The sequence below is a fragment of the Mastigoproctus giganteus genome, chromosome 4, assembly GCF_048544385.1.
Source record: "Mastigoproctus giganteus isolate SK-2022 chromosome 4, ASM4854438v1, whole genome shotgun sequence".
NCBI lineage: Eukaryota > Metazoa > Arthropoda > Arachnida > Uropygi > Thelyphonidae > Mastigoproctus > Mastigoproctus giganteus.
In genome coordinates, this window is record NC_143578.1 from 239748752 (window position 1) to 239809278 (window position 60527).

General features: G+C 37.2%; 1 protein-coding gene across 1 annotated transcript; it reads left to right on the forward strand.

Moving 5' to 3' along the window:
• The first annotated feature begins 15495 nt into the window (after positions 1-15495).
• Positions 15496-56927, forward strand: CtsK1 (C1 family peptidase 26-29-p). The gene is made up of 10 exons (XM_090371251.1): positions 15496-15630; positions 29002-29160; positions 29952-30124; positions 32042-32306; positions 36560-36752; positions 43396-43583; positions 46148-46239; positions 46422-46580; positions 49295-49484; positions 55865-56927. Exons 1-10 carry the CDS (start codon positions 15576-15578, stop codon positions 56050-56052), a joined length of 1662 nt encoding a protein of 553 aa, XP_090227377.1. The 5' UTR covers positions 15496-15575; the 3' UTR covers positions 56053-56927.
• The last annotated feature ends 3600 nt before the right edge of the window (positions 56928-60527 follow it).

Sequence of the window (60527 nt, forward strand, 5' to 3'; positions counted from 1 at the left end):
GGGATAGTAATAAATACACCAGCTGCCGTTGCAGATGAACTCAACAGTTATTTTGCATCGATATTTACAAATGAAAAGCCTTTTGTGGCAATGGGAAATTGTGGGAGCGAAGTTAAAAAATATGTAATTAATGATATTGAAATTTCGCAAGATTATTTAATGAAAAAACTTTCAAGCCTACAGACTAGTAAGGCTCCTGGAGTTGATGGAATATACCCTATAATCTTGAGAGAGGCGGCAAGCGAGTGCATTGAACCACTGAGGCTGGTTATGCGAGCATCACTAGACTCTGGGGAGATTCCCTTGGATTGGAAAAGTGCAAATGTATCTCCCATACATAAGGGTGGCTCTAAAAGTGAAGTGGGAAATTATCGACCTGTCAGTCTGACTTCAGTAGTAGGGAAAATCATGGAGGCATTGACCAAGGGTGGAATTCAGGATCATTTGGATCGAATTGAAATTCTCAAGGATACTCAGCATGGTTTTGTAAAGGGAAAATCATGTTTAACAAATCTGGTTCGCTATTTCGAAAGGGTCACTCACGAGCTGGATTTAGGGAATAATTTCGACATTGTTTATTTAGATTTCAGCAAAGCTTTTGACTCAGTCCCACATGAGCGGTTGCTTTATAAGCTGGAACAGGTTGGAATCACTGGGAAAATCCTTAGATGGATAGAAGGATGGCTTCAGGGCAGGAGGCAGAGGGTTGTGATAAATGGCTATTCCTCAGATTGGGTTGATGTAAGAAGTGGGGTTCCCCAAGGATCAGTATTAGGACCACTGTTGTTTTTAATTTTCATAAACGACATTGATGAAGGGATAGAGGGCGTGATGTCTAAATTTGCAGATGATGTTAAAATTGGTAGAGTAGTTAATGATCACTGTCAAGCTGAGCTTCTTCAGAGAGACCTAGATAGACTTCAAGAATGGTCAGAAAATTGGCAGCTGTGCTTTAATCCAACAAAGTGTAAGGTATTACACCTGGGAAACAGTAATCCTAAAATAACTTATTCACTTGGTGGAGTTCAACTAAACCCAGTACTGGAGGAAAGGGACTTGGGTGTTACGATACGGTCAGACATGAAATTCTCTGAGCATTGTAAACAGGTTGCAAGGAAGGCCTATGGTGTCCTATCGATGATCTATCGAACTTTTGCAAGTAGAGATAGGGACGTGATAATCCCATTATATAAGGCTTATGTTAGACCACACTTGGAATACTGTGTTCAAGTATGGAGACCGCACCTAAAGAAAGACATCGAGCTTCTTGAAAGGGTGCAAAGAAGGGTAACTCGCCTGGTGAGATCGGCAAAAGGGCGTCCTTATGAAGAAAGACTTCGAATATGTGGGTTGCAGAGACACCTTAGGGGAGATTTGATTGGTGTTTAAGGCTCTGAGAGGCATCAGTAAAATGAATGAGGACAAAATTTTCAAGATTATAAATGATGCTAGAACTAGGGGACATAAATTCAAGTTACGCGGGGAAATGTTTAGATTGGACTGCAGGAAGTTTTATTTTAGCCAGCGAGTTATAAATTACTGGAATAAGTTGCCTTCATGTGTGGTAGAGGCCGACAGTTTGGGGAAATTCAAAGGTCATCTGGATAGTACTTTCGGGTAAGGGAAGCGCATAGGATGATAGGATTAATTTCCTTTTTATTTAATTTTTAATTTCATTTTATTATTATTATTTATTTATTAATTATTATTATTTATTTATTTATTTAATTTTTGTTTTTATCATTGTTTTGTTCGGATTTTTTTTTTTTTTTTTTGGCTGGTGCAGCATAAGCCATAGGCTTTCTTGCGCCATACGGCCGTTACTAATACTAATACTAATACTAATAGGTATGAAGGAAGGAGATGAATCAAATTGGTCAACTTGATATCGATGTGGATGATCCTGCTCAGGTTGCGGACAATCTGAATAAGTGTTGTGCGTCTACATTCGCACATGACGAATTCTTTAAGGAAAGGGAACACCGAAAGTTTATTAAAATGTACCACGAAGCTAAATAATTTTGTAATAAGTAAGAGTAAATTGGAAAATAAATGCGAAAATTAAATGTAAGAAAGGCAACTGGTTTGGATGGCATCTATCCAATTATACAAAGGAAGGAGTTAAGCAAACCCTTAGTCATAATTATGAGAACATGCTTGGACCCAGGGAAAGTCCTCGTGGATTGGAAATTCGAGAATGTGTCCGCAATTCACAAAGCAGATCAAAGTGTGACATGATTAATTACAGACTTGTTAGCTTAATTTCTGTTCCAAGGAAAATAATGGAGTCACTGGTTAAAGAAGTAATGCAGAACCATCTAGACAGGAGAGTGGTTATACTTCAGTCACAGCATCGGTTAATCAAGGTTCATCTTGTTTAACCAATTTGATTGGATACTATGATGGAGCAACAAGTGGACCAATTTTTTGATATCATATACTTGGATTTCAGAAAAGTCTTTCATACTGTTGCACATAAAAGACTGCTGTGCAAATTGGAACAGTGTGGCATTATGGGCAAGTTACTGATATAGATAAAGGGAAAAAATAGAGTCAATGGACATTTCTCACTGTAATCATCTATTTACGAAGTCGGAGTCGAATATTTCTACGAATGTTTCCCCAATATCCAACTTGAAATTACCGCTGAAATATCAGAAACCAATGGAGTCCTGATCTTGGGCGTTTGGTTTTCCGAGGTTTGGGTCTCAGAAAGACTTAGTAGTAGTGGCATGTGATGCAAGAAAGCAAGTGTATGAGCTTATGCAGCATCAGTCAAAAATAATAATAATAATAATAATCACACCATTCCCTCCAAATGGCTGTCCAGTTGCTCCTTAAATTTATTCAACCTATCAACTTCCACAACGACAGATGGAAGTTTGTTCCAGCATTTAACCACCCGCTGGTTAAAGGCAAATTTCCCCACATCTATTCGACATCTGTCTTTTCTTAATTTGAATTTATGCTCCCTTAGGTTCGTAATCTGAACAAGTGGAAGGATCCCATCAGAATTCAGCGTGCTCAACCCATTCGAGGCTTTATACACCTCAATCAGATCACCGCGCAGGTGCCTAGTCTCCAGCCACTGCAATTTGCAGAACTTAAGCCTCTCTTGGTAAGAGGATCCCTTCATTCCCCCTCACCAATCTTGTTGCCCTTCTCTGTACACGCTCAAGCAAATCGACATCCTTCCTAAAATGAGGCCTCCAGACCTGTACGCAGTACTCAAGGCGTGGCCTGACCATTGCCTTATACAGAGGGATAATCACCTCCTTTTCCCTGCTAGCAAAATTCCTATATATCATTGACAAAATCCCATGACCTGCCCTGGCAGCCTGACTGCATTGCTCAGAAAACTTCATATCTGACTGCACAATTACTCCCAGGTCTAGTTCTTGAATAGAGCTTGAAAGATGAAGCAGTAGTAAAATTGCTTTATCTTTGAGAACGCAATGATCGCACCCACCCTATTTGGTTTCTCTCCTAACAGAATCCAAACTCTAGTCGCGTACCATATGAAGACAAAGTATTGTTTCATTGAGGGAATATTGTTTGCGTGCTTTTAAAATAAATTGTTTAGAAACCATATTGCAATTTTCATATTAATTGACTTACCCTTCTATACACTTAAAACTGTATCATTTTCTGCAAAATCTGTAATTGTGTTTAATTAAATAAAACAAAGTAACTTTTGTTTTATTCTTGGAAAAATTACTTAAAGTTGTAACTACCATCAGGGGTAAATGGAAGAGTTTTTGCTTTAGTAAAGGTGACTTGAGTAGTCTTAGACAGTTTTGAAATTCTATGCAGCGACTTATTTGGCCTATATTTCACACAATTTAGAAATATATACTTCATAAAAAGTTAAGTTGAAAGAACAGATATCAAGTTAAGCTTCGTCTGCATTATGAGAGAATTCAGTCACATTGATTACCTTTATAAGGTCTCAATTTTTTATAAATGCAAACCTGCCGAAATATGTATTCAAAACACTGAAGATCAATATAAAATAATATACATTATTAATTGGTAAAATCTCAATTTTGAAAATATATCTTCTATAATACTGGTAAAATTGATAGTGTTATAAGTAAAGTTGGTAAAATTGAAAGTCTATAATATTTCATACGGCATTTTCACGAAATTACATACCTTCAAGGAAATTTTTCGGATGATAGCAGATATCATGCATAAATTAACATATATCAAACAATGAGAAACATATGGAAGAGTGGAGCAGTATCTAAATTATCTGTCCATTATCTGAACGCCGTTTATCTCAGCATTATCTGAAAACAGCTGGGATACACTTCTGCTGTAACCTTGAAATATCTTCAGACAGGATGCTGTACACTGATAAAGGATGATTCCTTAACTTTATTTTAATCTCTTCCTATGATAGAACACAGCTGATAAATACTTTCAAAGGCAGCATTTTAAAAATATGATATACAGCATGCAACCCACATGAAAGTAGTGATGACAAATCATCATGAGGACCTTGAAGTCAGCATTAGCATTAGTAGTGGCATATGATGCAAGAAAGCAAGCTTATGCAGCATCAGCCAAAAACAACAACAACAACAAAAAAAAACCCTCCCATTTCACCCCTCCATTCGTTTCAAATGCCTGTCCAGCTCAGCCTTAAATTTATTTAGGCTATCAACTTCCGCAACAAAAGATGGAAGTCAATTCCACCAATCAATCACCCGCTGGCCAAAGGCAAATTTCCGCACATCTATTCTACAACTGTCTTTCCTCATTTTGAAACTGTGTTCCCTCAAGTTCTTAATCTGAGCAAGAGGAATAATCACATAGTGTGACATAGTGACATAGTGTTTTTTGACAAGCGGCACCGGTGCTTTCGCACAACTCCGCATTTGAATCTCTTGTGAAGTAAGACAGTACAGTACTGTCAAGGCCAGATATCATATGTTAGTGTATGTTCATGTTTGCTTAGTGCGGGTTATGTTGTTCATCTGGCCGCTTAGCCTAGGGTCTGTGGAACACCACAGACTGCTAGTTACCGTCACTGGCACTGGGAGCCGGACCAGGTATGTGGAAAGAGAACTCTGGCTGGCCGACCCTGGGGTTAGCCTGAGCTTCCCAGGGAGGGCCGAGAAAAAAAAAAAAATAATAATAAAATAAAATAAAAAGAATAATAATAAATAATATAAAAAAATAAAATAAATAAATAAAATAAAATAAATAAAAATAAAAAAATAAATAAAAAAAAAAAATTTTTTTTTTTTTTGAAATAGGAGAAGGGGTGAGAGATTGAGGAGAAGAAAGAAGGTAAGCAGAAGAGAGAGGGTGAGGTAGGGTGGGCTCCCCCCTGGGGGGAGCCCACCCTACCTCAGGAAGAAGAGAAAAGGTTGTGAGGTCAAGTGACCCACAAAGTCAGATTGCCTAATAGCATGATCCTGCATTTGAAAGTCAAATGCCAGCCCCACTCCCAGAGGAGTATTTATATGAGTTCCTGCACAAGTAGGAAAATCAGATATTGTCATACACCTTGAAGAGAAGAGGTGCCAGCAAGTGAGTGGGTCCCACAATGGGCAGGGGGCCCAGGGTCAACAATTTAATCTTCTTCATCCAAGGGTGACTTGTAGGCAATGAGCAGTGTCCCACACTGGGACTTGGATAATCTTCTCTTAGGGGATGAGAGGAGGCACATGGATTCATGAAACTCAAGGATTGCTTGGAGTTCTTGTGGCTATTGTAGAAAAGTCCTTTTTGGGTTCGTGGGTTTGTCAGATAGCTTCCTTTGTGAACGTCGAGAGATTCCTGTTAGGTCATGACAAAGATCAATATTCTGTTTGTGTTTTCTTTGATTCCATTCAGGATATGTTCTGTGAATTGAGTTTTGGGTTCATTATAAGATGGGGGTGCGTTGAACAGTTTGCTGTAGGTGAATTTGACGCATTTCAAATACAGTCTGGGCAAAAGTAGTGAAGGCTTTGTAGTTGGTTTCGTCAATTATGTAGAGGTGTTCCTGCCCACTGGGTATATTTCCAGTTTTGGTAATTAGGAGACTTCTGGGTAAATCATAAAGAGGGCAATTATACATGAGGTGAATCCAGTCTTCATTGTCACCGCATGTGCAGAGAGGAGAATCGGTGAGACCCAGGGCATGCAGCTTGGCCCGAAACGATCCATGACCAGTGAGGAAGAACGAGACGTGAAGGCCTGGTGAGTACCACGGAGGAGGTTTTGGTGCAGTTATCATAACTTGTGGAAGAAATCTTTTAGTTGTTTCACCTTTGGTTGTTTGCTCCCAAGATCTTTGCCAATGCTGGAAGAGCTTAGTGTAAATCTGTTTCATTTCGTTTTTTGGATCATTAGCTAGATCGAGTGTTATATCCAGAATGGTGATGGCAATTCCTCTCTTTATGCGGTATGCAAGGCCGCGACGAATAACCTCCAGGTCCAGAGGAAGAGTGCCTGCTAAGACCTGCAGGGCAGGATTACTGACTGTGCGGCATGCTCTAGTCACAGTGAGTAGGATATTGCGTTGAATTGTATGTAGCTTTGCTTTATTACGTGCAATGATGGCACGAGGGAACCATATGGCTGCACCATAGCACACAGCTGGTAAGAAGATGGTTTTATAAAGTAGCATGAGAGTCCTCCTCTTCAAACCCCAGTCTGCTCTGCTAATTCTTACGATCATGGCAGTATAACGACGTATTTTATTGGAGAGGTAATTAAGATGAGGTAAGAATGTTAATCGGGAGTCAAAGGTTACTCCTAGATATTTTAGTTCTGTTTTGAGTTGCAATGTCTGCCCAGAGATTTTAATTTGGGGTGGTCTTCTTATGTCCAAGGATCCTTTGAGGAGGATTGTCTTCGTTTTTTCCCCAGAGATGACTAACTTGTGGTTGTTTGCCCAATTTTGGAGGATCGTTAAGGCAGGGGAGGCAATTTGCTCAAGCTGAGTTCTAGAATCAGCTTTGATAAGGAGGATGAGGTCATCTGCATAGGCCATGCAGTCCACAGGACCCAAATCCATAAGAAGAAATTCATCTAGTATCAAGTTCCAGAAGTAGGGCCCAAGAACCGAGCCCTGTGGACACCCTCTAACAACTGGTCGGGAGGTTTTCTGAAAATTTGTTTGAACAGTGACTGAGCGGTTGAAGAGGTAGTTCTGGAGACAGCGGTAGAGGTTGAGTGGAATATTGATTTGACGTAATCTCCTGACAATGCTGGGCCACCAGATGGAATCGAAGGCACCAGCAAAGTCAATGGAAATAGCCAGTAGATATTTTTCTGTGGTTGAGTTTGCTGTGTTGAGCAGATTGTTCATAGCATCTTCAGTGGAGCATCCTGGCTTAAAGCCATACTGCTTTGGAGAGTCTAAGTTGGCTGTCTGGTAGTAGGTGGATAATCTGGATTGAAGCAGCCGCTCCATTACCTTTCCCAAGACCGGGAGAAGAGCAATGGGGCGGTAAGATTTGGGTAGAGTAGGATCTTTATCTGGACCTTTTAGGATGAGTCGAAGCACTGCCTGTTTCCAAGAATCAGGGAAAATTCCTTTCGCAAGGCATTTGTTGAATAGTGCTAATAGGTGGTTTGGGAGATGTGTTGCTGCTTTCTTGATGACCTCAACCTCAATATTATCATGACCAGGGCATTTATTCATTTTTGTTCTGTCAAGTGCTTTGTTCATTTCCTCAGAGGTGAAAGGAGGTTCTATTTTATTGTTGGAGAAGGCCTGGTTGTCTTGTTTAATTTGCTTTTGTTCATCATTGAGGGGACTCTCATCTGTCTGAAGTAGGGCATTCAGAATATTATTCATGGATTCAGCCCATGTGTGTGTTGGATTGCCATCAGGAGTCAGGGTTGCATTTAACATCTCTCCCCTGGGCAGCTTGTTCATAACAATGCGATAAACGACCCCCCAAGGATCTGCGTTACCAGTGGTTGTCACAAGGTTCTGCCAAGACACTTTCTTTTTCTGCCGAATGAGGCTTGTGTAGTCGTTACGATATCTTCTATATGCTTCCCGTAGAGCCTGGACCTCAGCAGGAGGCCAGGAGTGCCTCGCTCTCTGGAAGGCTTTTCGGGCAGTGTGGACTTGCCGCCTTAGGTTTTCTAGTTCCCTGCACCACCAAGGGACAGCCTTTAGGTGCTTCTGACGTTTTTTCATAGTTCTCTCACATGCTTGTTGGAGTGTGCTTGTTAGGAGGGAGAGGTGCTCCTGTGGATCAAGATGGTTTAGTTGGGATGTATCCATTTGTAGCTTTGATTTTATATTGTCCTTGAAGGCATTGCAGTCAGCTGTTTTGGTGGAGTATCTGATGATATCGTGGTAGGTGGGAGGAGTACTATCAAGTTGTCTAGATAGATGGAAGGAGATGGCCCTGTGGTCTGAGGTGGTCCAGGCCTCATGAACAATCCATGATGAGAACTTTTGTGCTATGGACCGTGTGGCGAGCGTAACGTCAATGTTGCTTTCCCACAGGGTATTGCTGAAGGTAGAAAGGTGATGTGGTTTGTTAAGGACTTCAAATGGGGAAGATGAAAGGAAATCTTCTAATTGCTGTCCATTCTGGGAAACTATGTGGCCATCCACACGGCTATGCCACAAGCGAGATCTACAATTGGCATCCATCGTTACTAGGATTTTGCTGGAAGGTAAGAGGGTTATGACTGACTGGAGATATTCAATATATGTTGCGATATCAGTTCGTGGTCGGCAGTACAACGAGACTACGTGCAGAGAGCCTTGTTGGCAGATAATGTGTGCACAAACACCAAAGGGGGTGCATAAGGAGTCGATCTTTGTGACTGTAATTGTTGTATTCCTAATAATGATGGCTGCCCATGGAGTATCTGTGGTTGTCTCAATGATCCTATAAGCGCGAGGGTAGCCCTGTACCCGTCCCTTGTGGGTGTAGGGCTCTTGAACGCAAAGGATATCAATTTCTTCTTCATCCATTTTCATTCTAATTTGTTCGACAACATTTCTAGCTCTTTGGGCATTCAGTTAGAGAATTTTGAGGACGTTGGTGGAATGGCGATTATGGTGTACAGCCATAGTCGGTTTTGTTATGGATGGTTCTCAATACCCTTAAATAGATTGGACATTTGACATCCCGGATGGAGTGATTGGGATCCATTTTTGCTGCTTTGCAATTGGCGCAGTTAGGGGCTCGATGTTTGTTTGGACAATTGTTGTAGGTGTGTCCGCGTTCAGCACAGTGGCCACAGGTGAAGTCTTGTCGGGCACAGACATGGGATGTGTGTCCAAATCGGAGACATTTAAAGCACTTGATGGTAGGTATGTGCTCCTTGAACCGGCAAGAGCTCCAGCCAATAAATATTCGTTGTTGTTGGAATAATATTTGCCATATCTTCGGGGAGAGTTCGACTACCCAGTTGCAACAAGTACCCGATCTGGATTTGGTGGGGTACTTGACTTTAAGTTCACTTTGAATTTCATGTCTAGTGATATTATCAGCAAGGTTCCTGTCATATATTTCCTCAAGGAGGTCATCTTTGGAAATTCCTTTTTCGACATCGAAGATTACAATTGATGGGCCTTTTGGTTTGGGTATCTCAGCGCTAAGACCCAGTTCATTTATCTGTGGGATTTGAATAATGTTTTCTGCATCTTTTTTGGAAGCAGTCTCAATGATGATTCCAGAATTACGGATTTTTCTGAGGCTTTTAATTTTTATGGTTTTCATTTGAGGTTTCAAGTTGGTAGTAACAACCTCCTTGACAGCCTCGCTTGAAGTAAAGCAACCCTCTTGGGTCGCACGAAGGATGACTAGGTTTTGTTCTCTATTCTGTCTGGTGTTGGGAGGGGCAAATAGCTTATCTGCCATTGGTTGGATCCTCTGCGCATCTGAATAGGACCGGGGGCGCTGTGGCATTTCACTTGGTTCCCGGTTCTTGGTCTGGTGATAATCATTAACTGTGATATTCGGTTCACTGTCCATAAGGTGGCAGTCAGTGTGATTGGGAGGATGGGCATTAATTTTTGGCCGCTGTACCATAGCAGCATAGGTTGATTCTGGGATAGGTGTAGGGAGAAGTGCTGGTCGTGTCTGGCGGTTTGATTGTGCTGTCAGATCTGGGAGGAAAGAGTTCTGAGTGCTATGGCTGGTCCAAGCTGGACTGCTGAGGGCCTTTGTCAAAGTATAATCACATCAGCATTCAGTTTGCTCAACCCATTCAAGGCCTTATACACCTCAATGAGATCACCTCACCGGTGCGGTGCCTACATCCCATGGCGCCTCCATAGCCAGGTGGGCAGGAGCAGCAGTGCGTGCACGCGCTTCTTGATTAGACCAGGGTTCGAGCCCGTAACCACCAAATACGGAGGATGCGGAAAGGCCAGGGAATGATCCTAAAAACCAAATAACAAAACAACCTACACTCCAGGCGCTGCAATTTGCAGAACATAAGCCTTTCTTGGTAAGAGCACCCCTTTGTTCCCCTCACCAATCTTGTTGCCCTTCTTTGTATTCGTTCTAGCAACTCTACATCCTTCCTAAAATGAGGCATCCAGACTTGTACACAGTACTCTAGGTATGGCGTGACCAATGTCTTGTACAACAGGATAATCACCTCCTGACCCTGCTAGCAAAATTCCTATATATCATTGACAAGACTCCATGACCTTCCCTGGCAGTCAGTTTGCACTGCTCAGAAAATTTCATATTTGACTGCACAATTACCCCCAAGTCTTTTTCACTTTCCACTTCCCTGAGTGTGGTACCACACAGTTGGTGTTTCTCTTGGGTTATTGCTACCCATATGCAGTACTTTGCATTTGTCAATGTTAAATTTCAGTTGCCACTTCTCAGCCCACATGCCCAACTTGTCTAGAACCAGTTAGAGTAGCATACTGTCTTTGCTGTAGTTAACAACCCTGCCAATCTTTCTATCATGTGAAAACGTGGACATTAATCCTGATATACCTTCATCAATATTGATGAACACGCAAAACAACAATGGGCCCAGCAGTGAACCCTGGGGAACTCCAGTAACAACATTTGTCCATGAAGAGCAGTATCCATTGATTGCCACTCTCTGTCGTCTCCCACTCAACCGTCCCTTTATCCATTGTAGCAAATTACCTTTAATGCCATATCTCTCCAATTTGTATAGCAATCTTCCATGAGCATCAGTATCAAAAGCTTTCCTGAAATCCAAGTAGTGTATATGATATCAAATTTATTTTTGACATTCTTTTTTTTTTTTTTTTTTTTATGAAAACCCTAAACAAGAAAGGTATCAAAACCTATAGCACTTAGTACCGTGCATGGGTTGAAAGAGAAGTATGGGGAAAGGGGGATGCCGGAAACTTTGCTCTAGAGACTAAACATGGGTTTCACCACTTCAAGCCTCCAATAAGCAAAGTGGTGGTATTTCACCGGTTGATGAAAGTCATCTATCACCTGTTCCTTTATGACCACATCATAGTATCCAATCAAATTGGTCACACAAGACCTACCTTTTACAAACCCATGTGTCTTAACGATTTCTGCAGTCTAGTCTAGATGATCCTGTAATGCCTCTCTAACCACTGACTCCATTATTTTCCCCTGACCACAAGTTAAACTAACAGGTCTGTAGTTACTTGGGTCACCTTTTGAACCCCATTTGTGATTTTGTGATACATTTGTATGCCTCCAGTCCATGTGGACCTCCCCTAAGTCCAAGGAAGCTCTCATAATTATGGCTACGGGTTTGCTTACTTCCTTTGCTGCCTCCTTTAATGTAACTGGATAGATCCTGCCCATCCCAAGTGCCTTCCTTATATTTAACCAACAATTTCTCCTCCACTTTGCTCTCAGTTATTACAAAATCACTTAGCTCCCTGTTAGAATTTTATTAAACTCCTTTCATTCCCCTCCTTGAATAACTCCTAATGTGTGAATGTAGAGGCAAAAAACTCATTCACGTTATCAGCTACTAGTCCAATCATCTATATTAAGTGGAACAATCTATCTGAGCAGGATCATTAACAGTCGAACCATCGATATCAAGTGGACCAATCTGATTCAACCCCTTTCTTCTAGAGTTTACATAACTAAAGAACTCTTTGCTGTTTTTCTTTACATCCTTTGCCAAAGATTTCTCGTGATCTGCCATCGCCTGGCTAACCTCATTTGTGACTTGATTACAGACAAGCTTATATCTACCATAGGCGTCTGTGTCACCTGATAATTTATATGCATCCCATACATGTTTCTTGAAATGAAAAGCCTGGAAAGGTTGAGCAGATGGGCTGAGAGGTGGCAAATGAAGTTTAACATTGACAAATGTAAAGTACTACACATGGGAAACAGCAACTCCAGAGCAACGTATCAACTGTGTAGTACTACACTGACAGTGGTAGAGAATGAAAGGGACTTGGGGGTGGTTGTGCAGGCAGATATGAAGTTCTCTGAGCAGTGCAGACGGGCTGCAAGAGTAGCTCATGGAGTATTGTCAATGATATACAGGAATTTTTCCAGCAGGGATAAGGAGGTGATTATTCCATTGTATAAGGCAATGGTCAGGCCACACCTAGAGTACTGTATACAGGTCTGGAGGCCTCATTTCAAGAAGGATGTAGAGCTGCTGGAACGAGTACAGAGAAGGGCAACAAGATTAGTGAATGGAACAAAGGGGTGCTCTTACGAAGAAAGGCTTGAGTTTTGCAAATTACACTGTCTGGAGACTAGGCACCAGCGAGGTGATCTGATAGAGGTGTATAAAGCCTTGAATGGTTTAAGCATGCTCAATGCTGATGGGATTCTTTCTCTAGCTCAGAAAAATCACCTGAGAGGGCATAAATTCAAATTGAGGAAAGACAGATGTAGGATAGACGTGCGGAAATTTGCCTTTAGCCAGCGGGTGGTTGGTTGGTGGAACAGAGTTCCATCATCCCTTGTGGTGGAGGTTGATAGCCTAAATAAGTTTAAGGCTCAGCTGGACAGGTATTTTGAACGAACAGAGGGGTGAAGTGGAAGTGGGTTTTTTTTTTTTTTTTTTGGCTGATGCTGCATAAGCTTGCTTTCTTGCATCAAATGCCTCTACTAATGCTAATGCTAATGCTAATGCCTAGTAGCCTCCAAGATTAAGTCGAATTGATCGACAAGGCTCTCATAATATATTCCCTCCTAACCTGTCTGGCCAGAATTGCAAACACTTTCACATTCAAACCTAACTCGCGACGTTTTTTCAACATTGACCTGTACTTGTTGAGTAAATCTGCAGATCTCTTACTCTTAATGTCATTATTCCAACGTGTACAACAATATCAACTTTTGTGCCCTTTAAAGGTGTGCATGTGCATTTTATTAAACTTCTGGCATTCCCCTCCCTGAATAACTCCTCATATGTGAATGTAGATGCAAAATCCTCATTGAGTTTATCAGCTGCTTGGGCAGGATCTTCAGTAGTCAAATCGTCTATGTCAAATCATCTAATAATCTGACTGATCCCCTTCCTTATAGAGTTTACATAAGTAAATAACTCTTTGCTGTTTTTCCTTGCATCCTTTGCCAAAGATTTCTCGTGATCTGCCTTCGCCTGCCTAACCTCCTTTGCGACTTGATTACAGACAAGCTTATATCTGCCATAGGCTTCTGTGTCACCTGATAATTTATATGCATCCCATACATGTTTCTTCTCTGCCACGCGCGTTATTAATTCCTCTGACATCCATTTAGGCCTAAAGCTTGAAAAGCATTTCTTAGTTGGAATGAAAAGCCTAGTAGCTTCCAAGATTAAGTCCCTGAAGGCTTCTCATTTAGAATTCAATATTGGTAACATCCTCAGTTGATCCCACTGCACAGAATTTTAAAACTGTCTGAGACCTCTGTAGTCACCTTTACGAAAGCAAAAGCCCTTCCTACAAAAAACCCTACCATAGAATATTGTTCCTTTATCATGGCACTCTCAAAACTTCTCTCAAGCTTCCAGACTCAATTTAAAAGAGTGCAGTGAGGTCAACTGATGACAATTCTCTTACAAAAAACCTGCACTCTCTGTCTCATCGATCTTGAGTTTTTTCTGCATGCCTTTTCTGTAGATACCTCCATAGGTACTGTTCCCTATGACACTCTCTTCAAAACCAACCGGAACATGTGCTGCAAACGATCAGCTTCCATTCATCATCCTACTGCAAGCTCACAGAATCAACCTTTTCTGTCCTAGGGTAGCATCATCATCATTCCATTTTATCAGGTGAACAAGACCTGAGTTCGAATCACGTCGATGACGTGAGGAATTTTTTTATCTGCGTTTTTTACAATGTGGCTGAGTTAGTTATTCTTAAACGAGGGTGGATTGATATTTTCTTCTGTCAACTTATGTTTTTCTTCCAGCAACTGAAAATCGATCCCAGTGCACACATGGAAATTTACAGACAATGTACAGAAAATATGTACGGCTAGAAGAAAACCTGGAAGACAAAGGCGGAGATGGATAGAAGAAATTCATGAGTTTTTGAGTAGTAAATGGATGGCCAGTGCTCAAAACAGAAGGAACTGGAAAGTTGCTGGAGAGGCCTTCATCCTGCAGTGGATTGAAAATGGCTGACGATGATGATGATGTACGGCGTAATATTGTCTTAGTCACTAATGCTCTTAAAACCGCATTAGCGACTAAGACCATAACAAACAAACAACTTTTTTCTTCCCTCATTTATGTCTTCTACTTTTGTTTTTATTCTGAGCTGGTAGCACAGTGGTATCGTCACCATTCTCCCCACACCAGGTGGAAAGTGCCCGGGTTCGATTCCTGTCGATGAACTTTTATGGTCTTTTTTTCATTCCGTGGCTGAGTTAGTCGCCCTCAAGGGTAGATAGCAAGGTTTTTTTCCTCAACCACATTTACCTGCTTTGCAGAGGAGCCAGAAGATAACTGTCGACATTAGACTTGAGCTTCTGTACATTATAATTTTAGTCGATTTGCCTTATGGTACAACACACTTGGGTATTTGAAGTGACTTTCTAGGTGACCCTAATATAACAGATTAGTTTTTTCTTCTCAGTTTTCTGGAACAACCTTCCTTCACATGTATTTTCTGAAAATTATAATCTACAGAAGCTGAAATCTAATGTCGATAGTTATCTTCAGGCTTCTCAACTTACAACGTACTCGCTGTACTAAGAACTTAGGTTTTAATATCCTTCATGTTTGTAGTTGTCATAAAAAAAAAAAAAAAAAAACTTACAAAAGGCAGGTACACTTTTACATCCATTAATGGTGAAATAATGCTTATCTGTTTATGATCCATTCATTTTAGATATTTCTCATTAATTCTGTTATCGTTTAAGGTACAGATGTAGACAATAACCATATGTAAGTATTTCGTCAGTAGCAATTTTTCTTATGAGAATCATTTTGGTTTGAAAATGCAATGTTGTTATGGCGTTACTTTCGAGGGAAACAGTCCATCTGAATTTGTGTTTTATCAGTCTCATGATTCACAGATAATTCTAAGTACAGAGGGCACTGTGGTCTGCTAGCTATAAATAATAGGGATTAAGAATGGGCGCGTGACTTGTGTTATATGATTTAGTGGGTTAGGTTGGAAGGAAAAAAAAAATTAAAAAGCTCACATTATGGGGAAAAAAAATTTATTACTTTTATCATGTTTTTTCCTTTTTGTGTATTTCCGTAAGTATTTATTTTCGAAATCTTTAGTTTGTAAAACTGCTGAGTTAAGCTTTCTGCTCTGATGATTTTTCCACTTTATAAATCTTTAAAGGGATAAACATCTCCCTTGTTTTTAATATGGTGTATTTGTGTTCCAGTTTCCTATTATCTATGTTTGGATTTGTTATTATCTTCATTACTCTTGCTATTGTTATTGTTATCGGTGGCATATCACGCGATTTTTGCCACGAGGCAACGATTATTGTTTATTTTGATGTAATCCATTTTTTTGAAGCCCCCCTCTCGGAGCTCAGGGCCTTGTTGCATCATCTGCACCGATATTATTATGTAGAGTAAAATCTAAAGAATCGCTGAATGTTATTTAAATGTAATCATTATTTGTATAAATAAATTGTGCTGTATACTATAATGAAGTCAATTGAAGTTGATTAAATGACATCGTTTTCATTGCATCTCATTATGAATGCCTGTACAACGAGCTGCCTTTTCGTTACACTTCACATAAGTAATGCATCCCGAACAGAGAAAACTGAGAATAAGTAACAACAGTTACTTATCCACCACCACCTGGGTGGATACCACCACCACCCAGGCTGCTGTTTCTGGGTGGTGGTATATTTGGCCCTTTGTCGGTGGGTAGGTTCAGCGCCGGACCAAGGTATTTCGGCGTCCCGTGCAGAGAGAATTTTTTGCGCCCATTTATTAAGGATATATATTTAAATATAGATTTGGGGGGGGGGGTTAGTAGTGGTAGTGGCACGTGATGCAAGAAAGCAAGTGTATGAGCTTATGCAGCATAACCAAAAAAAAAAAAAAAAAAATCACACCGTTCCCTCCAAATGCCTGTCCAGTTCCTCCTTAAATTTATTTAACCTATCAACTTCCACAACGACAGATGGAAATTTGTTCCAGCAATTAACCACCTGCTGGCTAAAGGCAAATTTCCGCACATCCATTCTACATCTGTCCTTTCTTAATTTGAACTTATGTCCCCGTAGGTTCGTAATCTGAACAAGTGGAAGGATCCCATCAGAATTCAGCGTGCTCAACCCATTCAAGGCCTTATAGACCTCAATCAGATCACCGCGCAGGTGCTTAGTCTCCAGCCACTGCAATTTGCAGAACTTAAGCCTCTCTTGGTAAGAGGATCCCTTCATTCCCCTCACCAATCGTGTTGCTCTTCTCTGTACACGCTCAAGCAAATCTATATCCTTCCTAAAATGAGGCCTCCAGACCTGTACGCAGTACTCAAGGCGTGGCCTGACCATTGCCTTATACAGAGGGACAATCACCTCCTTTTCCCTGCTAGCAAAATTCCTATATATCATTGACAAAACCCCATGACCTGCCCTAGCAGCCTGTCTGCATTGCTCAGAAAACTTCATATCTGACTGCACAATTACTCCCAGATCTTTTTCATTTTCTACCACCTTAAGTGTAGTACCACACAGTTGGTACGTTTCTCTGGGGTTACTTCTACCCATATGCAGTACTTTCCATTTGTCAAGGTTAAACTTCAGTTGCCACTTCTTAGCCCATCTGCCCAAATTATCTAGATCCTGTTGCAGTAGCACACTGCCATTACTGTCATTAACAACCCTGGCAACCTTTGTGTCATCTGCAAACTTCGACATTAAGCCTGATATACCTTCATCAATATCATTTATAAATACACAAAACAACAGTGGACCCAACACCGAACCCTGTGGGACTCCACTAATAACATTAGTCCAAGAAGAGCAGCACCCATTGATTACCACCCTCTGTCTTCTCCCACTTAACCATCCTTTTATCCATTGTAGCAACTTACCCTTAATACCATTCTGCTCCAATTTGTACAGTAGTCTTCCATGCGCAACAGTGTCAAAAGCTTTTTTTGCCTCATTGTTCTGCTGTTCTTGGCACCTTGGGCAAGGGCTCTACTACTAGCCCATACCTTAATCCGACATTGGGTAGGTTTTCAAGTTGAACTGAGAAATGGCAGTCGAAATTCAATGTTTGCAAATGTAATATATTTCATTTGACAGTTCAACTTAAGCATAATAAAAATGTGGGTATTGCAGGGTTTGAAAAAACAGAAAAGAAAATAAGCATAATCACAGATAGGTCTATGGTCATTATCATGGACCAAGGTATTTCGGCGCTCCGGGCAGAGAGATTTTTTTTGTGCCCATTTATTAAGGATATATATATATATACACACACACACACATACAAGTTTTTTTTTTTTTTTTTGCTTCATTGTTGTGCTGTTTTTGACACCCTGCTAGCCCATACCTTAATCTGGCACTGGGTGGGTTTTCAAGTTGGGCTGAGAAATGGCAGTTGAAATTCAACACTTGCAAAGCAAGGTACTGCATTTGACAGTTCAACTTCAGCATAAGCAAAAATATGTCTATTGCAGGGTTTGAAAAAAAGTAATAAATAAATAAAGCATAATCACAGAAAGGTAGCAAACATAGTAAAGAATGTGGTATTGCATCCTTTTTCTGCATATCCAAAATTTTTCTTCAGGTGAAAGTGGCTGTGGACAGTATCATTCATAATTTTCCAATATTTTTTTTTTTTTTGTTGTAAACTACTACATTTTATGTGTAGATGGCCTTTAAAAACAGCTCCTTGTATTGAATTTTTTGTCAACCTATTTTGTTCAAATGTGACTTACAAGTATTAATAATAAGGGAAGTTGGCCAGGATCTATAAAATGTTTTTGCCATAGTTCATTACAATGATATTCATTGTAATGAGATTTTACTGTATATGTATTTGTTGTTATTATTTGCATTTGTGAAACAAGATCCTTTAATTTGTTATGTTTATTGTTGCATTACTATAAATAAATTTGAGAATGAAAGATTAATTTGCAGACTTTTTATTTTATTTATTTTGTTATTACTGACAAACACATTGATGTGGAAGTGCTTGACGTTGGCATACTATTAATAATATACATAATATAACAAATATTGTATAAGTGATGTATGCACTGAGTAGACAGAAATCATGGGATACCAACCTAGTAATGGGTAGGCCCACCTGGATAAGGGCAGTTTTGCCTGGATAAGGGCAGTCACATGCCGAAGCATTGAGTCCACTAGTTCAAGAAAGCATTCCACAGATATTTCCATCCTTGCTTGCCACCACTGTCCATAATTCCATTGCATTCCTGGGTGGAGGATCCAAAGCTCGAATGACCATTCCACAGCATCCCAAAGATGCCACACAGGGTAACACGTTCAGTGAATGGGGGGGGCCATTCTATGGTGGTAAAATCTGCGGAATGTTCTTTGAACCATGTTCTCTAGTCCTGCTAGAAGAGTTCATTTCCCTGTGGGTGCATAATGACCATGAAGGAATGCAGATGGTCTGCAAGTCTGGGCACGTAACCTTTACCATTCAGAGATGCGTCTAGACGTACCAGAGGTCCCAATGTATCCCACAATTGAACAAGCCCCAGACCATACTGACTGTCCACCTGCCTGAACAGTTCCCTGTTGACATGACGGATGCATAGCTTTGTGTAGTTTCCGCCAGATATGCACCCTCCTGTCCACTCGAAATAACTGGAAATGGGACTCATCAGACCGAGAGACCCATCTCCAATCATCCGAGGTCCAGTGCCGATGTTCTTTTGCCCAGTTGAGACGTAGAGTCCTGTGTTGTGGCGTTAGCAATGGGACTCTGGTGGGTCGGCAGCTCCCATAACCTCTTGTAGCCAATGATCGCCTGATGGTCTTGGTGGAGACGTTTCTGGCACCTCCCTCGTTGAAGTTGGCCAGCGGTGATTTGTGCCACTGTCATTCTCCAGTTGGCTGAAACAGTGTGAGACAGTCGTTGATGGCCACGTTCATCCATCACCTTTCTTCCCCCATAGTGCTGTCCACAATGGGATGTTATTCCAGAAATGGCGTATTTCCGATTCACTCTTGGTACTGTACAGAGTCACTAACAGAGTGACCCATGCATAGGGCACCCACTGTAATCTCTCTTTCAAAGTTGGTTAACTCATGATGCTTATCCATACTGACATTGAATTACCGTCTATGTGAATGCAGTGATGTAGTGTACCTATATACCTGCCAAGCAGTGTGTTCATCCATTAGCGAGACAGGTGACAGTGTCGCATTGCTCAGGAACAAAGTATCCCATGGTTCTGTCCTTTCAGTGTAGTAAAGCATAAGGTAAGTGAGCTACAGACTAGTGAAACGTTTGTAGGATAGTGGAATTGTCCTTTCTCTTTTGTTTTTATTGCCCTAGCGTGAGTAAAAATATTCAAACTACAGCCATCTGTATAGAACCAAAGTAGAGTGGTAACCCATAATAAATAGTAGTATACTTTTCCCCGTGCACCTTCTTCCAAAGCATTGTTTAACTCTTTCAGAAAATGGCAACTGATGAACAAAATTTGAGAACTTGATTGACTTGAAGAAATTTTGCCAGTGGCTGCAATGGCCATATGTCATTGGAGAAAGAGGAAGTGGATGTTGAATTTACTCCAGTTTTGTCTATTTTCTCAATTCTGCTGGAGTAGGGTTTGTAACAACACAAGCAATAAATATTATTAGTAGCAAATGATACAAGAAAGTGAGCTTATATAGCATCAGCAAAAGAAATAAAAAAATTCCCACATCTCCTTTTCATCCCCTCCAATAGTTTGTCTAGATCTTACTTGAATTTATTCAAATTATCAATTCCACAACAATAGATGGAAGAGATTTGTTTTCCGACAATCAGCCATCTGCTTGCTGAAGGCAAACTTCCACACATCTATTTTGCAACCATCCTCCTCATTTTGAATTTATGCTTCCTCATAAATATGTGTAGTCTGAGAAAGAATCCCATCAGCATTGAGCTTGCTCAACCCATACAAAGCCTTAAGCAATTCACCTTGCAGGTGCCTAGTCTCCAGACTTCGCAATTTGCAGACCTGAAGTCTTTCTTGGTAAGAATACCTTGTTTCCCTCACTTATCTCATTGCCTCCAGGCCTATATGCAGTAACCAAATTATGGCCTAGCCATTGTCTTGTACAACAGGATAAAAACCTTATCCCTGCTAGCAAAATTCTTGTATATCATTGGCAAAAACCCCATGAAACTCTTTGAAATGTCTGTCATGGTAGCCTGTCTGCATTGCCTAGAGAACTTCATAACTGACTGCACAATTACCTCCAGGTCTTCATTTTCCAGTGCCCCCAATGTAGTACCAGACAGTTATGTTAATCTATGATTACTAATATGCAATACCTTGTATTTGCAAGTATTGAATTTCAACTCCCATTTCTCAGCCCATCTTGAATGCTCAACCTTGATTGTAGTAGTAGAAACCTTGATTATTGTCATTAATCACCTTGCCAGCCTCTGTATCATTTAACCCCGGGGGCTCACATCTGGTGAGTATGGGCTTGGCACACCCAGGGTCCTGAGCTGGATATCATCATTTTTCTCTTCTTGGTGATTCTCTTCTACTTTTGTCTCTCTCTCTCAGGGTTACTCGTAAATTTTTTTTTTTCCTGGTGCAGCATAAGCCTCGGGCTTCCTTGCACCATGTGGCTATTAATAATAATAATAATCTGCAAATTTAAATAAGTCTGGTGTACCTTTATCAATATTATAAATATTGAAAACAGCACTGAACCCTGTGGGACTTTACTAATAACAGTTTGCAAAGAGTAGTGTCCATTGATAGCCACTCAACTTGCCCTTAATGAGACATTGCTTTAGTTTATACAGCGGTCTTTTATGTGCAACAGTCTCAAAAGCTTTTCTGAAATCCAAGTATATGATATCAAAATCTGTTTTTTGCATCCTGTTACTTTTCTAATGTATGAAATTAAATTGGTCAGACAAAATCACCCCTTTACAAATCCATGCTGTGGTTGGAGTTTTAACTGCACTCCTGCCTAGATGGTCCTGCATTACTCCTTTAACCAGCGACTCCAATATTTTTGAAGAGTTTTGTTTGTTTGTTTTAGTAAGTTGTTGGCGCATCGGCTTCTGTGGCCATAATGCACCTCCCAAGGTTTTTGCAGTACTGTGATCCAAGCCTGAGGCGGGATTCGAACCCGCGACCTTTGGGTTGCCAGGCAGGCACTTTACCCACCCGGCTAGCCCGGTCGGCTGAAGAGTTTTCACATGGATTGTAAGCTATCATATTCTCTGTAAATGTTTGGTAACATATACATAGATTATATTGTTCAGATCAAATCATCACTATCTGACATGTTTATTATCTATAAATATAATTATAAATACTGTAACCTATAAATTTATTATCTATTATAATTACTTAGAACTTACAAATGTAATGGTATAGCATAATACATGTAACTTACACTTGATAGGAAGTACAAAATACATATACTGTAAGCTCAATATCGTAATACATATTTATATATATTATAATTAGTAATGTAAACTTCATAGCATAACCAGTGCATAGTGTTATTACTGCATTAGGTGTATTAGTTTGGTGTAGTACAGTGGTGCCTCACAATTCGACTATAATCCGTCGCCAAATTAGAGTCGAATTACGAATTTGTCAGGTCAATATTTTCCATATATGTTTATGGAAAATTGATTAATTCGTTGTCAGAGAGAAATACACAGTATTATTGACTTTGTTATATTCTACCATATAACAAACAAAATTACAAAATACATAATGAGTACATACATTTCATTGAGCCTTAGATGTTGGAAGGATTTTTTATTTATCTTGTTCTACCCTTTCTCTTCTCCTCTTGGCTTGAATGGCGATGAGGAATTGATCAAGGGTGGACTGTCTCTCCCTCTTTTTCAAGATAGCCTTGAAGTGATGCATAGTAGTGTTGTTAAACAAGTCTGTCATTCTAGTTACAACAGCAGTGTTGGGGTGCCATTTTAAACAAGCAGATTGCACCTTCTCCCAATGGAATAAAATTTCTTTAATGGCAGCTGTTGGCATCGGCCCTTTTTCCCTGTCTTCTTCTTCAAGTGAAATTTCCTTTTCTCTCTCTTTTGCTTCCTGTTTGCTGAGTGTTTTGAGTTCTTTCACTGTTGGTTCGTCATCGTGATCCTCCACAAGTTCTTCCACATCAGCCTCATCAACTTCTCCTATGTCGAGGTTCTCCACCGTCGAAATGATTTCTCGCATGGCCGCAGTTGCTTCTGATTCTTCAGCGGCTTGGACTGCATTGTTGTCATCCCGAAAAAAGGAAGGAACGAGTTTCTTCCATGATGCACGAAGGGTCCTCTGTGTCACTCCCTCCCAGGTAGTTTTAATAAAGGAAATGGCGTGAAGAATATTGAGTTCAGTCTTCCAGAACTCCTTCAGTGTCTTATCAGAAGAATGAGTCACATCAAAAAGCTGTGAAAACAAAGCCTTGGTGTAAAGTTTTTTAAAATATGCAATTACTTCTTGATCCATGGGTTGGATCAGTGATGTGGTGTTTGGAGGCAAAAACTGAACTTTGATGAAATCAAAGTCAATTTCAAGAATGTTTGCCAAGTCTTGGGGGTGGGTACTAGCATTGTCAAGAACCAGCAGTGCTTTCAAAGGTAAATTGTTGTCAGTGAGGAATTTTTTTACGCTCGGGGCAAACTCCTCAAAAATCCAATCTTTGAAGACTTTCTGGTCTACCCAGGCTTTTGCATTGGATCTCCACATCACTGGCAGTTTGGACTTGATGATTTTCTTCCCAAAGCAGTGAGGATTTTTAGAGTGGTAAACGAGAAGTGGCTTTACTTTAAAGTCTCCACTTGCATTTGGTGCCAATAACAAGGTAAGCCTATCTTTCATAGGCTTATGTCCTGGGAGCGTCACTTCTTCTTGCGTGATGTATGTTCGATTTGGTAAGCGCTTCCAAAATAACCCAGTTTCATCCCCGTTAAAAATTTGCTGCGGCAAGTAGCCTTCCTTCATGATTAAATCTTCAAATTTTTTCACAAACTCTTCTGCAGCCTTTTTATCTGCACTAGCTGCTTCCCCATATCTGAGAATACTATGGATACCTGTTCTACCTTTGAATCTGTGAAACCACCCACGACTTGCCTTGAATTCATCAGTTTGATCTGAGATACGTCCTGGAATTTTTTCTTCTGCAATTCTTCAAAAATTAACCTAGCCTTCTCACAGATCATTGCCTGAGTTACTGGATCTCCTTTCATCTGTCTTTCTCTAATCCAGGTAAGAAGCAGCTTTTCCATTTCTTCATTGATAAAAGATCTGTTTCTGTCAGAAATTTTCATTGCTCCAGCAAACACCCTAGCACCTATAATCTTGTCTCTTTGTTGCCAAAAAGTTGCCACGGTTGACCTAGCGACGCCATACTCTTGAGCTACATCTGTAATTGTTCTACCTTTCTGCACTTTTTCTATAATTTCTTTCTTCTTTTCTATGCTCAACCAAGTGTGTTTCTTTCCTGAATTATTCCGCTGTTCACTTCTCTTTGGACCCATTATCAAATTTCACTCAAAAAATAAATAACTGCCAAAGCACAAAATTTTTTACTTTATGAGAAATGCAGAATTATAAATTAGCACAAACAACTAGAGCAAACGTGAACTCAGACTACGATTATTAACGAGATAATGTTGTCTCATAACTGAGGAAGAACTGATGGCATACCTGTAGCTATCTTTGAGGGCGGCTAATGTAGCTGAACGATTGAGGGATCTATTCCCACTTTATCTATCATTGGTTAGATGTTACTCTTGCTCTTTAATACCATTGGTTAAAATGTATGAAGCAGCCGTCACTATTTAGTGCTATTTAGTAACGTTAAACGCAGTTACGTAGTCCAGCAAAGAATTCTATCGTGCAATATCATGTAGCGTTTTCGCTGGCCCACGAAATCCGACTGTCGAATAGCAGTACATCGAATTGCGAGGCACCACCTGCATTTTTAATTATTACATTTGAATGAAAAAATAATGCCTCTTACCAGAGCAACAAAGCAGAGCTCAAGTTAGTGGGAGTGCTATGGCTGTGGTGGGGGGGGGGTTGTCCTCTGAATCACTTGACTTATGAAATATACTGCTTATTTGATGTTTACGGATCTATGTGGAATAAGACATATTTCCAAGGGGGGAATGTCTTTGTGTGTTCAATGTTAGGAGTGTGAGGATATTAGGTGCCAACTGAGATTTGTTATGGGCCTTTGAGAGCTTGAGGAACAGGGTGAATACCCTCAAAGAATTTAAATTGGAGGCTCATAGGGATCTCAGCTGCCCATGTCAAGGATTGAGTCCTTGATCAAGTGTTCCTGCAACACAGTAGCAACCCCCAAGAGGCACCTCCGTAGCCAGGTGGGAAGGAGCAGCAGTGCATAGCACACGCTTCTTGATTAGACCGGGGTTCGAGCCCGTCACCACCAAATACGGAGGATGCGGAAAGGTCAGGAAATGACCACCGCATATCCCGGAGCAATATGGCCTTAGTTGCTAATGCTCCTAAAAACCAAATAACAACAACAGCAACCCCCAAGGCAGAATGTGCTGGTCCCACAGGAGCTAATTGTTGTTAGTGACTATTGTCAGGGAAATTGGAAATATATTGTGCAAAAGGATAGGTGGATTAGGATCAGGGTATGTCCCATGGGCAAAAGTTGATGTTGTGGAGTAGATATCTTTTAAGGGCATAAAAGGTGATATTGTTGTATACATTGGCACTAATGACATAAGAATAGATCTGCAGACTTGCTTCACAAGTACAGGGCAATGTTGAAAAAAAAACGCAAGTTAAGGTTAAATTTGAAAGTGTCTGGAATTCCTCCCAGACATGATAGGAGAGAGTATACTCCATAGCCGAGTGGTCAGGAGCGGGAGTGCAGTAGCACATGCTCCTTGAGTAGACAGAGGTTCAAGCCCCTGACTGCTAAATACGGTCGATTTGCCAACCTGCACTGGACCAGCGTGGCAGATTATGGTCCATTTCCCTCAACATGAATTGTTGAGGAGGCTTCCATCCTGCAGTGGATTGATAATGGCTGCAGTTTACCTTTTTTTATGTGATGAGAGGCTTGTCAGTCAGTCAGTTCGGCCCTGGGGAGATTATGCAAGGCTCATGGAATAGAATTTTTCTCAGCATGGTCTGTGCCTGTTAACAGGAGAGACTGCTTCTACAGGGATGGGATACACTTAAAAAATAAGGGTGCAAGAATATTTGCTGTGCTATCGAGGCAATGTTAGGTGGATCGAAAAACTGCTAGCTTGGGGGAATACACAGAATAATATGTTAATGGTAGCTGCTGGCAGAGGTGATGGTGATTTTTGTGCACTGCTTCTATTGGTACAAGTAGCAGACTGGAAAGCAAGGTGCTGGGTATAGCAAGCACTGCTGGGAGATATCACAGAACAAGTAAATACATGGGCTATGTTAGGGTAACTAAGAGTAAGAACAGGTGCATATTTACTTGCATGTACACCAGTGCTAGGAACATAGTAAATAAATTTGATGACTTTGAAGTGCTAGTCAAGACATCAAATGCAGACATTGTTGGGATATCAGATGTGGTGTCATTCAGATATAAAGGGTGCATAATTTGAATATGGGGAGTACAATGTGTACAGAAAGGACAGACAGGATAAGAGGGGGGTGATGCTCTTAGTTAAGAAGCACATAAAATCTAAGGCAGTGCATCCAATTGACACAGATGGCCAGTGCAATGTTGAGTCAGTTTGGTGTGATATAAGCACTGGGAAAACAAAAATGAGAGTAGAAGTGTGTTATAGGCCTGATGACTGTCATGAGTACAACACACAACTGTACATAGAAATAGTGGACTAGTAAATCAGTGTCTTAGGATGGGGCTTAAACTTTCCAGATATTGACTGGAACTTGTGGTTTTGTCACTTACAGACCAACAAGACTTCTGTGGTTTATTGGATGGCTGTTTTCTACAGCACTTTAGAGAGGCAACAAGAGGGAGTAATGCTCTTGATCTGATTATCAGCAGTGATTATTCATGCATAAAGAATCTGCAGATAAAAGAACCACAAGGTGGCAGTGATCATAGTTTATTGATTTGGGATTTACTTAAAGATTTAAATACCATCAAGGGTAAAATGAAGGGTTTTTGCTTTTGTAAAGGTCACTACAGTGATCTCACACAGTTTTTAAATTCTATACAGTGGAACCCATTGATGTTACTATTAGCAAATTCTAAGTGTGAAGCATTCAAGGAATTAATCATAGAAGTTACTGGGCTTTTCATACTAACTAAGAAATACTCTTCAAGGTATAGGCCTAAACGTGTGTCAGATGAACTAATGAGACTCATGGCAGAGAAGAAAAATGCATGGGATGCATATAAATCATCAGATGGCACAGAAGCCTATGGTCGATATAAGCTAGTTTGTAATCAAGTCACAAAAGAAGGTTAGGCACATGGAGGCAGATTACAAGAAATCTTTGGCAAAGGTTGCAAAGAAAAACAGCAAAGACTTTATTTATATAAACTAGAAAGAACAGGATAAATCAGATTGCCCCACTTGATATCAGTGGTTCAACACTTGATGATCCTGCCCAGGTTGTTGACAATATTTTGAAGCTACATCCACACATGAGGAATTCTTTAGGAAAGGGGATGCTAGAAGTTTATCAAACACTAATAGGGAACTAAATGATTTTGTAATAATAGAAGAAAGTGGAAGAGAAATTGTTGAAGTTAAACATAATAAAGGCACTGGATTGGATGGGATGTATGCAGTTATATTAAGGGAGGCAGCAAAGGAAGTAAGCAAATCCTTTATACATAATTATGAGATCTGTCTCTCACAAACTAAAGAATTAAGATTCAGCAGACGTAATCTCCAAAAAATTTTACTTTTCTTCTTGTGAAAAATACTAACTAGATAAAATAACTTCAACACAAACAAAGAATATTTGAAACTGTGAACCAAGTATACAGCTTTTATAAATAAATAAATAAATTTTCTGTTTATACTCCGGGACGACAAAATGGTCAGAGGAGTTAACAAGATACATAGAATGCAAGAAACAGCACCGTATTCAGCAGTCATGGGCTTGAACCCTGGTCATTCAAGGCACGTGTACTTATGCACCTGTGCACCTGACCAGCGGCTACGGCAGCTGCTTGTGCTCTCTAGTGATGATGCTAAAGAAAATCCCAGGACTAAAGAAAATAGCATTGGCATTAGTAGAGACATATGATGCAAGAAAGCAAGCTTATGCAGCATCAGCCAAAAAAAAAAAAAAAAAAAAAACCCTTCCAATTCGCCCCTCCGTTCGTTCGAAATACTTGTCCAGATGATCCTTAAATTTATTTAGGCTATCAACTTCTACAACTGGAAGTTTGTTCCACCAACCAACTGCCTGCTGGCTAAAGGCAAATTTCCGCACATCTATCCTACATCTGTCTTTCCTCAATTTGAATTTATGCCCTCTCAGGTGATTATTCTGAGCAACAGGAAGAATCCCATCAGCATTGAGCATGCTCAAACCATTCAAGGCTTTATAACACCTCTATCAGATCACCTTGCCGGTGCCTAGTCTCCAGACACTGTAATTTGCAAAACCTAGCCTTTCTTCGTATGAGCAATCCTTTGTTCCATTCACTAGTCTTGTTGCCCTTCTCTGTACTTGTTCCAGCAGCTCTACATCCTTCTTGAAATGAGGCCTCCAGACCTGTATACAGTATTCAAGGTGTGGCCTGACCATTGCCTTATACAAGGGAATAATCACCTCCTTATCCCTGCTAGAAAAATTCCTGTATATCATTGACAAAACACCATGAGCTACTCTTGCAGCCCATCTGCACTGCTCAGAGAACTTCATATCTGCCTGCAGAATTACCCCCAGGTCCTTTTCATTCTCTACCATTTTCAGTGTAGTACCGCAGAGTTGATACATTGTTGCTCATCCTCTCCTGTGAGATACCATATTTCCATTAGACCCGTTATGTCAGCATTATTTGCCCTAACAAAGCAGCTTTCATTTCTGGTCTCTGAGTTTGGTTTTATTTAGCTCAAATCAAAATTTATAGATCTTTGCTCAAAGGGAACATTTAAAAAAAAAAAAGTACAAATTACATGTGATGAGTGATAGATAAAACCTTTTGTGCATGAAAAACCAGGATGCCATCTTCTGTATTGTTATATTCTAGACATTCTGGTTTACAAAATAATTTTTATTTTGTAAAATAGTGTTTTAGTTATTTTTAACAAATACAGTCCTGAATTTTTTCTTGATTTAACTTTCTTAATATAAAATAACTTAATGATTATCTTGATTTTCATTTTTATTATACAGAATTATTGTCTATAACCTAGAAATTTTTATTTTAATATAATGTAAGAATTTCTTATTACCATTCATTGCTATAGTGAGATTTTTTTTTTTTTTTTTACTGTCATTGTAATTTTACATTACAGTTTGCTTATGCAATGGAAGTGTGATACGGAAACCACCAGTATTTGCAGATTCTTATTTTGCTCAAGGAGTCATGTACTTGCCGTATGCTGAAATCAAGGAACCATTTACAGCATACTATGACAAATCAAAAAACAAAAGTCGTGTTGACTACTATGGAGGTAAGATAAATGTGGACTTTTGTTTTTATTTTCTCTGATTCAAACCCAAAAAAAGTAAAGTTCTCTTGCAAAACATACATAAGTTATGGGTTCACTTAATTTATTTAACAACAGCAAAATTTATGTAGTGATGTAAAATGTTACTGTTTCTGCATCACTGGGTCATTGTTTTTGATCTTTCATCAGGATGGTGTTAAATTTAATTTAAAAATTGTAAATATGCTTGATATGCAGAATACATTTTTGCATTGTAGAATTGCTATAATCTTTCAGAGTTGTAATCCATATACAACGTTAGTAAGAATATAACTGATGGCCACATCATAGACTTTCAAAGTGCACTAGCTACTTTATATCATACAGCTATTCACATCTTATCTTGAAAAAAAGGCGAAGGTAAAGAAGCCACCACGGGAAATTTTGGTAAACTTACCGGGCAAACTCACTTACCGCTGCTACCGCAGTTTCTCCCTGCAATCTTGGTAAACAGATGGTGCATGTTATTGGTAGTGGCAGTAGAAGTCAATAATGATGTATCGATTAGTTTTTTTCTCATTATTAAAAGCAGATTATTTGAGTTCATGAGTGTAATCCCTTCACGGCTGAAATTTACTTACTGGTACACCCTTCAGACTGCCTCAGTCTTAGAGTGTTTATTCCCCTTTTCCACTCTTTTAAAATAGGAAAATGACTTCTACAGATGGTGCATGTTATCAGTAGTGTGTGTGTGTGTGTGTGTGGAATAAGTTACTTAAAAATTGAGAAAAAAATATTTTTTTTCTTTTTTAAAGATTTAATGCAAACCTATCAACGTCAAGATTTACAAGATTTTGGAGTGAGCTATAAAATTGCTTATATGCCAGATAAAGATGGAGAACCTATTCACACTTGCTTTAAGGTGAATGGAACTAGTGATTCACCTGTACAGATCCAGAATATTGTTCCAGATATGACATCTTATCATGTAAGTATCTGTTCAGCTTTGTAATAAGTGATTATGAGTGAGCAGTAGTGAAATTATCATTTGTTTCAGTCTGCAGTCGTCAGATCTTTCTTATGGCTTAGAAGAAAGAAATTTAGAAAGAAAAGCTCACACCTGGATCCATACTGCACATAGGTAGGTCCAACTCTCCTGAAAAGCCTGAATTGTGGGTCAAAAGGGCTAGTCTCATGGTTAGTTGTAACAACAGTCATTTTGCTGACGTCCAAGATGGAACTTTATCAACTACATTCCTTCAAGATTGAAAAAGACCTGCTAGTGCCTAATTGAGGGCTACTAGTTGCATCCTCTGGCATCATGCCATTTGATCTGGTGCCTATGGTTTTCTATTAACCTTGAAGGATTGTAGCCAGGAGAGCAGCCAGCCATTTGGCCCTGGCAACCTCAGATTCCAGCAAAAGGAATTTACAAGACTAGCCATTAAGGGCACAAGCATAAGAAGCCCTCTCCATGCCTAACTTGAAGAAAACATTTTTCTTTGAATGAGTGGGAGAGTTGATTTGCTCAAGTGCAGCCTTGACCCAGGAGTGAAAGACATTATGCAAGCCTTTGTTTCTAAATTTATTCATTCTAGGGAAGCTCTGAAAGTGTCAAGCTGAGGCTTTCATTAAATGAAATAAGTAGCTACATATTTATATAAGTTTTAAGCTTAGTTAAGCAGTTGATATTTTTACATTAAACTTATGTTATTTTTCCATGAAAGTAGCAAAAGGTGTTTTTTTTTTTCATATAACATTTTTCTGCAAATAAAGGATATATCCTTTATCCATTTAATGAAAAATGTACTTAAGAAGCTGCTGTTATAGGCTTCTAATAATAATAGAGTAGTGTGAATATTGTGAAAAATTTATAAAAAACAATAGTGCTGTAGTGAATAAATTAATTATAATTTTAAAGTGTTTAAAGTTCTAGAGCAGTATCGCTCAGAATTTTGTGAGGCAGTTGTGACTCTTGGGTTATCACTGGCAAAATAGTAATAGTGTTTGCCCTATAGTGCAAGGAAGCCACAGGCTTTTTTGCTGCACTGGAAAAAAAAAGTAGGTAAGAAAATACATATTATGTGCTTTCCTTCTCACATAGGTAACTATCCAGTCGAATTTTGAAGTTATTCAAAACTGTCAGTCTCAACTACATGTGCAGGCAACTGGCTACAGCAATCAGTGACTCGCTGGCTAAAAGAAAACGTCCTACAATCTAGGCTAAACCTCTTTCCCTGTAATTTGAATTTGTGGCACTAGTTCTGGAATTATTTATAACAGTGAAAATTCTACCTTCATTCATTTTACTAATCCATTTCAGAGCCTTATAAGCCTCAGTTGGGTCATCTCTAAGGTTCCTGGTTGCCAAGCTCTGTAATCCACATAATCAGTCTTTCCTCATATGATAGTCCTCTTGCCGATCTCACCATGCAAGTTGCCTGTTTTTGGGCCTTTCAAGAAGCTTAATGTCTTTCTTCAGATGAGGTGTCTATACTTGAAAACAGTATTCCAAATGTGGTATAATTATCTTATTCAGTGGGATTATGTCCTCCCTATCACTACAGAATAATGATTTGATAAATCATCAGTAGGGCACCATGGGCTTTCCTAGCTGCCTGTTTACACTGCTTAGAAAACTTCATATCTGCCCATACTGTAACTTCCAAGTCCCTTTCTTCCTCTGCTGTTTTCATTTCAACCCCACAGAATAATTTTGTGGTTGCTGTTTATCAAGTGTAAATATTGTAATTTGGTTAACTGTTATATATATCTAGATTTTTTGTATAAGTTTTACTGAGAGAGAGAGAGAGAGAGAGAGAGAGAGAGAGAGAGAGAGAGAGAGAGAGAGAGAGAGAATATGATAGCAAAAATGAAATAACAATTTTTAATTTTAATTATTTAGTTTATTAGGGAGGAACCGTGTGTATTTGACTTCATGGAACGTTCATCTGAGGAAGTTTGTGAAAGATGGGAGAATACTATTGTAAATGAAAAGAAGACTAACACATATACCATGTGGGTTAAAAAGAAGAGTGATGGTATTCATCCTGTACGTTTCTTGATGATGGGATACAACTCACTGACTGGTTCTCACTATGATAAATATGTTTTTGCATATAATGTATTCATTCCTGGACCTATAGATGATGAAAACTTTGAAGTTCAAAGTAAGTATTTAGCTAATATTTAGCAATTGTAATAACCTGGGAAAATTGTAGAATTCACATTGTTATTTTTATGCATTGTCTGGGGGGGGGGGGTTGGATTGTGTATATATTCATCTCTTAGATTAGGGAATTTGACTGCAGGTAGAAAGAAGTTTAATTCAATAATTAACACACTCTGCATTATTTATGTTTTGCTGTTCGGGGGCCACTTTATTTCCTCTGTGACAGGCTTGGGCTTTATGCTTATTTTAGAAATGATACCATTATTCACATGTTGACTTAAAATTGATAATTTTGTTTTTAATCAAATAATGTCACCAAAACAGGCAAATTAACAGCTTTGTGCCAAATGGCAAATAATAAGTAAATGAGTTGCCAAGTGGTGTGAATAAGAAAAACTTCCAATTAAACATATAAAGTTGCTTGTGTATGTGGGAGGTCAATGTGCCCCTTTTCAGGAGGGAGAAGCATCCCCCGCCAAAAAGATTAGCAAGACTAATATATAATTTGGAGGTAGCATTAATTATTTCAACTCCTGCATTGAAATCAAAACCCTACACCTTTTACTATTTTTCTACTCTGGACCAATTTTGCCCAGTACTAAGAGGTTGTACTCAAAGGTAAAAGTTCAATTAAACACAACGAAAGTTTGTGTTTAAATGGTAGTTTTTCTTCCACACACTGTTAGGCTGCTTGTACAAATAAATTCTGTTTATTTGCCATTTGGCATGACATTACTAATTGAGACTAGTTGCTATCCGATGAGGTTCCACAAGAATTCAAAGTCTTTCATGGGGGTGCCTTAGTTTTTAATAAATGAGTTTATTTCTTTTGGGGATGTAATTTAGTTAAAAAAAAAAAATTGGAAATTTTAGGTCAGCTTAAGGTTATGATGTCATTTCTGAAATGAGTGCAATCCCAAGCTTGTTGTTGTCTTGGAGATCATTAGTAAGACAGAAATATAACACATGTAGCATTAATTATTGAATTATTTCAACTTCTGAATTGAAATAAAAAATACTGCTCCTTTACTAAAATGGTTTAATTTATGTTAGCATCAGAATTGTAGTGATATAGAATTGATTACAGTAAAACTTTAATAATTTCAGAGGTTATAGCAGACTTTGAACATTAAAAATATGCAAATCTTAAATCCTAAATAGACAAGAGGTCTGGATTGAAGACTCATTCCTTCTTTTTTGGTCCCCTGAATATTACTGATATATTCAAGTTTTCAGTGCATGGAATTTGAAGTAAAATCTTTACAAGAGATATATCAGCATCCTTTTCTTTGAGTACCATATGTGTTCAAAACAGTAATAAAAAGTCTTCAGATGCCACTTGGACACATGTATAAACAAAAATAAGCATTCATTGCTGCAGAAACTCTTTCCACATACCATTCATGTGTAGGGTTTCTGGTGTCATTGAAGGAGCTTTAAGAGTTCAGGGAAAGTGCTAGTGGGGGTAGAGTTATAGACATATAGTTGATTAGTGGTATGGGTCAAGGTCACATGATGCATATGAGTAATCAGATGATCATCTGTGGTCTGAAAATCGTGTATGATCACTTATCAGTTAAATACATGAAAGATGCAATGGAAGCTTTGTACAGCAGGATGGCAGTGGTGCACTGTGCTTCAGTATTACAAGGGATGTATCAGGAAAGTGAATAACAAGAAAATAGAAAGGTTAAATTGTTTATATGGTAATGTGGTAGTTATAATATGATTAGCTGAAACTTGATGCCACTGTGATTAGCATTAGCATTAGTAGAGGCATTTGATGCAAGAAAGCAAGCTTATGCAGCATCAGCCAAAAAAAAAAAAAAAAAAAAAAAACCACTTCCACTTCACCCCTCTGTTCGTTCAAAATACCTGTCCAGCTGAGCCTTAAACTTATTTAGGCTATCAACCTCCACCACAAGGGATGGAAGTCTGTTCCACCAACCAACCACCCGCTGGCTAAAGGCAAATTTCCGCACGTCTATCCTACATCTGTCTTTCCTCAATTTGAATTTATGCCCTCTCAGGTGATTTTTCTGAGCTAGAGGAAGAATCCCATCAGCATTGAGCATGCTTAAACCATTCAAGGCTTTATACACCTCTATCAGATCACCTCGCTGGTGCCTAGTGCCTGGTCTCTATAAGGATGTCGCCTGAGAGAAGCCTTTTCACTGTGATATAGGGGATGATGAGTTTCACTTCAAAACATTCAAATATATAGGAAGGACAGAAAGAGGAGAGGTGCACACTTTTGATAAAAAGCTGCCTGAATGCAATATGATTGTGCCTTTGGAACAATTTCAGAAATGCATGGAGTCCAAATATGTTAAATGGGATCCCCACATATAATCTGATATTTGGGAATGTGCTAAAGATTTGTTCTCCTTGTTCTCTATATACAACTTGATTTGCTAGTAAGACTGTTTGCCTTGTTTATGGGAGATTTCTGCATACTACTCATTAATTATAAATTGTTGACTAGAGCATGGAGTATATTTTTTTAAATTAACATGATGACATTATCTGTATCAATATGTATCAGAGTACAAAGGGCAGGAATTTTCTTGAACCTGGGCATCACCATTAACCTGAATACTATCACAAATCTGATGGCACAGGAACCGTTAGCAGCTAATACCACAGACTTACTCCTAAATTGGGCAATGACAAAGGGGATTTCAGTAGTCGAAGGTAAGGGCAAGATCTTTATTTTCAAGGAAGGGAATCACTGTGGACTAAAATTCTTTGACCAAATAGGAAATGTGAGAGGGGAAAGTACAGTTGAATTGTAGGGTACTTTCAGACATTCATAATCAAAGCCAGTTATGCATTTGGATACATTCATCTTCCTTAACTTCCCATTAAGGTAGTACTCCCCCCCCCCCCCGCACACCTGGATGGATAAAAAGAGTTACAGAAAGCATGATAGAATAGAAAAAAGGCAAGATAGGATAATTGCAGCAAAGTCAGGCAGCTGAGATTCACATAAGTTGATTTATAACAAGGCCACTGATTTAGTACTCACTGTATGTCTGAGTTTGAGGATACATTAGCCAAGAGGGCTAAGAGTGGGGACAAAGTTTTATTTATTTTTTTTTTTTCACATAATTAAAACAGAAAAAGAGTAAATCAAAAGAAGGAAGAATCATGGATAATCTAGTAGATTATTCATGTAAGCTGAGTAGATACTTGGTATTGATCTTCACAATAGAAAGTCCCTTTTTAGGATAGGAGATATTATTTACAAGCTTTTTAGTAGTGAAACAGCATCCTGTATGCAAATAGTTTTAATATAGCTGTGTAATTCTTGTAATCAGGAAAAATCTGTGTCCTATATAACAATAAATGGTGATCTTGTTTGACCTGTTTTAGATGTTACCAGTTTCCCCCTGTAATTTTAGGGAATCTGATAAAATATGAGGGATATGGTCAGTTTAGTCTTTTATTAGTTCTCCTAATTCAGAAATGTTTGTGTTAGGTTACAATAAAGTACTAATAATTGCAAAAGGCAGCCATACAAAGTGCTTATAGACTCCCAGTTCTTATGACAGTAATTCAAAAGTGATTGTATCCTGATGCTCATCATATTATGAACAAAATGAGATTATTTTGTAGTGTGCGAATTTTAATTGTATGGCCTGTAGATGAGCAGCTACGGTTTGCTTTTTGCCCTTTTGTAGTTAGAAGTTGATAGCCCTTGTTTATAGCATGGCGAAATCCTACCACATATCCGACCTTTGTATATGTATACCCTTGAATCCTACCCTTGTTCCCCTTGCCCGGTAGAGGACATTTCCACTTTGTTGACAAGATCTGAAAAGCAGTGCATATGTAGCTCATCCAACAACCAGAGAACTTTACTAATGTCTTTAATTTTCCAGGAAAAGATAAGATTTGCAGGGCGGAGTATTATTCATGTAATTTTACTTGCTAGTTATATGTTTAATAACAAAATGCACACACACCTGAAGAATAATTAGAACAATTTTGGAAATTACAAACCTCTAAATAAAAAAGTCAATTCCATTTCCTATGTTTTTAATTGTAGTTGTAGGTATTACAGCGTGTCTCAGCTGTTAGTTTTAAGATATCAAGGCTAATTTTAAGTTTATAAAAATAGATAGAAATGAATTTATTTTTACTTCTGTTTATAAGTTTATTTAGGTATGTATTAATATCTATTCTTATTTTTCGCTGCACAAATTTGACTCTACTAGCTTTCAGTATAACTTGGTATTTATATTTCAGATATGACTTGCCGGAATTTTCCTGGTCCTGGAACTCGATATGTTAGTTTACATAACCCCATGAAGGAGTTTATTAATGGACATGATGGACATGTGAATGATGCATTTAATGAATTCAAATCTAATCATCAGAAAAAATATGTTGATGAAAAAGAACATGAGAGAAGAAAAGATATTTTTCGTCAGCATTACAGGTACTTCTTAATGAGGAGTTTTGAAGAATTTGTGAATTCTTAACGTGATGCCAAATATCTCATACAGTATTATTTAAAATTTTCACTTCTTGGAACTAGACAGCTTGGTGGTATTATGTAATGTCTTGGAAATAATTGTTATTCAAGAAATATACAGGTGACCCCTGCTTAACGCTGATAATTCGTTCCCGAAAAACAAGAGCGCTAAGTGAATCCGCGCTAAACGAGCCCCGCATTCCCATAAGGTAACATGTATTTGTAAGTTGCAGTCAGTGCCATAGGATATTTCCTAATCAATAATAAACGGTAGTGAAAAGATACACAAATGTCGGTCAAAATATTTAATATTCAAATATTGTACATATAAAATATTCTGCATTACATAGGTATATAATTATGTGGTAACTATTTACGTATCAAAATTAAACTTAAAATTAAAATTCCAATTAAAATCATGAATTTAATTGATCTAAATTGATTTTGATTGATTTAATTTAATTGATTTTGATTGATTTAATTTAATTGATGAATTTAATCATGAAAAATGTGTCAACTTTAGGTTGAACTTTGGCCCTTTTCTAAATAAACTAAAAGGGGTATTAATTTTAAATCTCCCACAGCGTTAGCACCCAACAATCAAGTCCCCCGATCCTTCGCCGCTTTGAAACCTGGCATGTTTTTTGCTTCTTTCAATATGAAACTTCTTTTAGGCATTCGTTTCCACAAAAGTCCTGCTTCATCTATGTTATAAAGTTGCTGAGAATTATAACACATAATATCCCTCTTCAATAATTTTAACAAGTTCTTTTTTGAAAGTTTCCGTTCTTTGATCTGCACTGCGGCTTCTCCCTAGATTTTAAATCTATTCAACCAGCCTTTACCAGTTTTAAATGGTTCCACATTTTTTTTTTTAGGTGAGTTTTCTTCAAATTGGCTAATCTCTCTCTCTCTCTCTCTCTCTCCCTCTCTCTCTCTCTCTCTCTCTCTCGCTCTTTTTTTATAACTTAACTGAATTCTGCATTGAACTTTATCTTCAATAAAATTAGTTAGTCTTTTCCATTTCAATCCTAATAGCCGGCCTAGCCCTAGTTGCTTGCAGTGGAACAGCTATCTTTCCCGCTGCTAAAATTAATTCTTTATTTTTTTATAATTGTTCCTACAGTTAAACTTGCAAGTCCTAAATTATGGCACACATCCGCTTGTCGTTGACGGGAATCGATTCGCTTCAAAACGTCTAATTTAATTTTCAAATTCAGTCTTTTTCTTACATTTATAATCTTCGTACTGCGCTCAGACGTTGCTTTTTCATTCTTATCGGCCATTATTAACTCTTCTAAAATGTAATTGCGTTGGTTGCATTAATTACGATACAATGTTCAAGTAAACTGTCCGTTACGCACGATGTCTAATACTGTACTGAGTGATGACTAGACATCGGATAAATGCATATAACGCAAATATTTCAAGTAATATACTTGATCATTTTTTAAAATGTTGATCTCGGAACTACATAAGTCACTGTACTGCAATTAAATTAGCGTGCGAGAAAATTTCACTGAGCGTGGGAAAATTTCTCAAGTCGGCGTGGGAAACGTTTTAATGCTGTTTTGCTATTCATTTTCAAGCTATCGACTCCATCAAATGAAACGATTTTGTTAAATATGCCAAAAATGCAATATGTAAAAGAGCGTTATAGTGATCTGTGACAGTGTTATAGTCAGATACGGGTTATAATATAAGAACAGCGTTATAGCGAATCAGTGTAAAGCAAACCTCGTTATAACGGGGGGCCTGCTGTATATATAATCAATAGGTAATATATCGGGTGGTGATAAAATAGGTTTCCCTATTCAGGAGACCCTAGTGTCAAAACTGTTAGAGATAGCACTGTGAAAATCAGTGGGTATGTCATTTAGGGTATGGCGAAGCGATTTGTAGAAGAAAAATAAAATAGTTCAAATTTCTGCCACCAAGGGAGAAATTGGCACTGTAAACATGAATGGAATACTTAATTTAGGATTAGATTTTAATATCAGAACTTAGAAATCTACAGTATGTACTTTCCTATGTACTTCCTATGTAAATCTATGTACTTTCCTTCACTTGACATTCTGAAGACGGAGGACTGCATGTGACACAGTTTTGCCTAGCATCTCATTGGGGATGTTGGCTACATGCTGTTTAATGCTTGCTTTGAAATCAACAAGCATCTGTATGCTGCCATGGTAAACTCTGTCTTTCAGGTATCCCTATAGTCAGAAATCACAGGGATTGAAATCTTCTGATCAGGCTGGACAGAACTGCAGAAAGTCTCTAGAAATGATGCAATCATTTCCGAATGTTGAACGGAGCAGTTCCTTCACTTGTCGACCAACGTGGGTAGGGGTACCATCTTGTATAAACACTATGATCTCCAAGCATTGCCTTTCTTGCAGAGTGAGAATAATGTTATTTCTTAGAAGAGTGCAGTACCGTGCACTAGTTACCATACACCTTATGGGGGGCATGAGGTGTAGACTCTTCAAAGAAAAATGGTCCGATTATAAACTCTGCTGTGAATCCACACCATACTGTAATGTATGGACTTCGTTGTGGTCAGGTGGACGAGAAGTTCCCCATATTTGGCAGTTTTGTGCATTTACAGCCTCATGAAGAGTGAAATGTGCCTGATCAGACCACAAGATCATTCGAGCCCATGTATAGTCAAGTTCCATATGAGCCAGAAATCGTAGAGCAAAGTATTGGTTGTTGCTGATCACAAGACTAGTTCTTGCACTACATGAATCTTGTATGGGAACCAGCATAAAATTATTTGAAGCACTTCATGTACAGTAGACCAAGGAAGGTTCAAGTCTCTTGACATACCTCTGGCACTACTGACTGGTAGTGTTTCACATTCTGACCCAGAAAGACTATTGCAACTGCCACTTCATCCATTACCTCCATTCTGATACGTGGTTGTTCCCTGCCCGGAATTACACTTAACTCCCCAGTAGCTTCAAATTTCTTTATTAGTTTTCGAAGTCCCACCGATGTCAAAGGTACTTTACGCAAAATTTTAAGTTTCCGATATTCACATAGTGCTGCATTAGCGTTACTATTATTCTGGTAGAACAGTTTACTAAAATAGCATGTTCCTTTTTTGTAAGTGCCATGGTTATTGACAGTGGCATTGGCCTTTCTGCTTTTATCTGACAAGATGTTATTTGCATAAGCAGCCTGTCTTGAAGTAAATGACAACTTTTACATATGTGCAGCACCATTTCTCTCCTGGTGGCTGAAATTTTAACTATTTTTTTTTTTTTCTTTTACAAATCGCTTCCCCATACCGTAAATGACATACCCACCGTTTTGACACTAGGGTCTCCTGAATAGGGAAACTTATTTTATAACCACCTGGTAAATGCTTTACTCTGAACAACCTGCGATTGAAAAAGTTGAAATGAGATCAAATCTACATGTGTGGATTTGATCTCATTTCAAAAAACATGATTTTGCATTAAGCCAATACTATGAAATTGAACAGGAAAAAAAATTTAAATGTATAAATGAAGCAAAGAAGTTTATTGCATTTTGCGACCACATGTAATTTACCTGTTGCAGTATATTAGTTAGTTAGTTATTAATTTGTAAGAATGGTTGGTGAATTTCATTCAATCATTGAACAGTTCTGGAACATTCATTATATTGTTATAATAAACACATAAATCCGGAAGTCTATTATAAGTCTAGTTTTTCAGGACTTGCCAACATGTATAACTACTTAGAAACTTTTCATCTGATCAATGATTGCCAGTATGGATTCAGTCAGTGTTGGACCACTGGTAATATGCCAGCTTAGGTTGCCTATCTTTGGGAAAATTCAAATGGAATAGTTTGATGAAACTGAAGCAGTTGCTCTTGACATTTCAAAGGCTTTTGATTGCATTTGGCATAAAGGTTTCTAAATAAGCTTCCATCTTTATATATTAATGACCTTCCAGTTTGAAAAACCTTGCCCTGCACAAATAGCTTCAACCTCTTGAATATATCCACCACCAGTTTGTTAAATGCTGATGTCCAGGTAATTAGGGCAAAAATAACTTAATTGATTTCAATCCATCTAAAGCTCAGTCCTGTCTCATATCTTGCAAAAAGGATTCTTCTGCTCCTGTGTTATATTCGATGACACTGATTTCTAGGCTTGATTATATATCTCTACTGGAGATTACTCTGACTTCTAATCTCTCTTGGCATAAGCACATTACAAATATTGCTTCCTCTGCATCTATAAAAACTGGGTTTTCTCTTTCACTCTCAATGTTACTTTTTTCCAAACAGTTGTTCATTCTGCACAAATCGCAAATCAGCCCTACAAAGGAATATTGTTCCTACATCTGAGGTGATGCCTCCAAACCTTTCTCGGGCTTCTAAATTCTATTCAAAAGAAGGCAGTTAGGTATTAATGACTCATCTCTAACAAAGCGTCTCCACTCTCTGTCTCATAGATATTCTGATTCTGCTGCATGACTTTTCTATAGGTACTTCCATGGACACTGTTTGCCTGCTCTCTCTCCAAACCAGTCTGAACATGTGCAGCAACCAGTCAACATATTTTTTTCTGTCCAACTTCAAACTCACAGAACTAACTTTTCTTCTTCCTCATTTATTCATTCACTTTGTTTTCTGGAACAACCTCCCTCATACTTTTTTCCTGAAAATTACAATCTACAGAAATTGAAGTCTAATTTCAACAAGTATCTTCTTTTATCTTCTCAACCTTCAACCCATGCATGGTACTAAGTACTATAAGTTTTGATACCTCTTGTCCTTGGGATTTTCATTAAAAAAAAAAAACTCATGGTTTGCCAACTGTTTTTTGTAATTGGGTCCAGTTTTCTCTCTGACTGCTCACTGCGGGTGATGGTAGATGGCTCTCTATCTTTTAACTTCTCCACTAATGCAGGTGTTCCCCAGGTTTAATTCTTTCTCCCACTCTTTTCCTCTTGTATATTAATGAACTTCCATTGATTGGGAAATCCTATCCACAGTTTTGCTGATGATAGCACATTACATTCCACCTTCCAGTTTGAGAAACCTTGCCTTGCACCACTTTGGCTTCTTCAATATACACTACTGATTCCTTAAATGTTGATTGCCAGGTAATTCTCCAGTGGGGCAAAGATTAACTTAATTTATTTCAATCTTTCCAAAGTTCAGTTCTGTATTATATCTCATGAGAAGAATTCTTCTGCTCCTTTGCTTATTTTCAGTGACACTCTGATTTCCAGACAACGTCATATATCTCTATTGGGGATTACCCTAACTTCTAATCTCTCTCTCTCTCTCTCTCTGCCTGCATAAACACATCACAAATGTTGCTTAAAATACTGTTTTTTCTTTTTCTCTTGGCATTACTTTTCTTCACAGCTGTTCACTCTGTACAAATTGCAAATTCATCCTACCATTGAATATTGTTCCCGCATCTGGAGCAGTACCCCATAGTGTCTCTCAGCCTTCAAGATTCCATTCAAAAAAGGGCAGTTAGGTTAATTAATAACTCACCTCCAACAAACTCTTGCCACTCTGTCTTATACACATTCTGTTTCTGTTGCATGCCTTTTCTATAGATACTTCCATGGGCACTATTCATGTGAATTGTCTTCTATAATTCTCTCTCAGAGCCATTCAATATCCTTTACTGTCCAACTTCAAACTTACAGAAGAACTTTTCTTCCTCATTTATTCCTTCAACTTCCATTTTCATTTCAAATGAAGTGAGGTTGTTCTCCCCTTCATATACATTTCCTGAAAATTACATTCTACAGAAATTCAAGTGTAATGTCAACAAGTATATTCTTTCTTCTTCTCAACCTTCAACATATGCACACAGTACTAATCACCACCTTTATGACATTTTTTATTTTTGTATTTCTAATAACTATTTTTGATTAGAACTAGAAGAATACATTTCATTGAAAAATATCTTCTTTCAGCTTCTTTCGAATTAGGTTAAAATTAATTTGAATAGCTTACCATTATGAAGAAATATGTATTTTAAGGGCAGTGCAACATGATAGTATATATTTTTATATGCATGGGAACTTGAAATAGTTTCCTCTTAAAAGCTATGTGAAAACTTCTTGTTTCATTTGGATTTCATCATCCTTTGCCATCTTGTGGTTTAATTTTTGTGTATGAGTGAGACTTGTCCTTAGGAAAAATGTTTGAATAGGTTGCATGTTAAAGTTTGAATAGGATTTCTTGTTAAAAAGTAGTATTATACATGCATTTGTATTGGTATTTGCATTCTTCTGTGTTTTAATGTGTAGCCTCTCATTTCAGTGGAAAGAAACAACTCAAAGTTCATCATTTGTGATGTATATCGAAAATGTGCCTTGCCATCTTCAACCTTCTGTTTTGGCATACAAAGTTAAATTGTGGAATATTTAAATATTCTGTGTCAAGCTTATTTTGAAATCTTAGCTGAAGTTGTGGTTTCTGTTTGTTCTGAATAAGCAAATTGACTGAGTAATAAAACCTCAGTTAGGTCATTGGACAATATCCTATACATGTCTGGTAATAACCACAGAATGAAAATTAAAATTACTGAAAAACAATTCAAATTTATAATTTTATACTTATTTTATAATTTGTTTTCTAGGTATATAAACTCCAAAAATCGGGCAGGCTTGAGATTCACATTAGCAGTCAATCACCTGGCTGATTTCACTGATCAGGAAATGAAAATTTTACGAGGCAGGCTACCAAGTCGTGGATATAATGGAGGAGCTCCTTTCCCAGAACACCATGATCCAGATGTTCCTGACTCTTTGGATTGGCGTCTGTATGGTAAGTCCTGGGACAAAATTGGAATTGGTATCTAGTTTCTGGATATTAAATACATTTCTCTCTGCATGCTGGATAAATAATTACAATTTAGAAAATTATGTATACATTAACACTATAAAGCTCTGTGTTATGAGATGTGTTTTAGCTCCTTCCTCAGTAGCAGCTAGTTCTCTAATCAGTTTGTAAGCTAATGATTGAAATAAAGTACAAAAATGTGTATCCAACACCTAATACGAGTGCAGAGTTATGATTACGGATATTCTTCAGATTGGTTTTATGTCAGGAGTGGGGTCCCTCAAGGATTGGTTCTTGGACCACTGTTGTTTCTCATTTTCATAAATTGACATCAATAAAGGGATAAGAGTAATGTCAAAATTTGCAGACGATGTAAATTCTTTCTACTAGAGAGCTTCGACTAACAGAATTTTAAGAAAAGTCATCAATTGGTAGCTGTATTATATATTGCAAAAACTGGTGAAAAATAGAAAACGCCACATTGCACGCTGGATTAATAAAAAAAACAAGTTCATCTAGAATTGCTTTTGATAGCTCCTTTACTGGCAGCATTATCTAGTAACAAAATTTCAAGAAAATTTCTATTGGAGAAATTTTTATGAACTAAATTTTTTGTTGAGCTACATTATGAACTTTCAAAAACTTTGTGTCAAACTGAAATCGTTGTTTGTGTGCAAAGAAAAAAAAAAAAAAATCGTGCTCGTTCCTCGGAATGAATTTTTTAAATTATTATTATATTCTTTTTTAGCTATATAATGCATCTACTAAAAAAATTTCAAGGAAATTTATTTATTGGGCAGGCACATTATAGATTGCAAAATCTGGTGTAAAATAGAGAACATCAATGCACACTGGATAAGAAAATGTTCACATTATGCACTTTTTTTTTTTTTTTTTTTTTCTTTTGAAAGCAGTATTACTATAGCATCTCTCCTTGGTGTATATTTGATCTTGTAAAATAAATTTCCAAGATAAAATTCTCTCTATGGGATTGGCAGCCATGTTATAGACTGGAAAACTTGTCAAGTTAACTTTTACATTCTTTGAAACCTGTGCACACTTCATTACAGATTGTATTCTGAAATCTATATTGTTATGTGACATATTTCTTTGGTATGTATTTGACCTTATAATGAAATTTCAAGGAAAATTTTCACTTGGAAAGTGCAGTAAAAAACTTAAAATTAGTGCCAAATACAAATCAAAAACCTCGAATAATTTTATTTTGCATAAGGAAGATAGCACTATTCAAGTTTTTTTTTTTTTTTTTTAAACCTTAATGGTTTTTAAATAATAATGAAACTTCAAAGATCATATATCAGTGGCTGTGTTATACAGACTGACAAAAACTGGTGACAAATAGAAAACTTTACATTCTTCATCATACCATGTGCATAAAGAAAAGTATTGTTACAAAATCTTTCTTTGATATGTATTTGATTTAATAAGATTTCAAGGAAAGTTTTCTGTTAGAACCTGCATTAAAAATTCCAAACTCTAGTATCAGATTTAAAGAAACTAGAATAAACTAGATTAAAAAAAAGATAATGTGCATTTTATCATATTAATGTACAGCTAGTATGCACCTAAGTGTATGACTAGTAATGGCTGCAAAAATTAAATTTAGCAATCTTTCATCACATGTGAGAAATTTATTGAATTTCTCCACAGCACAATTATTACTGTTCTCATATTGATTAATGCATTAACCATCTGTTCATGAATATCTGCCACAACAAAACTAAAAGAATATGAATGTTTTTAATGAGAATTAATAAATTCTGCATGGTGTTAATAAGATTATCTGGCAAAAATTTTTCTTGGTTAACTAATACTGGCATGTTCTCAACTTGTGTGGATACTTTGAACCCATTTAAATCAAAATGTAACTTATTTTGGTCCCTTTTGCTTTGAATTTAACAGGTTTTACTCTACCAGGAAATTGTCAGTAGCTGAATATATGCTTACAAATACTCCCCATGCTTTTAATATAAAAAAAATTTGAAACTGTTGGAGGAAGGGACTTCATGAAAAGAATTAAAGTTGTGTATATGAAATTTAAAGATAGGAAGGTAAATAGAATTATGGGGCAAGAAACAGCTGCACTGTTGGATGTATCTGTTTATCAACAAATATAAATTTTAAAAAATCCTACTTGTTAATTAAAATCAGTGTACACAGTTACAAATGCCAATTCATACATCTTATATATATTGAATATTTCTGAGATTGTTATACTTCCGAATAAACTTAACAATTTTTTTTTTTTTTTCTATCCTTTTAATTATTCTTTCCTAATATTAAAAACAATGTTGTGGATTTATCACTAAAGAATTCAGTTATTGGGTTTGTTTGCTATTTTTATTTATTTTTTTAAAATTTATTCTGAAGAAAGTCATTGAAGTTTTTGAATAAAATGAAATGATAAAGAGCTAATGTAATGAAGTAATTCACAAGAACTAAAGTCACTTAGGCTAGTATTGTAAGATACAGATTTACTTATATTAAACATTTTAAAATTAGTAAAAGAATTCCACCCTGTTTTGTAGGTGCTGTTACACCTGTGAAGGATCAAGCTGTTTGTGGGTCATGTTGGAGTTTTGGAACAACTGGTACCCTTGAAGGTTCCTATTTCTTGAAGGTAAGAGACATAGGGCACATTATACTTTTGCATGTATAAGTATAGTACATACCAAGTATGTTCCAAAAAATGTAATCCAGTTTTGTTATTTGAGGAAAAGAAGTCCTTAAACTACAAAGTGAAATTTCCTTGTGAGCAACATGTTTGATAAAAACTTGATTTTTTTTTTTTTCTCTCTCCAGAGTGGGAAATTGGTACGTTTATCACAACAACAACTGATTGATTGCAGCTGGCAGTTTCAGAATAATGGTTGTGATGGAGGAGAGGATTTTAGAGCCTATCAGTATATCAAGGTACATGGCCTTTCTGCTGAGGAAGATTATGGTCCTTACCTTGGAGCTGTAAGTATTTTAATCTTTCCTTATTAAAATTTAAAATTGTTCCATTTATCTAAATATAAGTCATAAATAAATCTAAGTTTAAATATATTTCATGTCTCTCAGTGAATGGATTTCCTAAGTAAAACAATGGGGTTATTTCAAATAAATTGATAGTGGTTTTCAAATAATTTGATAACAGCATACTCCTTTTTGTTAGGTGCATTATTCATATGTAATAGTGCAATTGTTTTCTTCACCATGTCTGTTCATCCATCTGTGCATAACAGTTCTACTCCTAGTTGACAGATTTTCAGGATTTTTATTTTTGGGTCTTTTTAAAAGATTTGTTGAGCCACTCCAAATTTAATTAAAACCAGACCAGTAGAAATTCAGCAATTATTACTATTACTACTCCCAATGGATGAATTTTATATTTGGGCCTTTTAGGAAGTTTGGACCAATAGAAATCTGACAATTTGTCTGTCCATCCACATGTAATAACTTGTCTCTCAGTGGATGGATTTTTCATGAAATTCTATATTTAACTGTTAGATCTGTTGAGGTTGCCCAAGCTTCATTAAAACTGGACTAATAGAAATCCACCAAAATTATCACATATAGGCTATCCACATACCCTATATTGTAGCTAATTATGTTTGTTGCCATGCTCAGAATGAACAGGCAGTGTGGTAATGTGCAGAAATAAATGTTTTCAGTTCACTCATGAATGTTATCTGCCTTTTTTTTTATGAAATGTGAAATATTACTAACTTGTATTCTGTTTTACTGTCTGTAGATATTCTGTTCCTTCCAGTAATAGCAACAAGAGTTTTGCCCATTTTATAAACTACATCATTATCCATATGTTGACCTAAAGTTACCAATTCCATTTTTAATCAAATAATATTAATAAAAGAAGCAATCTGCTATTAATTAAAAAAAATTTTGTTCATACTCTGACATCACCACATAGATCAACCAATTTACAACTAGGTATAAACTTGTTGAAAAGCATTTAGAACTAGTTATTTGTTAAAAAATATTATTAACTGTGTTTAGTGGTCATAGGAAATTGAACCACAGTCAATAAAAAATGTGTTCTACTTTACTCCTGCTTTGAGACACCCATGATATGTGTTACAAAACTTGGTCTTGTCAGTGATATACAGGAATTTTGCAAGCAGGGATAAGGAAGTGATTATCTCCTTGTATAAGGTAATGGTCAGGCCACACCTTGAGTACTGTGTACCAGTCTTGAAGCTTCATTTTAGGAAGGATGTAGAGTTGCTAGAACAAGTACAAAGAAGGGCAACAAGCCTAGTGAGGAGGGAAAAAAAGGGGTGTTCTTATGAAGAAAGGATAAAGTTCTGCAAATTGCGGCATCTGGAGACAGCACCTGCGAGGCGATCTGATTGAAGTGTATAAGGCCTTGAATGGATTGAGCAGGCTCACTGCTGATGGGATTCTTCCACTTGCTCAGATTGCAAACCTGAGGAGGCATAGATTCAAACTGAGGAAAGAGAGTTGTAGAATAATAGATGTGCAGAAGTTTGCCTTTATCCAGCAGGTAGTTGATTGCTAGACAAGCTTCATCTGTTGTTGTGGAAGTTGATAGCTTAAATAAATTCAAGCAGAACTAGACAAACATTTGGAACAAATGGATTAGTGAAGTGTGAAGGGTTTTTTTTTTTTTTTTTTTTTTTGCCTGATGCTGTATAAGCTTGCTTTCTTGCATTGTGTGTGCTAATGCTAAAAAACTTGCTAATCTCCCATCAGATATGGGTAGCCTCAGTTAGGAACTTTGTGTTGAACAGTAAATAATATATAGAGCCTAAACATAACAAGGTTTGTTGTATATCAAACCTCCTAGTACGGAGCTGCATTTGCTCGTTGCCGTAATTAAGTAAATTGTTATTTCATTTGATAATAGTAGTCAGGAAAATAGAAAATAGAAGTGTACTATTATGAAATTATATCAACAACTGTGTTGAAATACAACTCCATTCCTTTACTTAATTGCTGAAATGAGGCAATACAGCTCAGCACACAACATTTGTTATGTTTTAAGTCAAAGTTTTTCCTTTCTCACAATGCTTGGTTTGCTCTTTGATAGGTATCTAATTTAGACTGCCCATCATATGACAAATGATAAAAAGTCTTGAAACATGTGATGATAGTATCTCAGTTTTTAATGGACAGCAGATTTGTCTCTTTTGGTCAGTTCAATCATAAACTGAAATTAGTAAGTTTAGATGAATTCACAGATACAATGTCATTTATAAAGTGAGCACAAACCCAAACCTTGTGCTCACTTTATTTCTCGCTGGAGTCAACAGGGCATTTCTAGACAGCAACATAAAAATTCAATGCAGAGAGGAATACTAGTATCAAATTATCAGTTATTTTAATATTAAAAATACAAGCAGTCATATCATCTTTTAGAGAAATTTAATTTCATTTAAATGCTACTGAATTTCAGCATAACTGATCTCTACATTTTTGTACTGGGCAATTCTGTATGAATAGGAGATGATACACATGTATTCTTTAAATGAATTGTGAAAACTGATCATTATGCTACAGATGTTGCTTAATGATGGAAAAAAATGGGATTCATGAATATCAGAGTAATCGAATACTTCTCAATCATTGTTACCAGATAACCATATAACTAAAGTTGGTCATAATAATGATGTCCACTTTTGATTTAAGCTATTGTGTTTTTGTTATTATAGGATGGTTTATGCCATGAGAAATCTGTCAATGGTACTGTTCGTTTGGCTGGTTATGTTAATGTTACTGCAGGAGATAAAGAAGCTCTTAGGCTTGCTATTGCATATCATGGTCCCATATCAGTTAGTATTGATGCATCTCAGAAAAGCTTCTCCTTCTATTCAAATGGAGTGTATTATGATCCAGCCTGCAGTAAGTATCTTATGTTAGCGTATATTTTTATACTCTTGCTCATCTTTAACCACTAATTATTAATTTTTTTATTTATTTATTTTTTTGTAATATTCTCTCTGTTTTAATAATACCAATGATAAGAGCCTATATTGTTCAAGAGTTGCTGAACTTCCATGGATATAAATGCTATTAATATGACTAAAGCATTGGGAAGGGATTACTTTTAAATTGGGACCAACAGTTGTATCCATATCCCCCCCCCCCTCCCAATTTCTTGTATGAGGGGGTGATCATTTAATTTGCAAAATGGTGCAAGATTTTATGTTTACCAACAAAACTTTCCATAACTGCTGCTAGAGGCACTCTCCCTGATCACTACTGAGTAGACTGCACGCACATGCTAGTACTTGTCGCGTTAGTGTTGCGTAGAGTTTTTTTTTTTTTTTTTTTAGCCGGTTGTCAGTGGGTGCCACTGACAATCGTTTTGAAGCAAGTATCATGTCAGACATAAAGATTGAACAGTGATATGTGATTCATTATTGTGTCAGATGGGGCTTAAATGTATCAAACAGTAATGAGTGTCTTGGTAGGACAGCCATATTCTAGTGTGACTGAACTTTTTGGTGTGATATGGTTTCTCCATCAAGACAATGCTATGCCCCATATGGCTAATATTGTGCAGGCAGTGATCACTGCCATAGGTGTCGAGGTTCTTCCACATCCCCCTTATCCACCAGACCTAGCCCCATGAGATTTCTCCTGTTTCCATGTCTGAAAAAGCTCTGAAAGGCAAGTGGTTCATGTCTGATGCAGTGATGCTTGCAGAGCCACAACGGAAGCACTTTGCAGTCCTTCAAAAAATGGCTTGTAAGAAGCATTTAATGCCTGGATACAATGGTGGCCAAAGTGTGTGAAGTTGGGGTGTATTTTGAGAAGGAGAAATCCACAGAAGATTCTGACGTTGACAATTAAGGTAAGGTCTTGCACAAGTCCATGAATTAAATGATCACCTCTGCTACTATAAAGGCTTTGGTTTTGATTGTGTAGGTATATTGAAGAATGTGTTTTAAAACTTTTTTTTTTTTTTTTTTTTTATGAAACCCCCAAACACGAGAGGTATTAGAACCTATAGTACTTAGTACTCTGCTTGGGTTGAGGTTGAGAAGACAAAAGAAGATATTTGTTGACATTACACTTGAATTTCTGCAGACTGTAATTTTCAGGAAATACGTATGAAGGAAGGTTTTTCCAGAAAACAGCAGTTGAATGAATAAACAAGGAAGATGAAAATTTGGTTCTGTCAGTTTGAAGTTGGACTGTAAATGGATGTTGGTTGGTGGCGGCACATGTTCGGACTGTTTTGAAAGAGTGAGCAGGAATTATAGAAGTCAATTCAGAAGAACAGTGCCCATGGAAGTATTTGTAGAGAAGGCATGCAGCAGAAACAGTACGTCTATGAGACAGTGAGTGGAGAGACTATGTTAGAGAGGAATCATTAATTAACCTAACTGCCCTCTTCTGAATGGAATCTAGAAGCCTAAGAGAGGTTTTGGGGGCATGCCCCCACATGTAGGAACAATATTCCATGGTAGGACGGATTTGTGATTTGTACAGAGTGATTGTTTGGAAGAAAAGTAATGCCGAGAGCGAAAATTTTTCTGCATCTAAAAATTTTTTAGATGCAGAGAAAGAAATATTTGTAATGTGCTTGTGCCAAGAGAGATTAGAAGTCAGGGTAATCTCCAAAAGAGAGAGAGAGAGAGAGAGAGAGAGATCATTTTTCCTAGAAGTCAGAGTGTCACCAAAGATAAGCATAGGAGCAGAAGAATCTTTTTGCAAGTTATAAGACAAGACTGAGTTTTAGAAGGATTGAAATCAACTAAATTGTCCTTCTCCACTGGAGAATTACCTGGAGATCGGCATTTAAGGAATTGGTAGAAGATATTCGAGAAGTTGAAGCTGATTGAGCAGGGCAAGGTTTCTCAAAATGGAAAGTGGAATGCAATGTGCTATCATCGGCAAAACTATGGATAGGATTTCCAGTCAATGGAAGAAGGTCATTAATATACAAGAGGAAAAGAGGGAAAAAGAACTGAACCTTGGGGGACACCAGCATTAGTGGAGAAGTCAGCAGACAGAGAGCCATCTACCATCGCCCTCAGTGAGCGATCAGAGAGAAAACTGGATAACCAATTACAAAAAACAGTTGGAAAACTATAAGATGAAAGCTTGTTTAGAAGACATCTGTGCCAAACACGATTGAAAGCCTTCGAGATGTCAAGAGCAACTGCTGGTGATTCACCGAACTTTTCCATTGAATTTGTCCATAAATGGGTAACATAAGCCAGAATATCACCAGTGGATCGACACTGATGGAATCGATACTGGTGATTGTTGATGAGACAGAAAGTTTCTAGGTAGTTTAAGAGTTGGCGGTTAATTGATTTCTCCATTACTTTAGAAAGAATAGAAGTAATTGCAATGGGACGATAATTGGATGGGAGGGATTTGTAACCCTTTTTAGGAACTGGCTGGATATGAGCAAATTTCCAAGCAGAAGGAAAAACCTTTGGAATAACAGTGAAAAAAGCTGGCAAAGAACAGGAGTTCGTTCAGGAGCACAGGTTTTGAGAACAAGTGGAGAAATACCATCAGGACTTGAACTTTCTTAGCATCAAGATTTGTGAAAATCCTTCTGACATCTTTTTGACAGAAGACTACAGGAGGCATTGAATGGAGCATGTTGGGAATGGTGGGAGGTGTTTTACCAAGATCATTAATACATGAATTGGAAGAATAATGGGATGCTAGCAGGTCAGCTTTATCCTTGGCTGAAGTGACAATAGAACCATCTGGTTTTGACAGAGCTGGTAGCAGAGATGGGCAAAAGTTGTGGCCAATAGCTTTGGCAAGAGACAAGAATGCTCAGCTACCATTAGGGTAAGAAGCACGTTTTCTGTTCTTAGCCTGTTCGAAATTGAGTTTGGACTGATTAATAACTGCTTTACAATTGTTGCAAACTTTGGTGAAAATGAAAATAAAGAACTGGAAACGAGCCGATTACGATATGCAACGTTCTTCTCTTGAACAGCCTTTGCACATTTATTGGAAAACCAAAGTTTAGATAAAGGACGACATTTTAAAGTGGAGTGTGGAATAAAGGATTCCATTCCTACAAGAATAATTTCACTGACACAATCTGAGCAAACGTTGACATCAGAAGTTTTAAAACAGTAATCTGACCAAGGAAAAGAAAAGAAATCTTGCAGGTCATCCCATTTTGCATTCTTGTAATGCCAAACAATATGAGGTTGGGAATAGCCATGAGATAAAAGCTCCATTGGAGAAGAGACAATCACCAAGTTGTAATCTGAGGTGCCTAAAAAACCACTCACTTTGACCGTGTACTTAGAAGGGTTGTTTGTGAGAAAAAGATCAAGTGTATTGGCTGTATGGTTAGGATTGTCCGGTATTCTTGTAGGTAAATGAACAATCTGTGCATGGTCATTAGTAATTGCAAAAGCCTCAGCATCTCGACCAGCTGGGTCGGTGTGACTAGAAAACGGAAGCCAGCTGGAGTTGTGAACATTAAAATCACCAAGAAAATTACCTCACTGTTAGGGAAGTTGGGCTGGAGAAAGTCAAGTTACAAAGAGAGGTAGTCAAAGAGCTCCAAGTGATTAGTGAAGTTGGGAGAATGGTAGAGACAACAGATGAATTTGACACAATGAAGTAGAGAGATTTTAAGCCAGAGAAGATTCCAAATTATCAAGACTCTGACAGGTAACATCGGAACGGTCATACGAACAAGTACCACCTTCGAGGCAAAAGGAATCATACAGTGAATGATTTGGGCAACTGAGATGAGCAGTAATTGAATCAACCGATAACTGAGATGCTGTCAGAAAAAGTACATGTGGTTTGGCAGACTGCAAGTGGAAATGGACATCGTTGAGATTACAATTGAGACCACATATATTTGTGAAATGAACTAGGAAGTGTTTGGGAGGTTTAGATCTTTTCGCAGATACGTTTACTCTATTAGTTTGAAAATTCATGGTATATCCAGTAGTAAGAAAAAGTGTGGTTGGGGACATGCTGTATGAAGTAATGAAATTTTTGGATATGGAGTACGCATGGTAAGAATATATCCAGTTCCTTGACATAACGTGGCCTCTAAAATTCCCCCCCCCCACACACACACACATACACTGGCAAAAATTTACTACTAAAATATTCAGTGCTTTTGGTTAAGAACTTTATTTTTTTTTCCACTCTAAATAATTAGAAATAATAAAATAATTATATTTTAATTAAAATATTGTACATTATTTTGGAGTATCTACATCCCACCAAGAAAATATTCTTGCAAAAACACTTATTTTTGAATATGCAAAAATATGTGTTGAATAAATGTCTGTTACAGTTTTAATATTTTATTTTTCAGAGTATGTTTAGAATACAATTAAGAAATACTCTTGAGTGGCCATTTTTGATGAGGTATACCATTTCCTTTTCCTGAAATGGAGTGCTCCTTCAGTAACAGCATTACTTGTTAGTACATATTGTATAAATATGGTGGGTAGATATACTGTGTGTGTGTGTGTGTGTGTGTGACAAAATATTGACATGACTTTGAATGTATCATGATAGCTGTTATGAGTATCTTGGAAAACAGCAACTTTGCTGAGGTTTTAGTGTACAGATGTCTTGCACGTATTAAGATTGGTACAAATGAACCAATGGCATCCCACCATCACTGTTTCTTTGGTTGGAAACAGCTCAGTACAAGGGGCCAACAGAGGCTGGTGAGACATGCACAGTAACAGAAAATCTGCAGGAAATCAAATAACTTGGTAGAATAGTGGTAACCAAAGAGGCATTTTAGAATGCATGATTCATACCTTGTGCACCTGTAATGTAAGTGGACTTAATTACTCTTTCTACTTATAGTGCTCTCTGTAGTTGTCTCCTTCGGAAGTGCTGTAATAGGAGGGTATTGTATATGATGTACCCATGAATTCCCATTTGAGTTTTTCTACCAGTTATCTTTTTACTCTACAGGAAAATACTTTTAATTTAGTATTGCATTTTTCAGGAACACATTTGTCATTGAGAGAGGGGATAGAGAAACTCCCTACCCTCCTGCATTTGCAGCTTATTTGTACTGTCCCTACTGTTGCAACTATTTTTGGGTTATAGCCATCTTAGATTATGCTTCTTATAGAAGAAGTGCTGTGTCCACTTGGTTTATGCCAAAGCAACTCACGACAACAGCATTGTAACCCATAGATCTGCGCTAAAATGACTTCATAAAAAATGGTCCAAACCTTTTTAATTAATTTGAAAGCATTCTGAATTTTAATTTTTATTAATTATAATAAAATGGTATTTTCTTTGCCCTGCACTACTTTTGCCAGTGTCATTGCAGAATGTGGCATTAGCAGATACTGCTGTTTTATATCAGTTGTTTCATTCCAGTGAGATAGTATCATTAGATTTACTGTGTGGTAATACACTTTGTTCGTTGGAAATTTTTCATAAGAAATTTGGGGAGGACACAGATGGGGGCTAGAGATCCCTTGAAATTACCCATTCTTCCACAAAAAAAATAAAAAAATGATGATAATTTTGCAGTCCTGCAAAGTGCCAGATTGCAATTAAGAATTTTCTCTGCAATTACACATTCCAGCTTATATGGTAACCTCTTATGTGGGACTAATTCAAATGCTTTCCTGAAAGCCAAGTAAATAATGTCAAAATTATTTCCTGTCTCATGAGTGACTCTGTCAAAATAGCTAATCAGGTTAGTTAAACATTTTGTAAATAATGATGCAAAGTAACGTTCAATTAATCTGCAACATTAGTTGGGTTATCAAAGACTTCCTGCACTCATTTCCTGTTTGATTTTTTTTTTCTTCTTCTGTTTTACTGCTTTCATTCTCTTTTACATCTCAGACTACATGTCTGGGATAAAGCAACAAATTGCTGGAATCATTCACAAGAGAGTGAGATTCAAAGTAGAGTGAGATTTCAACTTGTGCATTACAGTAATACAATAAGGATACAGATATACATTTATTTTTTTTTCATGAGATTGTTCCATCATAATACAAGTTCACTTTAATAGTGTTGTATAGCACAAAACAATGCAGACATATTGTCTATGAAATTGGACATTGTGGGGAAAATCAGCAGTGGTGGTACCCTTCTCCACTATTCTGTATTTACCATGTGTGGAGTAAAATTCTCATTAACATTCCTTTGTTACACTGTGGAGATATTTATAAATCATTGAAGTTGCATTACAAAGAAAACACCTAGCATTTTTATTACTTACACAGTGTAAAGTAAGTTATTTGTATAATTGATTTCATTATATTTATGTATCATTTCAGAGTCCGGGAGTGATGATCTAGACCATTCAGTACTTGCTGTTGGCTATGGTGCATTAAATGGAGAACCCTACTGGCTCATTAAAAACTCATGGTCAACTTACTGGGGCAATGATGGTTATGTTCTAATGAGTCAAAAAGATAATAACTGTGGAGTTGCAACTTCACCTACATATGCAGTACTTAAATAGAGCCTAGTTGAATTTTGTGCCTTTTTTGCATTGTGTAGCATGTCTTTCATATGCCAAATTTACTCAAGACTAACTGTAAATATAGAACTCAGCGCAGCTGCGTAGAATGCAGCTGCGCTGGGAACTCATTTGTTTTTACTGTTCAGAGGAATTTTTACTTGTGATTTTCTGTGCAATACTTTATCGATAGAGAATTATTTTTAAGAAATTATCTCATAATGGACTTATGTATATAACATTAGCAGAGTGGCTAGTAATTCCATTATTTTGTACAGATCACTATGTAAAATCATAATTCTCAGATTGACATCATTGTATTCACAATTACGATAGGGTTTTGAAGTACATGCAAAGTAACCCTCCAGATACAGTTTTCATGTTTAGGTGAACAGTTATCTGTTTAAAATATGTGTATATATCCTTTGACTACATATCCACTTAACATTAAATATAATAATGTAGATTTAAAAGTAAATTTCTTTTAAGACATGAAAACACTTGAAGCCATAGTTCATCATACTTTAATGTGCCTTTGAAGCCCACTGTATAAATATATATAAATCCAGTTAAATCTAAGTATAGTTTATAGTAGTTATTATATATAAACTTCATCGATAATGAGCTTAAAAAGTATCTATTTTAAAATAGTTTTATTCTGATGTATATTTTTAAATCTAGCACTGTAAATAGAATGTGAATGACAGTCAAATTACATTATAATGCAGTTCTCCATATACACTTGTTAAGGTCTCATTTAGGTTATCCTGTATAGATCTTATATAGTAGTTGAATCTTTGATGGTTTTCTAGACATGTTGTTGGTGATGTGAAATTTAGTGATGTTATTGAAAGTTTCAAATTTTTATGCCCCATTATTTTTGATTATCAAAATCAAAAGTTCTACATTGTGTTTGAGTTTTTAAGATGGGGTTTTTTCTCACAATATATTGTACTTAAGTAATTGAATATTTGTGAAGTCCTTTTAAAAACTGAATTTTGATAAAGCGTATGGTAGTAAATGCTCTGTGATTGCTTTAGCAGATGTTATTTCTGTTTTACCAGAATGTTAATTAGGTTATATAAAAGTGAATTTTAATTTTATTGAAATAAATATTTTTTAAGACAATGGAAGGATGTTTTAAAAATTTTTAATAAATAGATCTATTTTTCTTAAAGACAAGCATACCACTTTATACTTTTTATGCCCCAATTAATTAGGGTGTCCTAATAATTGAACAACCAGGTGAACTTCATCACCTAATTGTTCTGTGCATGTTGTGATGGTATTCTTTTTCTTCCTTTCTCTTTCCTTTCCTCTTGCCAATTTAGACCTTGTACAGCTTACATTTTTTTTGATTCAACCACAAAAACATGTAGACTTTCTCATTTAAAAATGAGAAACTTATTTCTTCTGAGTAGACTACTAGCTAAGAGTAAATTTTAACATCTTTTAGAGCTTTAAACCTAAATGACCTTAAAGGTCATAGGTTTAAATTTTATGCAGGCATCCCCCACTTAACATTCTTAATTGGGACTGTAAAAGCAGAGCACTAAGTAAATCTGCATTAAGCAGTAGAGAATTATCCATAGGAAATGGTGAAAGTTTTAAGTGGTTGGCAAGACCCGTGTTTCTGCTGATTTCAAGATACCAGTTCTCTAACAGTATTAAATATCGTAGAAACATTAAAGCTATAAACTTTGAATAAATAATTTATGTTGAATAAAACAATCTTCAGGACAATGCATGAAAACTTATCTTAAAATTACAGAATTTTGTATATATACTGTACTTACATTTATAATAAGTGTGTGTGATATTGTTAATGTTAAGCAGCTGAATAAATAAATCAATAAATTTTTAGATCTTTGAGATCTCTCAAAGCCACTATATATAGTGTAAAAATAGCTTGGTCTGTTTTTTTTTTCTTTTAATATAATGTCCAATTTAGTTTCTGATAAAGCTTTTCTGATGGCTTTTCACCCTCTTTGCATTATTAGCACTCACTTGATCTTGGAGACTATTATTAAAAATAAAAAAAAAAAAAAATTGAAACTGCTTACACAGAGTAAACTAAAATCAATCACACTGGAAGCCAAACCTAAACTGTAAACAGCATTGCTGAACATTGCAATGTTGTTTCAGTTTAAAAACAAAAGTAGGAGTTGGTTCAGCTAAAAGCAACTCCCTCTCAAAAAACAATTGTTCCTAATGAGAAGTTTATTAACAACACATCAATAAAATTCGGGTAATTAATGTTCCTCTTCCCATAACATTACCAGGTGAGAGAATATATAAAGTGTATATTTATTTTTGTAATATGCAAGAAATGATGACATGTGACCATGCAGTTTTACAGCCATGGATACAGAAAACTTGCACATTTATCTACCAGAATACTAGACAATCCTAACCACACAGCCAACATGCTTGGTCTTTTTCTCAGAACAAAGTACCTGGTCGAGGTGAGTGGTCCTCTGGGCACCTCAGATCACAACTTGGTGATGGTCTCTCTTCCAATGGAGCCTTTCTCTCATGGCCATTTTCAGCCTCGTTGTTTGGCATTACAACAATGCAAAATGAGATGATCTGCCAGATTTCTTTTCCTTAGTTGACTGCTGTTTCAAATACTTCTGATGTCAATATTTGCTCAGATCATGTCAGTAAAAATTTTTTCTTTTAGGGATCCTTTATTCAACATTCCACCTTAAAATTTTGTCCTTTATACTCTGGTTTTCCAATAAATGTGCTAAGGCTGTTTAAGATAAGAATGTTGCATATGGCAATTGGCTTGTATTCAAATCTCCAGATTAATTTTCTGTCTATACCAAAGCTCACAACAATTGTAAAGCAGTTATTAATCAGTCCAAACTAGATTTGGAATAGGCTAAGAGTAGAAAACTTGCTTCTTGTCCAAATGGTAGTTGAGCATTCTGGTCTCTTGCCAAATCTATTGGCCTAATCCTCCCTCTCTCCCCCCCCCACCTCTGTCAAAACCAGATGGTTCTCTTGCCGCTTCAGCCAAAGATAAAGCTGACCTGCTGGCATCCTGCTTTTCTTCTAACTCATGTACTGATTTTGATAAACCACTTCCTGCCATTCCCAGTACCTTCCATTCAATGCCATTTGCAGTCTTCTGTCAAAAGGATCTCAGGATTTTGAAAAATCTTAATGCTAAAAAAGCTTTAGATCCTGATGGTATTTCTCCACTTGTTCTTAAAACCTGTGTTCCTGAGCTTCTGTTTAATTTTTTTTTTCACTTTCTTATTCTACATGTGGCTTCCCTTCTGCTTGGAAATTTGCTCATATCCAGCCAGTTCCTAAATTGGGCAACACAGTCCTCTCATCCTGTTATCATCCCATTGCACTTCTACTCTTTCTAAAGTAATGGAGAAATCAATTAATTGCAACTCTTAAATTATCTAGAAACCTTCCATCTGATCAGTGATCACCAGTATGGATTCTGTTAGTGTTGATATACTGGCTTATGTTACTCATCTATGGACAAATTCAATGGAAAAGTTTGGTGAAACTCAAGCAGTTAGTCTTGACATTTCAAAGGCTTTCATTCATGTCATAAAGGTCTTCTAAACGATCACAGACCTTGCATGTCAGGATCTTCATCAACATGCTATGTTTATGAAGGACTGCTGACCCGCACTTTTGGTAATGAATCATCTGGCTGTGTGTGTGTGTGTGTGTGTGTGTATTGGTAAAAACCCAGAACCAAAGTCCCAGTGGAAGACTCCTTCCACTCCAAAGCCCAAAAAGTAAAACAATGTTGATTAAATGTGAAGAACATGCTTATCATTTTCTGTGACTGACAGGGCTTTGTTCTTTAAGTTTGTTGTTCATTTTAAACAGCAAACCAGAAATGCTGTAAAATAGTTCTCTAGCAGTTGCTTAATGCTGTTTAGAGAAAGTGGCTTCAGGTGCTTGCATAATGACAACACTTATTTACACAGTATTCTCCATTCTAGAATTCTTGTGAAGCTCTCGTCACTGCAGTTCCCCATCTGCCATACTCACTGGAGTTAGTGCCTTCTAATTTTTTTTTTTTGTTTGTTTTCTAAGCTTAAAGTTCCCTTGAAAGGTTACAGATTTGCAGTGACTGCGAAAGTTAATGCAGGAAAAACTGCTTACCTATTAGCAGTTTCTAAAGAAGCCAATAGAAATGCTTCCAGAAGATAAAATGTTGTGTTGCAGATGCATTGGAATTGGTGCATAATACAGTGACCAAAGGAGATCCATCTGAATAGCTAGTAATCTTCATTTCCGAAATATTAATTTAGTCCCTCAAAATTTAGATCATGCTGTGTGTGCTTGTAATTGTAATATGAATTATACAGAATTAGAACCATAATTTTGCTTAAGTTGTTATTTTTGTATGGAGAAGAAAGTGAATGGCATTTCAAAATGTCTGGCCTTGTTTATGTTAAATTCCATCCTAATACAACAGTGCAAAATTCTTCAGATTC

Bases quoted from the DNA above. Each gene is read 5' to 3' on its own strand.
- CtsK1 (XM_090371251.1), top strand. From the start codon at position 15,576: ATGGGGAAAAAAAATTTATTACTTTTATCATGTTTTTTCCTTTTTGTG. The intron at 32,307-36,559 runs GTAAGTATTTAG...TTTATATTTCAG, and splicing joins TGAAAACTTTGAAGTTCAAA to ATATGACTTGCCGGAATTTT. The intron at 43,584-46,147 runs GTAAGTCCTGGG...CCTGTTTTGTAG, and splicing joins TTTGGATTGGCGTCTGTATG to GTGCTGTTACACCTGTGAAG.